The sequence below is a fragment of the Nuphar pumila genome, chromosome 6 (assembly GCF_984573655.1).
Source record: "Nuphar pumila chromosome 6, dmNupPumi1.hap1.1, whole genome shotgun sequence".
NCBI classification, from domain to species: Eukaryota; Viridiplantae; Streptophyta; class Magnoliopsida; order Nymphaeales; family Nymphaeaceae; genus Nuphar; species Nuphar pumila.
The window spans coordinates 124781356-124853444 of NC_143254.1; the positions used below are offsets into that span (position 1 = coordinate 124781356).

Here is a 72089-nt window from a genome sequence, read left to right on the forward strand (position 1 = left end):
AACTTAGATTGTGTTAGCAAATATCCTCTAGAAGAATAAGCAACTTCTATACCAAGAAAGTACTTTAAGAAACCCAAATCACTCATTTCAAAGTGAGTTTTGAGAAATTTTTTAATATTACACACTCCCTGTTTGTCACTGCCAGTGATGATCATATCGTCGACGTAGAGAAGGAAGATAATGATACCTGTATTAGAATTCTTAACAAATAAAGCAGTGTCAGTAAGACAAGATTGAAAACTAAAATCAAGCATCACCTTGCTAAATTTATCATACCAAGCTTTCAGAGCTTGTTTAAGTCCATACAAGGCTTTATTTAGACGAAGAGTTTTTCCTTTAGGAACATCAATTCCTGGTGGTGGATCCATGTATACTTCTTCAGTTAAACTACCATTTAGGAATGCATTCTTAACATACATTTGATATATGGACCATTGCTTTATAGAGGCAAGGGCAATTAAGATTCTAACTGTGGTCATTCTGGATACTAAAGCAAAGGTTTCCTCATAATCTATTCTATATTATTGAGCGTAGCCTTTGGCAACTAATCTAGCCTTAAACCGCTTAAGACTGCCATTGCTTTTAGTCTTTACTTTGTAAACCCATCGACAACCAATAGGTTTCTTGTTAGGCAGAAGTTCTTGTATAGTCCAAGTGTTTGCCTTTTCTAAGGCTTTTAATTCCACTTGCATGGATTTTACCCATTCCGGTTGGGTTTTGGCTATAGCATAACTGGGAGGTTCTTCATAGGAGTGAATTAAAGCTATAAAGGCTTGAAATTTTGGCGAAAATGATTTATATGACAAATTTCTCAGGAATTTTTGAGATCCTAGTAGATTTTCTTGTTGACACCTTGGGTTCTGATTCTACAGAGTACCTCTCAAGGGCACATGGTCTTTCTGAATTTCTTCGTCTAGAATATTGAATGAACTCTTGGTTATCACTAATTGGTTTAGTAGGAGAAATATCACTTTGATCATCTTGCTCAACGTTACATTCTTCATTCTTTGAGACTAAATCAAATAGAAAGGATACGTTTCTTGAAACATATAATCTGTTATTTCTAAAGTCAAAACATATATAACCTTTTTTATGACTTGCATATCCTAAGAAGACACAAAGAATATCTCAAGAGGAAAGCTTATCATTTTTATCTGAGAATACAAAACATTTGCACGCGAATACCCTTAACCTGGAGTAATCAGAAATTTGTTTAAGAAGCTTTTCGATTGGAGAAATATTATTTAACGACGAAGAGGGCATCCTATTGATGAGATAAACAACAGTTAAGGCTGCTTCAACCCAGAAAATTTTTGGTACTTGATGTGATATGAGGAGGGTTCTTGTTGTCTCAATAATGTGCTTATGCTTTCTTTCAGCTAGGCCATTTTGTTGAGGAGTGTAGGGACATGACTTTTGATGTATAACTCTATATTGATTTAAATAATCTTTAAATTCCTTTGATAGGAATTCTCCTCCTGAATCGGTACGAAATATTGAAATATCCTCTTTAAACTGATTTTTGACCATATTGTGAAAGATTTTAAAATGCGAAAAGACTTTGGATTTATGTTTAAGAAAATAAATCCAAGTGTGTCGTGTAAAGTCATCTACAAAGATAACATAATAAACAAACCCACCTTTTGATATAATTGGTACAGGACCCCAGACATCAGAATGAATCAACTCAAGTGGTCTTGTAGAAACAAAAGTTCTTTCTGAAAAAGGTAATCTTTTCATTTTTTCAAGAATACAATTTTCACATGTAAAAGTTTTAAAATTACAAAATTTTTCCATGTTCGGAAAGTATTGAATCTTGGATATACAAGGATGTCCAAATCTTTTGTGCAAAAGATCCAAATCCAATTTTTGAACATTGCAACACAGTGTACTATTGGGAAAATCCAAAAAATCCATGTAGTATAAACTTCCTTCTCTATGGCCATCCCCGATCAGCTTCCCTGATTGGTGATCTTGTACTCGACAATCATGAGAGGAGAAGGAAACATTACACCCATGACCAGTTAACTAAGATACGGATAAAAGGTTTAAATTAAGTTTGAGAATATATCTAATTTTTGAAATACGAAATTTGTTTGAGTTTTGAGAAGAATTTTCAAAACAGCCTATTCCCTTAATCTCAAGAGGAGTGTCGTCGGCAGTCAAAACGTTTGAACCACTGGAGTTATGATATTGAGACAATAATTCTATGTTAGGGGTCATACTAAAAGATGCACCAGAATCAAGAAGCCAAAGAGGTTTACCTGGATCGAAGATGCTTACTGAAGAGACCGCAACTCCAGCAGATGTGGAAGCTCCTTTAAGAAGTGGTTGAAGTGCCTTCACTAGCTGAGATAACGACATGCTTCCAATAGATGTTTCTTTTGTCTCTTGTTGGGCTTCAAGAGTAGCAACCTTCTTTTCATAAGTCTTCTTTACCTTTGGGCAGTGCGTCTTGACGTGCCCAGGTTCACGACAATAATAACAAATTACTTTTTTTTTTCCACCTTACTTCCGTATTTCTCATCATATGTTCTTCCAAAATGTGGAGGTTTATATGCACGAACATTATTCCCTGGTCTTGAAACAACTAAAACTGAGTCATCATCATTTTTTGAGATTCTTTTCTTCAGTCAGTTTTCTTCCATACTCAATTCTTCAATTGTGTCCTCAATAGAGAGAATCTTCCCTCGAAGAAGAAGAGCGGACTTGGTTGTCTTAAATTCCGGTCTTAAATCATTAATAAATTGAAAAAAATGCTCCGCATTTATTTAATTTTGGTGAAACTCTATATCTTGTGGACAATGCCACTTTGGTTCAAGGAGAGCCAATTCATATAGTAATTCATACCAAACCATTTCAGCCATTTTTGTTTAAAATAGTAAAATATAATTTGCATATGACTTCACAATAATGCAATGAATTATTGTCATGACAAATAATGATGTGTTGATGCTAATGATTAAATAAGTAGTAATAAATGGTTTACTGCTCTTCAAAAATTATGATTGCAAACTTGAAAAGCTTGTTGCTTAATAATGTTAATTGAATATGTGTTCTAAAGTTCACAAGCATGAATATACCTGTGTACTCATTATTTATATAAAAATTGATGTAATAACTCTTTTATATTATTTTTAGCATGAAACTAAAGATTAGATCACTATAAATTCAGTTGAGGTTGTTAAGGTATAAACTATTCATTTGAATGTTGTGCACGGTGAAATTAATTTACTACACTTTAAATAAAGAATATATTTTCAGATATGATTTTAATAACCTATTGATCAGTTTAGATACTTGAAGAAAATTTCTTTACAAATCATACCAATAGTTAATACAAACTTGTATCAAAATCTTGGAAACAACAAGAAATGTGCATTTCAAGTAAACCAACAAATGAAGTTTTTAAGCTCCATATACCAATAACAGTGCCCTCATCTTTGGCAACCACGATCTAGACTTTGTTCTCCAAGAGATGAAATATTGTCATATTGCATTTGTGACGTGATACCATGAGTTATATATTGAGATGTTTGTGTTAAAAAATGAGAATCTCATTGCTAATTATAAAGAGTGTTCCAAGCCATGTAAATTATAGCATTGACATCACTGAAACCTAGATCTCAAGATCAGGTAGGAAAGAAAATGGGGAGTTCTATTCTTGACTTTGTATACCCTAGTTTGATGTACACTGCCATAATACAACTCTTAGATACAATTCATTAATAAAGCAGTTTTTGGCATCTTCATTTACAGATCCAAGCTACAAACGGCAGCTACCTCTTTGATCTATGTTTTCGGTTATCTTCATTTCCATTGTTCATATCATCAACTGTAGCAGACAAATATCTAGGCCCATTGTCTTTCTGCACTTATAACCGCATTGTCATGATCTCTGTGGCAGGGTAGGGATTGGTTCTTTGTCATCTCCATCCGTCTTGCTCAGGCAAGCAGGCCGTGCTGCCCCATAGTAGAAGAATGCCATTATCTTTGATAATTCATCTGCATTTGAGATCACTATACAACAAAGATGACATCATATGCAACTCGGGTGTAGAGCTCCAAGCTTTACCATCTACTAAGTGTAGATATGGTCATATTGGCTTAGGGTTGTCCATGCACTTGTGAAGTACATGCTTGTGTGTGTGTGCGCATGTGTATGCACATGCACATGCACATGCACATGCACATGCACATGCACATGCATGTGTGTATTAAAGTTACTGAAGAGAATAGATTTAAAAACACACAATGGATATAGGCAGATAGTGTACCTTTTTGATGATAGAATATTTTTCCAGCTTTAGTGAAGAGAAGTTCAGGGAAGGTAGAGACCTTCAAAGCTGAGACGAGGTCGTCCTCTACAACAGCATCTATGGCAACACACTGTAGAATGATCAGGATGTCAGGCTAAGAATACAGACTGAATTCTGGAACCACACAATTATGATTTCAATTTTCCATAAATTAGCATGAATAATTAACAGTTTCACAGGTAATAATACACTTTTTTTTTAACTAGGACACCAGGACATGGATTATTTGGCACTAAAGAGGCTGGAAACAAGACTCTTTAGTGCTGTTCGGCAGAGAATACCCATTGGTTATGGTTATAACATTGCAAACAATGTTCATGATTAGGCCTGATTGTGAGTTGAATAAGATAGTTGTACTGGTTATAGTCGCAAAATTCTAACCAAGGGATCTCGGGTTTGACTCATGTCGGGCCAACCTCTAGCTTGACTCTGAGAGAGAGAGAGAGAGTTGAATAAGATAGCTGTACTGGTTATAGTTGCAAAATCTTAACCAAGGGATCTCAGGTTCAAATCACGTTGGGCCAACCTCTAGCTTGAGAGAGAGAGAGAGAGAGAGAGAGGTGGCCTGCTTCTGTCAGATTGTAAACAAGAGCTCTTTGGTCTAGTAGGAAGCTTGAATAGACTTGTGAATTCTGAGATTAAGATTATTCAAAGGAAGGGATAGCAATAAGTAGCATAAAGAAATATAAATGGTTGAGAATTCAGACTTGGTAAAAACAAAGGGAAAATTAGACTAGCAATATTGATCTCATAAAGATGGATTGATGTGATGACAAAGATGATGAAGGTTAACTATGTAGATTAAGTTTTACGCACACTTAGTAACATATTCTTCTTGATGAAATCGGGATGACTATGGCTTCAAAGAGAAGGAAGAAAAGGAACAAAAACAGGACGATTACATGATGAGAACTGCAGTCATATAACTTGGATGAGCCCATCAACCAGGCCATCACTCTTAACAACTGATCAGCCAAACGCAAGATGAGATCTGCATTGAATGAAAGAATAATCCAGAACAGGACTCCTGATCTTGAAAAACAAATTATCTCACTAAGGTATATCCACACCATGTTCACAAAATGGCATTTCAGCATTATTTCATTTAATTATTAGCCAAAATAAAAGGCAAAACTGGCATTCCGCTGCCTAACAGCCCCTGCACGCATGTGTGTGTACATGTCCCCCAGATCATCAGTATATACAAAGGGGAATAAATGTGAGTACTCATACACTTTAATTCTGCCATGAGAAAACGAGAAAATACACACAAGCATGCCAATCTAAATATAAAAGAATCAAGTTATAGTCACCGATATCTTGAAAATATAATTAAATTATCAGCATTTCAAGGTAGCCGAAATTATCAACAAAATATTGCCAGAATACATGATATCACGATAGTATCATGATATTTTTGGAATATTTTCTAAAATTTCTTGTTTTCATATATTTTAAGCCTACTTTTCCTTTTTGTTTTTTTATTTTAAAAACTTTTCAGACTTCTTTATATTTTTACAAGAAAATTAATGTGAAACTTATTATTTTCTTATCTTTTTTATTATTCTTTATATTTTTTCCGATTTTTAAAACTTCCAAGATTTTCTCGAGAAAAAATACTTTTTGAAAAAAACTTTGAGAAAACCCTTCAGTGAGAATTGCTGAGAATGATACCGGTGACTATGGATCAAGTAAAAAATGTGGATAGAGAAGCTAATTAACCGCATGTGATTTTTTACATTACATAAAGTTGGTCTATGAAGTTGATTTGAGAACATTCATGAATTACCATGAAGAATAGAAAGTAGAAAGTAAGCTGCTCAAGATAAGCTAGATCTGAAATAATGACTTCATAGGCAATAAGAAAACAAACATAAAAATATCTAGCAACTTACTCTTGGTGAAGGTAATCTTGAATCCCAGAAAATTTGCACTGCTTTCTCCAATTCACATCTTGCCCTTTCATTTTCCTTTGGCCTGCACATTAAGTGACTTTGAAACAATCTAAAAACGCCCAATACATTCCAATTATACAAACAAGAATAGCATATTGGAATTAAAAAAATCCCAAAAGCTTCATGCAGAAAATAAAAAAATGCCTGTCACTACACAAAGGAAAAGGAGCAGGGCTCACACTCTACAAACCTTTCTTTTCATAATATTACCACTTAATAAAAATTGCCCTATGAACTAATATAATTCAACCACTGGACATAAGAATGACTCAGGCATCCATATAAACAAGGAAAAAAATTGAATACATTGATTTTAATTAAGGATGAATAAGCACAATAGATTCAATTATAGAGTTTTGTCAAATTCTATTTCAAAATGCTCTGTTTAACTTGGTTCCTGCAGACTAAGATTAACCCACTTTCTTCAATCTTAGGGCATCTGCAGAAAACAAACAGTTCACAGGTGTGTACACGCATGTGAGCTTGGTTCAACTAGCTTGGAATCATCAAACTACCCCCAAGGCAGTGGCGTCTTCAAAAACGTGTTACCTTTTAAGGTAAAAAAAATCACTTCTTTTCATCAATTAAACTTACCAAACGACATTTTGCTACACTTTTTCCTTTTTATTCCAAAAAACATGGATCTGTTCTACCCCTAAAAACAACGTAAATTTCAAAACTGCAGCACCTTGAGGATAGTTTGGCAACTTATTTTATTTGAATACTCCTGAAGCAAATATGAAGGGTTTATATTTCACCAAAACTTTATGATGAAAAAAAATCAATCTGATCTGATCCAAAGAATGTAGTCTAGTAAATATACAATGATAAATGTACTCACGGAATCAGATTAAGCAAAAAAGTTCTTGCAGCTATTACTTTTGAAATGGTCCATACCAACTACCAAGTCCATACTCAAAATAAGGAGGGCAACCAATTCCTTATATATATATATATATATATATATATATATATATATAAGGAGGACATTTAACAGAAAAAAAAAAACACCAACCTTTTGTATCGATTGTGCACAAGAATGATCAAAGGACTAATGTCCTTGAAGACTGTTTCCTCCCATTCTTTGCTACTGATATCTTTTACTGCTTGGATATAATTATCATCCTGCCATTCAATTTCCTTTTCACTGTCATAATCTTCACCATCTTTCCTAACATTCTTGATAGTTATCTTGTTGAAAAACTGGGATAAGTTGAATCCCCAACCATCAGCATCTTCTGGCCAATTTGGATCCTCCTCGTCAACAACAAGAGGGTACTCACTTAGAAGTTTTTCCATCTTCTTTTTCCTCTCTTCAGGACCAAATTCCTCCTCTATATGAGGATTGGCATCAAGAATTTGACGTATTTTTCTCCTCATCTCCTTCCTCTCTTCTCCATCCATAAATGGTCTATCATCAACAACATCATCGTCATCACTACTATCTTCTTCACTATCGGCACTTTGCCTCCTTTTGTTGCTGCAGACTTCCTCTTGCACAGGCCCTTGGTGTTCAGCAACATCTACTTTAGAAGCTCGTAACACAAAACTACCCTTTGCCAAATGCTGCAACATCAAACACTTTCTTAACAGATAGTACAAGAACAAGAAGTATGCAAATCATATACAGGTCCCTGTATTTAAGATAATTGGTGTTGCTTCAAGAGTTTTTGGTTCATTGAACAATCTGGCTGACAACACCATGAGCAATCTAGCCAACATATTGTGCAAAATCTAACTTTCACGTATAATTTAGAGTTTTGTCTGGTTTACAAACAAAGGAAATTTTTAAGATGAAAGTAGAGTGGAGAAACTGGAGCTATAGAGGATAAAGAAAATAAACTCCAAGATATACCTTCTTAAAAGTATTGTCACTGTAATTGTTTAGGAACATTCAATGGTTTTCCACATCATAAAATTCTGGTTTTCTTAGAGTCTGGCCAACAGTGATGCAAGTTTTCCTACAAACACAGTGTAATTCATGCAATTTGTACCATTGAAGAGATATATCTTTACCCAGCAAGAAATAAGGCAAGTGCCTGAAAAGGAAGTATCACTTCTTGAAAATTATGCTACTACTTGACATCTAAAATTAACTGACATTTAATGACACATTTTGCACTACTTTTCGCCTCAAACGACTTTGTTGTGCCAAGAAGACCCAAAGGGCTATGATCAACTTATGCGTCTGCCACAATAACCATCTGGGAGCCTGAATTCCAAAAGTAACTAGACAGTTCCCTGAAGTAAGATATATTGAGACTAGATAGAAAGTTTTCCAAAGAGACATCAAGACTAAATTATGATATTGTGCATATAAAAGTGTCAAACATTTGGAGAAACATTAAGGCTCTGTTTGGGAGGCTTCCATTGTGAATCTGTGATGGAAACACCATTTCCATCTATGTCACACGGACTCGGCTCCAAGGTCGCCGCACCCGCGTCGACACGCACCGACACGGGTGCGGACACGGGTGCGGCTCGGACTCGGTCAACCCGACCCTGGGTGTGGTCAACGCACCCAGGGTCATTTTGGTCCATTTTTTGGAATTTTTTTTTTTTTGAAATTTTCTTTTTTGAAATTTTCTGGGCTACAGCTGTAAGGAAAAAAACCCGTACACTTTCAAGTTTTAAGTACAGAATGGGCACAACTCAAGTTTTTGTGGTTTTTTCCTGTATGAAGAAAGTGAATTATTACAGTGTATGAAGAAAGTGCCCAAAAGTGAATTATTCCTGTATGAAGAAAGTGTACAGAATGCCTTCACAACTCATCACCTGTCCCCTAATGGGCACAACTTTGACCGAGTCTTATATATATATATATATATATATATTTTAATATATATATATAGCCGAGTCCCCGTGTCCAAAATTTTTGAAATTGCGCCGCACCCGTGTCGCACCCGCACCCATGTGACATAGATTTCCATGTGTTACCAAAATATGGCTTTGCAAAAATGTGGTGTTCAAGATGGAGTTGCCAAAAACATCCTCATTTTAGTGGTGTAGAAATGTGGTGTTGCTGCTGCCAACTCCATTCTGAATGCAGTGTTTTGGCAACACAACTGCTCCCAAACAGCAGAGATCATGAGAGTACTAGAGAAACTGTAACACACTTCTGATTAAAGGCTCCCAAACAGAGCCTTAATGTGGCACCCATTATCTCGCAACTTAGATACCTTAAAGTAACAATGTTAGACAAGAGAAGTCTAAGGGTTAGACAAAGAAATCACAATGAGGATGTGCATGGGAATAGACTATAAAAATGGATGATGGAAACGATGATCCACAGAAAAGAGATTTGAATGCTGGCATAACTATTATTTGGTCTCACTATGAAAATAATGATAGTTCACATGGAGTATGTACTTTTCCACTTTCTCATGTGAATTGATCCATGAAGTTTGCTGAAACATTGCATCGGGTTCTTCACTAACCATAATAGAAGGCTCAAATCCAGGAATATTTGGTGTCAACATGTTGCATCTGGAACATGATAGAAAGATATGAGATTCACAAAAATCTTTTCTCTTTCCGTGTTTTTTTTTCGCTTACATCAGAATAGTTGTAGAGAAAGTCTGATTTCGTGGGATGTGATAATCATCAGTAAGTACAGATAACAGAAAGCTCTAAATTTTCTAGTAACCATACTTGGAAAAAAATAGATTCAATTTTCATAGTACTCTCTCTGTGGATGAAGAACAAATGATCACTTGCAACCTACTAATACATTTGGCATCAGTTTGTTTGCTTTATATGGTTCCCAAACTACTTTCTAATCCCATTTCCCTCCACGTAGCATTGACCAAGTGACTAATCTTTATCAAATAGCTTGAACTCGGCCTCATACTGAAGCATGTTAGTTGAAACCCATGTGTAAAAAGCAATTCCCCATGGAATCCATGTCAGTTGAAACCCGTATGTGCATGCAAAGTCCAAAACTCCCCAACAAGGCCCAAGCCACTGGTTCTATTGAGACCATAAGTTCACCCAGATTCCATTGTTGGGCTCAGTTCAGAAAAATGAAACCAAGAAAGAGAGAGAGAGAGAGAGAGAGAGAGAGAGAGAGAGAGAGAGAGAGAGTTACCTTTAGATTGAGCTTCCTTATTTCTGGTGGGTAAGAAGCAGGAGATGTAAGACTTGGAGCCTTATTCAACCAAGGAGGAAGACTACGAAGTTTAGTCTCTGCTTTGGGTAAAAGAGAGACGATGGAGGACGAGGAGGAGGGGAAGGTTAGAGGCTTATGTTGGGCTGGTGGCCCTTGAATCCACAATGGGTTTTGGAGGAACATGCCCGCTTATACCCACATGCAGAGAGAGAGAGAGATGGTGCTGGCCCTGTCCGCGAAGCTCGTTCGAAGTTTCATTATCCGCTAAGAGGGATGATTTCTATATAAACGGGTAAATGTTGCGGGTTTATTTCTGTTTGAATTTTACGAAACAAAAAAAGGGTATTTTTAACATACTTTGTTTTTTTTAATGTTTCTCTAAAATACAAAAACATGTTTTTTTGCTTCTTCTTCTTTTTAGTAGGCAAGTTTTTTTTGCTACACTTTGGAAGAAACCACATTTTTTGTTCTTTTGGTTTTAAAAGTTTTATTGAGAATCAATAATTTTAAAATTTAAACTAAGTTTTGCTCATAGTTATTGCTACCTGGGGAAACTCATTTTCTAGGAAACTCGCTTGGAAATCAGGTTCCTCGAAAAGAGGGGAAGCTTTGAGAAACTCATTTTCAAAATATGAGAAACTTATTTCCTTTTAATGGGAGCCCACTTCCTCTTCGTTTCCCAAATTGATTATCTTTCATTTTCTTAGATCATGTTTGAAAGTAAAAAAAAAAATTGCCTATGAGAAGTTTTGATATGATAAGTTTTTCAAAAGAAAATGTTTCTCTTGTTTGTGTAGTATGAGGAAAACAGGCTGAAAAAGTATGAGAAAAAATTTCATTTGTTTGTATGTAATTAGAAAGATAAGGTGGAAAAGTATCAGCTTGTTAGCCAAATAAATGATCATCTACCGTCCCATTTATGAATTATCTAACTCGAAGACAATCCAGCAGCCAAAAAGCAGATAAAGTCAGCAGCAAGAGCCACTTGTTACCATAAATATAGACTATTAACCTCTAGGTAGCATTTTATGCGTGCTCTAGAGTGAGTTGGTGGTGGTATATATAGCCATGGTGGTAAGGTGGTGTAAGTGGAGGATTCGTAGGTGGGGGCGAGCATAAACTGTTTTTGGAGGTGGGGAGGGGAAGTCATGGTTCCTTGATCGCTGGATGTGAGACAGTTTCAGGTGAATAAACATATGAGGGAGGTGATGGTTTGTGCTAAGCAAGCACTTCCTCTAGAAATGCAGAGACAACAAAGAAGGCCGGCCTTAGAGAGAAAGGAAGAAGGGTGTTGTGATCATACCCCAATCCAAGCAGACACAGTTATCCACAGATTCACCCCTTTTCTTCACTCTCTTTTAGAGAAACAAAAAACAGAGGTGGATCGACCAGACCCACCAAAGAGAGAGAGGTGGAAGACCGCTGCGTGGAGGACAATGGAGGACAGCTTCATCGTTAAGTCTCACCGTAGGAGGACGATGGGTGAGGGTTTTGCCTTAACCCCTAGGGAACGTTTGGATGCGAGAAAGATGTGGGAAAAGTGTTGCAAAATGGAAAATCTGTTCTTATTTTCCAACCCTTCCGAACGAGAGAGACTTTTTGCTCAGTGAGTTTTTATAAAAAGTACACTTTTGATAAAAAACATTACTCCACTGGGGGCGGAGGAATGTTTCCCACTGAGAATTTATTTTTACACTCTTCACTACCCTATCTCACCACCACCCACTCTAACGCCCCCAAAAATTTAAACCAAAAAATAGTATTTTTTTTTTGTTTTTTTTAAAGAATGGTGCAAGACCTTACAATTAATTTGTTCCAAATAGTGAAAATGATTATAAAGTCTCATTCCATGATATCATTCAATTATTGAGTTTAAGTGAATCAACAATAAATCCAAATGTCAAAAACAATCCATAACTTTTAAATTTAAACAAATTTATTTAGAGCCATAATCCCAAAATCCAAAATTTTAGTTCATGACTCTTCATCTGCACGCTTGCAACCGCTATGTGAGTTTCACTCTTTACCTGTAAAATAATAAATTATAAGGGCCAGACTACAACCAGGAACAAGAAACATAGTAGCAGTACGAGTGTTCATAGTGACAAATGTACATAGCACATATGCATAATTTTATAACACAAGGATATAACACTCACAAACACATTCCAGTCATATGCAAACCACTCACTACTGCCTTTAGTTATCTGGTAAATAAAGGTAACCTTCACAACTATGCAACACAGAACAGAGCATAATCAGATTACAACAATCACAACATTTTGGTATATATATATATTTCAATGCATAAAAAAAATAAACTACATAACTTTAACATTTATGTTTCTTTTATTTAACCTCCCGTACGAGTATACACAGGGTAGAACCATGAATCAAGCCAAGTCCACACAGGGTTTATCATGCTATGTGTTTTAAATACCCAAGTGACTGGCTGAAACTGAATCTAAAGAAAATGGTCGGTGACCGAAAGAATTTTTTAGAAGCCAAACTAGAATAAGATGCATCCCAAGACTTCTACAAAAGAGATGAATTTACCACCTAAGGCACATTGCTAGTCTTGGTCCCCTAACTCTAAGGACTTATAATCGAGTGAGATGCCTAACCCTCATAAAAAAACATAATGATCCCACAAAGTTTGTAGGAGTTGCCATTTTTTAAAGTTAACCAAGTATCTGATAAAATATATCATCTTTTAGGTTTACCCAGAACCTAGGCAAACGATACACAGAATCCCAAAACTAAAAAAATGATACACAAAATTCCAAAACTAGGAACACAATACACAAAATCCCCAAGTTAAAGTTATGTGTGCATGCATTAGTTTATCTAATAATTGATGTAAATTGCAGACCCCAAGGGGATACACAAGGATTCGATACACAGGGTTTATCTCTCTGACCGTAACCCATAATAACAAAGTGATGCTTAAACTGTATCCATGTTCCCTGGGTACGTATGGGCAGCACTCTCTCTATGTATGGGTGTAGACCCTCTTTAGCATCCACAAATATTATAAATAGGAATATCAACCCAGTCAGTCCCCTAAGTCCATATCTTATTCTTCTCCATTGTTCTTGGAGAACAAATGAATCATTCCGGGGACAAGACAAATGCAGTCTTGGCAGAGTTTATCAAGAATGACGACATGATCAAACACGTGCACACACACACAGAATATTGTACCCTGCATCGCATACCTATGTCCTATCATGTAACTATAACCACTTCCATGTGACATAAGGTGCAAGTCAATGTAAATATACACATAACAAAAATCCAGACCATATTAAAAATCGAGATTCATATTTATTCATGGCGAATCATATCGTAAAAATTCACAGACGTTTTCTTCAACTAACTTCATGATTTTTTCAGGAAGAGCCAAAGAAGCTTGCAGTCAATCCAAAAGACTAAGCAGTGGAAGCATAGTATACTGCTACATCGCATATTTGACAAAGCTATGGTAGGACCCCAGTGATGTTCACTGATCATGACCTCATATTACCAGAACTTGAAGCGGATGAACTCCTTCAGCTAAGCACCTTGCCCTCTCAAGTTTTCCAACCTTGAGTTTATTTTTTAGTCGAAGATTATACTCGGTGGCATTTCTGGCTTCTCTTCAAGCTTGCAATCTCCCTTTTTACTGTCCTTTTATCAACAAACATTCAGTAACATCGGTTCACACTAAGGGCCCTTCTCGTTTTCTCCTTGGAACTATTTAGTGTTGCACATACACTTGGGGATGTAATGTATTGGAAGCACAAACCTTCAAAGTGGTTGCCATTTTATTCTTGTACTTGTAACTTTATGTTTTCATTGAATCCCCACAAGTCTGGTTACGTGTGCATGCATTAGTTTATCTAATAATTAATGTGAATTGCAGCACCCCGAAGGTTTAACATAACCGCAAGCCCAACGATGGGAATTCCATGTGCATGCGTACTTTCATACCTTCATGCACAGGCAGATCATGTGCCCCACACATAATTGGTGTACTTATGATACCCCAATGGCCCACTTGGACCAAAATACCATTTATGAAACTTTCAACTGCACAGGCATAATACATTTAACATCATGTATGTATAACAACCACATGCTTCACATCATCCCAGTATAGTACAATAAATCATCATGTGCTTTGACATACACATGTCACTGTGCAGTTCGTAACATTAGTGTGCACATATCATTTTATGAATTATCATTGGCAAGCACATAATTTTTCATGCTACTCGTGTAAGTTTTATGAAATAGATTTTTAAAACAATATTTTATTTAAAAATAATGTGAAAGTAAGACATCAAATAAATAAAAATTGGCTGCTCAGCACGAGTGGTGGAGTTCAGGTCGATCTCAGAGAACAGGAAAAATGCTTTGTATTCCACAAATAACTAAGCTACTCTTTATTGCCAAATAACATAAAATAATTAATTAATTAATCTAAACAAGAAAGTGCGGCCCTCTGACGAGGGCTTAAACAAATAAAAATAATAATAAGTGTCTTATTACAAACCCAAATTAATTGAAATAAAATAAACGCCTAAGCTAAAAAAATAAGAAAAAGTCTTCGGTGCTCTGAGCTCTAGTCCCTTATTTGATAGTTGTGATCTTTCTACTCCTTTATTGATCCTTGAGGGCTCCCTGAGAGACCTGAAGGGCCTTTTGAGAGAACCTCAGAGAGCTCTTCGAGGGCTTGTTTTGGGTCTCACCGCACGTCTAAACGCTCTCCTATAAAAAGAAAAATACAGAACACAAAAATACAAAAAAAAAACTATGAGAAAATCAAAAGTTAGTATGATGAAAAATCACAAAAATACTAAACAAGCTATGAAATAACACTACATTACAGGACAAAATAACATAACTAACTTTATAACTAACATGAATCAAATTATGAAACAAACTAACTAAAAGATAAATAAGCATAACAAATTAATCTACTTAACAAGAAACAATTTATGAAAATAAGAGCAGATTAGAAGAAATAAGCTAAAATAATTAATTACTTAACTAAGTTAATGTATTATGTTAATCAACTACATCCACGTCATCATCTTCACCTTCTCTATAAGGGCACCATATTACCTACACAATGAAGTTTCATTTATTAATAAGTATATTGCATTATTTATAAAATCTAGAACCACTAGCTTCACGTATACTTGCGCTTCGGTTATCATGTACAACAATGCACTCCAAAAGGACCTTCCTAAGGGACACTACAAGAAAATATGTCATTACTGACAAAAAAATAGCGACAATAAATTATCATCATCACTAATAATTTAATCCTGATGACATATAAAGCCATAGTGAAAATATCTATTATCGATGATATTTTATCGTCGCTCTTATTCTCTTGGTAATATAAATAGGAGAAGGTCAAGAAGAGATATTGTTGATGATATTATCATTAATTTTAAATTAAGATGATAATTAATCATCATAAAAATATTTATAATTACAATAATAATTAATTGTTGCCAATTATAAGACGAGGATAATTATCATCGATTTTAACCAATAGTCGACATAAAATTCTATAGCCGACGGCATTTATCATCGGTTTTAAACTAACATAGCCAACAATACTTTATCATCAGTATTAGTAATGTAACCAACAATTGTTATTGTCGACTATATCAAATAATATAGCCGATGATAAATTATCATTGCTATAAGAAAAATAGTTGACGATAATTAATCGTCGGCAATTTTTTTACATAATGTTTTCGCAAAAATCACTAGTTTTCCACAATATTCGATGCAAAAATTCCTCATGGTTTTCGTATACATAGTACTAAAATCATGAAAATCCTTGCAAAAATCCATTATGTATGAATTTTGTCAAGAGTTTCACGTTTGTAATTGCGAAATTATACTTTTGATACGAAAATCATGAAAAGTTTGCATAATTGATGGACTTTTGCATGCAGTCGACTTTAAGAGATGCGAGTTTCCATTTTAGCATGTGAATTTACCTATATATATAAATATAAGGTTTGTGTTCATTTTTTTATTTTTTTATTTGTATATTTACGAAAATTGTGAACCATTGATTTTCAAGCCTTAAAAGATCCTTCTTATACATCATAATCAGATGATCCAAGAGTCTATTTTTATAAAACCATGCATCTAGATCACATTTGTACGATGAAATTTTACAAAAAAATAAATAAAAATCTATAAAATTCTCGATGAATGCTATTTTACATATTTGATTGGTTTATATATTTTAGTTATCGTAATGTAAATTAGTAATAACTGAGATTTTCATAGGTTTTTTTTTTCAAATCTAACCCTGCAGATGCATTCGACGTGGTCCATTTGTTTAGAATCGAATATTGAATCATCGTAATCAGATCAAGAAATGTGTTTTTTTATGCTTGCATATTTACAAAAAATTTGTGTCATTGATTTTCAATCCTTAAAAGAACCTTCTTATACATCGTAATCAGATGATTCAAGAGTCTTTTTTGTATAAAATCATGCATCTAGATTTCATTCGGACAGTAAATTTTTAGAAAAAAAAACTATGAAATCTGGTGCATACCACTTTACATATTTTAATTGCCCTGGATCAAGGAAAACTAGAATATGTAAACTAACAAAACATGTAAACTTGTATGAATCAAGATTTTCATAGGTTTTTTGCAAATCTAACCCCTGCAGATGCATTCGGCGTGGTCCAATTGCTTGGAATTGACTATTGCAAGAACTGTAATTTTTTATGTTTGCATATTTATGAAAATTTTGAGTCTTTGATTTTCAATCCTTAAAATATTCTTCTTATACATCGTAATTGGATGATCCAAGAGTCTGTTTCTATAAAATCATACATCTAGATTGCATCCATATGGTAAAATTTTAGAAAAAAATAAAAAAAAAAACTATAAAAATCTCGCTGCATGTCAGTTTACATATTTTAGTTACCCTGGATCAAGGGAAACTGAAATATGTAAACTAGCAAAATATATAAACTGGTATGAACCGAGATTTTCATAGATTTTTTTGTAAATATAACCCTGTAAATACATTTGGCGTGGTCCATTTGCTTGGAATCGAATAGTGGATCATCGTAATCAAATTAAGAAATGTAATTTTTTATGCTTGCATATTTATAAAAATTCTCAGCCATTGATTTTTAATCCTTAAAAGATCCTTCTTATACACCATAATCAAATGATCCAAGAGTATGTTTCTATAAAATCATGCATCTTGATCACATCCGTACGGTGAAATTTTAGAAAAAAAAAAACTATAAAATATCGGTGCATACCAGTTTACATATTTTAGTTATCCTGGATAAAGGGAAACTGGAATATGTAAACTAACAAAATATGTAAACTGTTATGAACTAAGATTTTCATCATTTTTTTTGCAAATCTAACCCTGCAGATGCATTAGGCGTAGTCCATTTGCTTGGAATCGACTATTGGATCTTTGTAATCGAATCAAGAAATATGGTTTTTATGCTTGCATATTTATTAAAATATTGATCCATTGATTTTCATGCCTTAAAAAATCCTTCTTATACATCGTAATCGGATGATCCAAGAGTCTGCTTCTATAAAACCATGCATCTAGATCACATCTGTAACGTATAATTTTAGGAAAAAAAAAAACTATGAAAATCTTGGTGCATACTAGTTTACATATTTCAGTTACCCTCGATCAAGGGAAACTGAAATATGTAAACTAACAAAAAATGTAAGATGGTATGAACTGATATATTAAATTCTCACTTTAATATAAATATGATTATTTAATTCTCTCTCTCTACACTAATAAAGTTCACTCATTCATGAAAAGTAAAAAACGTCTTTCAAAAAATCAAAGTAAATTAATTTACTCACGAAGGATGCAAAATGACTTTCCATAAACTCTTTCCAAAATCCTACTTTGGAAAGTGTTAATGGAACTCTTTCCAAAATCCTGTTTTGGAAACTGATAGTGCTTTTTTTGGCCGTTTTAATTTTTAAAGACCTTTGAACTGATTCATTTTTTTGAAACCTTGGTTGACTGAATGATAAACTCGGTAGACTCATCCAAGTCTTGGTTGACTTAGTCGAGTCAAAATGCTATCTTGGCCGAGTTTAGTCACTAACAGAGTTATAAAACTGATTTTTTTACTCGATTAGGGACCGATCTGAGCCAACTCGGGCGAGTCACGAGTTGACTCACCGAGTTTGCCAATCATGCCTACATATGCATTCTACATGGTCCATTTGCTTGGAATTGATTATTGGATAAAAAAAATTTATTTTTTATTCTTGCATATTTATGAAAATTTTGAGCCATTGATTTTCAAGCCTTAACTGATCCTTCTTATACATCGTAATCAGATGATCCAAGAGTCTATTTTCTATAAAACCATGCATATAAATCACATCCATACGGTAAAATTTTAGAAAAAAAAAATATATGAAAGAAATATGCATGAATAGTGCAAATTTGCATAGAAGTTTTGCACAATTTGATGAAAAACCGTTCAATTCGAAGAAAATGTGCATGAGATAGTGCAAATATGCATAGAACTTTCTCACAAATTGATGAAAATTCTCTCAATTCGAAGAAAATGTGCATGGAATCGTGTGAATTTGCACAGAGTGCTCATCACTAATATAAATCTAAAACTCATGATAATTACTAATGATAAATATCATCGTTGATATTAAAAATTTAGATTTTTACGGGAGGCCTCCCTTTCTTTTTCTTTTTCTTTTTGTTCCCTCTCAAAAACCTCACATCCCTCTTCTCGTCGCCCTCTCTCTCTTCTAAGCTCTCTCTGTCCACCACCCTCATCGACTCTCTCTCTCTCTCTCTCTCTCTCTCTCTCTCTCTCTCTCTCTCTCTCTCTCTCTCTCTCTCTCTCTCTCTCTCTCTCTCTCTCTCTCTCTCTCTCGAGCAGAGTCCACCATCGTCGCAACTCCCAATCTCTCTCCTAACCGAGCTCTCTTTCTCTCAGTGGAGTCCACCACCGTCGAAACCCCCGATCTCTCTCTCTCAACGAAGTCCACCACCATCGTAGTCCCCAATCTGTCTCTTGGCCTGAGCCCTCAGTTGCTCTAGAGGACCTCTTCTTCACCCTCAATCACCCCCCCCCCTTCTCTTGCGATTTTTTGTGGTTCTATTTTTTTTCCTTTTTTGGATTTTTCAAGCTCATTATGTCTAAGGAATGTGATATCTATATTTTTCTTTCATTGCTTTATGTTGTGTCATACAAGTGCAGTGTATGTGGTGAGGTTGGCCACAACAAGAGAAAGCACAAATAACACTATAGGATTTGTTAAGAGTTGTTTAACGAAACAGGTGGTAAATATACTTATACATTGGATGGTCTTGTTAAGAAAGTATTTTTGGATGAAGCTATTTCCATGAACCGTGATCTACAAAAACATCAACAATTCTATTTTTGTGGCGAACTCCACAAATAATAAGAAAACTTGCATATATGTAATAAATTTACAAATATTTATTACGAATATTTGCAATGTTGCAACGTTTAGCTTAAGTGGGAGCTCGCAAAAATATTTATGCAAATTCGTGAAGTATATGAGAATAAGTAGGATATTTGCGATTTTAGTGGTTTCAGTGTAACCGGATGTGCATAAATATTGCGCAAATATATTTGTGTGAATTTGTGAAGTATATGCAAATACATAGGATATTTGTGATTTTAGTGATTTCAGTTTCACCAAATGTTCGCAAATAAATTTATGTGAGTTTGTGAGGTATGCATAAGAAAATGTGACTTATTTTAAGTATGACTTTTCACTAGCTGAGGAGTGGTACAATTTTATCTCATTATCCCATCAATTCGCAAATTATGAAGGGTAAAAAGGCCCTAACAAGGTTCGGTATTTGCGATTTTAGACAACAGGAGAGTAGCGAAAAATCTAGGGTTTTTAAGAAAACGTGTCAAAGTAGTCATACATCACTGTCATTTTTCGATTCTTTTATGTGGATTTCATCAACTCTGCAAAATATCAACAGGATTGTGCAAAGGGTAAAAATATCATAAAAAGCTCAAAAAATCAAAATGATGGGCATGGAAGGATTTTAGCAAATTGTGAAGCATTTTTTGAAATCGTGCCATTTTACAATGATAGTACAATCATTTTTTATTTATTATTTGCTTCATTACATGCTTCATATTGCGTTCTCTGTGTTTTCTTTTCATTTTTTCCATGCACTTGCATAATTGTTTTATAACAGTATCCCGCTTCATATCACTTCCCTGCTTCCGCATCATGCATCACTTCTTATATCCATTTTGTTTCTGATAACTATGGTTTTGCTAACTATGGGGCAACTCTCTTTTGTATGCAAAGGCAGAAAACGGGAAAAGAAAGAAGGCTCAAGAACAATGAGTTTTGCCCAAAAGGGCACGGGTCATCTGGTAAGGGCAACTTATGAAGTCACCAAGTTGATAGGTATCACGAGTTGAAAACCCACAAAGGGCATCCCTTGCTGCAAGGTTGAAGTTGAGTACACTAAGGATACCTCAAGAATTTGACCAACCTAAGGCCAAGCAATGTGCAGTCAGTGATAGGGTATTTTTCCCTTAGCTTAGCCCGGAAAAATAAAAAAAGAACAATTAGCTGCAGCTTAGTTAGGCCCGTTGTCGTTTGGACAATGAATTGGAGAGGCCCAAACGTAAAAGAGCTCCACAATATCACAGCAATGGTTCCAATTCATCATCTAGCCTGGAAGCAAAACTGATTTCTTGGTGGGTTATGACGCAAGAAAAATATTGTAGCCAAATTGAAGCTTATCACCTTGGACTACTAATAACTGCACTCTAGACCCAAGGGGTTTGGCGTAGTGGGATGGGGCCTAAACCATTAGACAGGCAGTCTAGGTTCAAATCCCATGGGCGGGTAAGCCGAAGCTTGGCAACTCCCTGGGGTCGAGGGGTAAGCCCTTGCAGTTTTACTCCATGGACATCGACCATAAATATGGCGGGCTGAGCCAGCACGGCTAGGTCTATGCACCTGAGACAGTTTCTTCGTGTAAAAATAATAAAAAAAAAAAATAGCGCTCTGCTTGTGTGTCTGTTTTTTTAATAGGTTAGGCAGATCCCTACTAGTTAAACAACAAACTATATACCCAACTAGATGGCTCTTTAATGCGTGCTATTTATCAAAGTTTTTTCTGAGCGCTTTTTGTGTGTGCTATTTGTGAAACTGGTCTTATACATAAAGTGGATTCTTGCAATTTTCTGGCCAAAACATATACTGAACATCAAAAAATTTCTTATTTTTTCTGATGCACTATTTTCAGTAATAAGAATTTCTCTAATATGGAACAAGGATTGTTTCTTCAGGTAGATCGCTGTATCCAACGTTTAAAATAGAGCAATTTCCATTTCAGTATTTACATATTTAGCAAAAGTCATATCATGTAAAAACGGCAAAGATTTTGAATTAAAAAGAAAAAAGAATAAAAAACATGTAGAACTCAAAATTTGTTTCCAAAACGAGTTTAAAATTTTGCCAAAATTTGGCAAATGAAATAAGTTGGCTTGGAAAAATGAATGTATAATTTAAAAATGGCTGCATAAAATCATAGTAACTTGTATAATTCGACTTCCATGCACGGTCATAAACGAGCCAAATAAGCCAAGCTTGCCTTGTTCAAGCTTGCGAATTTGTGTTCATGAGTCAACGTTGTGGATGTATCAAAGCCTACCCAAAAGCCAAACAGCCTTGTTCAAGCTCAGGTTGCCAAGTTAACCCAACAATGGATATAGAGCCAGTCCGTTCAACTCAGGTTCAGCTTGTCAAAAGCCAGCAATTTGAGTCATCCCTAGCCTTGGACTGATAGAATGGCTCAAATGAACCCATAAGACCGAAACCTCTCCCACTTAGGTATAAGCAATTTAGAAGCCGAGGTCTAACCGGCAGAATGCCTCTGTCTGTGTGTGTGTGTGTGCGCGTTCTTACCAGTTTTACATGTTCTACAACTTAACCAGCAAGAAAAAGGCTGCATCACAGTTTGTGTCTAATATAAAGGGCGGGCCTGGTTTATCATTAAAATAATTGTGTTGGATAGCTAACTCATATTTGACTGAAAATGAATGATTCCAGACAGTGCTTCCAAATAACTCTTGTCAGTGCCGCATTTCATGAACCAAAGTTATTGGATAAGCTAATTAATACTTGATCTTGAAAATTGTTTGAAACTGTCCCTCCAAACAAATATGAATAATACTTTACTTTGTGCACCATCGGATTCTACATAAGCCCATTCAACCCCCCATACGTTTTATCTAATGCAAACATAACATAAATCGGAACAATCAAAAGTGACATAAAAATGGTGTTCCATATCATTGTTGAAGCTCGACATTGGAAATGGTTCCGATACACAAATCTTACAGTGATGTGGTGCAGGATCAGTTTTCATGGCTCAGATAAGATGATATTCATAAAACAAAATATTTTGGGTCCAAGAAATGTAGTCATGAAACAAAATATTTTAGGTCCAAGTAATGTAAACAGTCCAACAACTTGTGCTGTATTGCAGCAAGCAAAATTTTGTCAAGTTCAATATAAATTTGAAAACAGATGCAATACTACCTCTTAAGCTCTCACATGAGAATCAAATACAGATGCCGCTTGAATTTTCAAACAGAAAAGAGAGACATCGTTCCACATATCACCTCATGTTGCCCTCACGCAAAACATCAATCATATTGAAAAGACGCTTGTCTGCATTGGACTGGACCTGCAATGGCAATTTTTCCTTCATATTAAACAGGTTTCAAAAGGAAAAGTAATTCATGCAAATGACACAAATCTGAGGGAAGAAAGAACCTTCTTAACAAGAAAGAAGGCAGCATCAATGGTACCCTGAGCATATATAGAACGACCACAGACATTATGCTGAAACTCAAAAGAGACACTGTAGCCGAAAATTCCATCAGGTTGGCACAAGCAGAGAGGATCAAACATTAAATACTATCTTAAAAATTGCTTAATAGAAATTACAGAGTGGGTGGGAAGAAAAAAAATCTTCAGAAAGGACTTACGTGTTATCAGGTGAAGTGAGGTGATACATATGAAATGCATGGCCACTCAGATGCTCCTCTGGGACCCCTACCATCTCAATCTGCTTTCTAGGGTCCCTAATCATCTGTATCTGTAAACAAGACCCCACTAACTGCTGAAGCTCCAGATAGTATTTGACAAATTTTGAGAAGATAAAATTCTTTTGAATTTCTTATTATTATCTAGATCTATCTCAGTATCACTTAGTGCCAAGCACAATCTCTGGTGAACAAGTTAAACCAAATATTTCCAGTGGTCACAAAATTGAGAAAAAGCAAACTTTGTGTCTGATGGAGCTCATAACAGGATGAGTAAAGGACCACCCTATGTCACATGGGTGCGGGTGCGGCGCAATTTTAAAAATTTTGGACAGGGGGACTCGGCTATATATATATATATATATATTTAAAAAAAAAAAGTGCACAGTCTGTGACTGTGCACAGCACAGACTCTCTCTCTCTCTCTCTCTCTCTCTCTCTCTCTCTCTCTCTCTCTCTCTCTCTCTCTCTCTCTATATATATATATATATATATATATATATATATATATATTTTTAAATATATAAAAAATTGTTTTTTTTTAGTTTTTTCACCCTAAAAATGGACGAATATAGACTCAGTCAAAGTCGACCAAGTCCAAAACGAGGACGGACTCGGCCTCAATTCGTTGACCAAGTCCGACTCGTCGTTGACCGAGTCCGGACAGTGTCCGTGTCCGCACCCGTGTCGGGGCGTGTCGACTCGGGTGCGGCGCCTCCCTAGCCAAGTCCGTGTGACTTAGGGACCACCATGTCAGCAAATAGCAGGAAAAGAGTACTTTAAGAACCACCCATCTCACCAACATTATAGTAAGAACAGGTTTAATTGTTATCGGCCAAACCAATCATGCTGACTTGAGGCAAATGACAAACCTGATCCATATCAAATGAGACACCAAGCTTTTGAAAACATGAAATGATGGCTTTAGCAGTTCCAGATGTGTCCAGCTTTCCAGTCTGATGTGACTCCATCACCTAATCATATAATTGCAACAATCTTTGTTAAGCAATTTTGACATTATCTACCTTGCTGAAATACGAAGGCAAACACAAAAATGCAGCAACAGCTCATGCGATTAAGCATTATGGATCAACTTAAAAACTAAAGGTCTAAAAGAGTAAAACCAACAAAATAGGTGATAAACCATATAGATATGGTTGAAGGCATAAAAGGGAGATTTACAGATTTGCCTACGGGCTAACCCTGAGGTATGCTTATAACCATGAACTTGGTGGAAAAATAGAAATTACTTTGTGAAAACCAATATCAGATAAAAGCTGACATGATTGACATTTTAAGACAGGCTGCAACCTATGTCAAAAAGATAGGTTGACGCAGGGACACGTGACACAAGTTCGACTTTCAAAAAAATTTCAAAACAAGGACACCATTTCTAAATTTTTTGAATCAATAAAAAGCTATTTTTTTATATTCTAATGGTAAAAAATACATTTATTGAAATAATATTGAAAATTATTAAAATATTATTAAAATATTATTAAAAACATTAAAATAATGCCCATATGTGTCAGTGTCCATGTCGGGCTCGTGTCACCAGGGACATGCACCCAAAATGGTGTGTCCCTGTGGCATAGGTTGCAACGTCTAACCAAGCTGAATATATGCATTTAAACAATCCATATCTGATCAAATTTGAAAAGCCTAGGGTTCCTAAATTTCAACAGGTGGCAGTGAATCTATGAAAGAGAAATCCTTTGCAACATCAAGCTGTAGACAAACTATGAAGCTGGCACGCAGTATAAATGTGAATTTCTGTTCATTGGTGATAAATGCAGATTCTAAGATGAAAGAAGTCTTTGGACTTACTTTAATAAATTTTTAACAAGTTTGTTGATTCCCACCACCTAGTTCTAGATTAACCAGTATGGGGAAACCTTATTCAGGGTACCACAACATCTTCGTTTCAAGAGAAATGCATTCAATGTGAAAGAGTCAAAGCTGTCAAGTTTATATATGCAAACAGTTTTTTTGTTTCACTAGAACCGATTGGAATCACACAGAAGCCTCTCATGCAGATTCCCAGGCAAAGAGCTGAATGAAGAGTTTGTGTACATCCTAGTGGTTGAACAAACCATTATCTAACCTTTCCATAATGAACAAATCAGTAGGGTAGGGATGTAAATGGTACATGTTTGGGTCAGATAAACTTGACCAAATCCAAGATCAATTTAATCAAATTCAGTTTTAGGAATATAAGATCTGACTAGCTAATCATGTCAGATTCAGTTTTTGATTTCATGAGTCCGTACTGAATAACCTACATAATTAAATGGATGTATTTGATAAAGGCTTTCTCCATCTGGCTCTGAATCCTCTCCAAATCCGATTATATCCAACCTAGTCCAACCCATATACATCTCCAGATTCTCCACACATCATGATTGAAGTGCACGTGCATGCTTTTCAATAGTGATGTTCTACAGATGGCTTTAGAGGATCAATAACAGGAAACTCTTTGGTCCATAATCACTCTGAGTTTTATTTGCCAATACTGACAAAATGTCCCCTTAAAAGCAGTATATGCACGACATGGAGTAAATGAGACGTAAAGTGAACATACATCATTATGTTTCTAAATGACTGTATGCTGTTAAAATATGTATTTAAGTGTGTATATATATATATACTTTTTATTTCAGAATGTAAATTTTAGGGTTTTGTCCTATTTATTCTTGTCAAGGGCAAATGGGCATTGACCTCCCAACGGCTAGATTTCTAGCCGTTGAGAGCTCCCCAATGGCTATAAGTGCTCTCTCTCTCTCTCTCTCTCTCTCTCTCATTTTGTCTATATATCTGGGACCGCTTGTCCCTTGTAATTCAATGCATTTTATGTGCATTTTTAATATCATTAAAAATATTTATTTTTTATTTGTGTGCCCTCTTGTTAGCCCTTTAGTGGTTCTAGTGATTGTGCTCATTTGTAGCTTGTATTTGTGCCTCTTGTGAGGTGTGTGGGCCCATATCCTACATAATTACATGGTATCAAGGCCTTGGGCTCTTGATTCTTGTGAACAAAGTGTTTGTGTGAACGTTAGCTTGTGGATCGTGTGATCGTGAGTTCATGGTGTTCAAAGGAGCTTTGTCATCTACCTTTCTTCTTCCATCTTGTTTTCTTGCTCGTCATCATGAAGGATCATCACCAGGTTTCGCGCTTCCAAAACGCGCTTCAGGGAAGTGCACTTCCCCATGTTCTATGGTACTTTTGGTAACCCTGGATCGAACCTACTGAAAATCAGTAATCCGTTTTACATGCTTTTCCTAAATATGAAGATACTACTAATACGGTACCAAGATGACCAATAGACCTAAATGAAGGTGAATGTATGCAATCATGATGGATAGTGATTTTAAATAGTGATATACTGGTTTATCAGAGTCAAAAAATACTGGTTTATTTTCGATGAAAATTTCCTCCACAGCAACTATTCACCACATAGATATCATAGCATCAAATCATTGTCTAGGACTTTCAGAAGTGTGGCATGGCCAATATTTCTTTAAATAGTGGATAGTGCTAATATGACACCAAGTCCCTTGTCAGAAATATATATGCAATCATGATGGATAGCGATTTTAAATAGTGATATAATGGTTTATCAGAGTCAAAAAATACAAGTCAATTTTCGATGAAAATTTCCTCCACAGCAACTTTCCACCACATAGATATCATAGCATCAAATCATTATCTAGGACTTTCAGAAGTGTGGCATGGCCAATATTTCTTTGAAGAAAACATTCTCCTAAGGTGTGCAACTTCCAATAATGTCTATAAGATTCACACTATGTCATGGGATAAAGGCATGGATACAGGGTACGACACAAGTAGAAAGGGTATAATACAAGAATTTATAAAAGGACAGAAATAGGAGTACAAATATATTTTACAAAAATGCTCTATATGTCACACGGACTCTTATAACAGGGCACCGCACCCGTGACGCACCCGCACCCAGGCGGGTGCGACACTTGGATACAGCTTCTTTTGTGTTAGGTGAAGTCAACCACACTGAGGTCCATTTCTATCTAAAAGTAGATTCAGTTAACCCTAATCAAGTCCATTTTTATCTATATTATATATATAAATACATAAATGCATACAAATAAACGTAGTGTTAACTTAAAACTGTTAAAAATTATATATATATATATATATACATGTTAGAAAGTGACTTTGAATACTTTAGGTTCGATAATGAACACATACACATGCACATGAAGTGCGAATATACCCACTCAAGGAAACAACACAAGCACATCATGTGCTAATACATAAACCCATAAAAGGGGTAAATATGACTTAAAGTTATAAGTTGAATATTATTGAAGAAAAAGGAAGAAGAGGATAAAAACCCTATACAATGGAGCATAAGCTCCTCCGAAGAGTGAAGAATACAAAAGGGCAAGCCCCTATTTATAAGCACAAAAGGGACCACCTTGGGGGCTCCCAAAGGAGACGTTGGAGAGCCCCCAACGGTCACATTTGTGACCGTTGGGGGCTCCCAACGTCTCTATTGGGAGGCCCCCAATATGGTACGAATACTAAAATTAAAAAATAAAAAAAAAACAGAAAATTAAAGGAAATATTACAATGCATATTCCAATTGGAATATGTGTAAAATGACAAATTACAAGAATACCCTTGAGGGTATTTTAGGAAAATAAAATATATATATTTATATATATAAATAGAGATACGTATACATATATATATGTATACGTATCTTTATATATATATATATATATAAATATATATATGTACATTTAAGGATTATATTTCAACATATATGTGTACGAGTACACATATTTTAACACCCCCCCTCAATCTTTGCGGGGAAACGAAAAGATTGAAAAAAGGGGAAGACTCCAAGAGGCTTCGGCAAGGATGCAATTGAAACTTGAGAATGCCTTCCTCCAATTGTCTTCTAATGGTGAACACATCCAGGGTACTTCTCTTTGTCATATCTCCAAGATCCTGTGGAATAACGACAAAGAACAAGTAAAAAATATCTTTGCACTTTACTCAAATGGAACATTCCTAACAAGGTGCAAAATTTATGCATAATAGGATAATTACTTTAGTATGAAAAGAAAATTTAGAAAACCAAAGATTCAAAAAACAAATATCATGTTAAAGAGTGAGCGGAAACGAATTGCAAGAATGCATAATGCATTCATAAGGTCCAACATTGGACAAACACAACCCCATAATGGGAAATAACAAAATGGTCCACTAAGGGGCACCACAATAAGCCTACGAAGAGGCATAAGCTACATATGCTTTATTGAATGAGGGCCTGAAAGGCCATAATGAGCATATGCATATACTATCATAAAATGAATTAACACTTAAAGAAATCATTAATGAACATGCTCCAAACATACTTTAGTCAAAATGAGCACAAGAGTTCAAAAGGTTTTAAAAGAACACGGATACAAATGTCCAAAAGCATGACGAATATGATCTTCAATAAGAGGGGCTTTATAAAGGTATATTTAACACGCATAATAGAGTTTTTCACATCTTTAGGGAGAAGAACTATGTCAAACAAATGTCATAAATAAGATGCATGATTTGACTAAGTATATTAAAACATCCACCCTAGATTCAAAAATGAATATCATTTGAGACAAAAGACTCATTTTGCATATCAAAAAGTCGCCGAAAAACTGTAAGCACTTAATATATAGATTAAATGCTAAAATATCAATTTGATTTAAAAACATATCATAGATATGATTTACTTAAAAACACAAGTTATGAAAGAAATTTTTGCAATTTTCAATAGTAGTTCATCCACTACAAGCAACTACCTCATTAGTCCTCCAAAACCCATAAATCAAGTGTATAAGCTACTAGATCAAGAATATAAATATAATGTCATTAAAGGTCAAATAACACACACAAAGGTGTGCAAAAGAACCTCTTGTCTACATGTAATAATACTTGAAATGAGTGTATCAACGATAAGAACAAGAGAATGCACGCCAACATGGACCAAAAGCATCTCTTGTCTACGTAAAAATACACTCAAGACTAAGTATGTTCAGCTACTAGAACAAGAGTATCAAGCCAATCATGGGCTAAAAACACAATACATCTCTTGTCTACATAAAATGGCACTTTAATTGAGTGAAAAAAGCCAACCATGGGCATACATCTTAGCGACTAGAACAAGAACACAAATGCCAACATGGACTAAAGATCACACACCATGGTGTGAATCAGCGTGCCTTGTCTACATATGATAACACTCAAAACAAGTGTGTTTAGCTACTAGACCAAGAGAAACAAAGCCAACAAAGGGCTACCAACACACAAAGGTGTAATAAAATTCTTGTCTACATATGATAACACTTAGATAAGAGTTATAAAAGGAGAAGACTTTTGAGGCAATAAAACTTGTAATGACAAACATATAAATAAAACCTTGAATCAATAGAACAATATTCTTCAAAAAGAATACCCATAACAACAATGTTTTGGAATAAATGTGTGAATATACACACACCAAGAACACTTGTGCACAAAAGCACAAAACACAAATGTGCAAATGCACTCATAAGATTTATAAACAATAAAAGGTTGGGTAATAATCTCAAAAACCTTGATTTTAATATACCTTAAAACATTTAAGGTTTCAAACATCATATATCCATCACATTTATATATAAATAAGAGCATCCATAAAATCAATGGCCAAAAACAAACGAGTGACACACTCATAATTAGAGATCATATACCTAATCATTCTAGAGTCCCAAGGTGCCCATAACTCACCTCAATCACCATCTATAATATGGCAAGTGGACAATCTAAAATGACATAACACAAGGTGCCCATAACTCACCTCAACAACCATCTTTAATATAATAATAAGGCCATAAAAAAGGATTGATGCATCATATAACATGTGATGGATAGAAGATAAAATGCCATAAAAAGGCAATGAACTCTTAGGGAAAACATTTTTCAAATATGTGATTTTACAAAGAAGGCCGATTCAAAGGTCCAACATAATTAATCACAACAATATGCCATATAACAATAATGTTGCATATATTCGAAATTATGTTCAATCATGATCATTATAAAAAAAAGACTTTAATAAACACAACATGAAATATTTAAGCTATGTCATGTGTGAGAAAGGAATTGGAATAATCCAAGAAACAAATCAAGCCTTTAAAATTTGCAATTATAACACTTGAACAAAATACGCAAAAAGCGTAATAATATCAAACACGCAATAATACATGTATTTCATAAAAGATGCAAATGCTTGAGACTCTCAAGCTTTAATTATGCAATTATATGCTTGATAAATGCAATTTAAGACAAAGAAGACCAAATTATGGCCAATGTAGGCATCCTTAGAGATACAATCAAGAGGTTTTTGAAACCTTATGTGAAAAATACAAACAAATACGTTTATAAAGTTGCATCATTAGAAGAAAAATCAAAAATAAATGAAATCTTTTATAGCAAAGGATGCAATAGATACACTATGCATTCTATATAGTGTGGGAAATTCTTTTAAAAGATCTTTTACAATGGTTCGAACAACCTATTTATCACAAACAATTTTTCAAAAATCCTTTAAATAAAAAAACATTGAAACATCTTTAGGAGTTCTCATAAATTGTTATCATTAACAAGAACTACTTAGGATTCATAACAAAGATTTAGATGTGAGAGATTCTTATACAAGAATTATATCAAGATTTCCAAAAAAAAATGCACTAAAATCCATAAACAAGAGAGGAACTCAAAACAAATTAGACTTTATATGAAAGAAAAGAGTTTTTAAACAAAGATCATTAATCAAGAAATCATATATAATTTTTAAAAGTTAATTTATAGGTCAATCATGAAATACTTATGTAAACATCATAAATCCCACATAATTGAAAAAAACATAAATTACTATTTATATGTGATGAGTAATCGATAAACATATAAACAAGAATTATATATTTGAATAGCAAACAAGTTTACTAAATTTAAAAGGAGATATTTTAAAAATTTTGAACATGCGAAATGTGAAAAGAAGTGATTCAACTATTATAAACACTACATATGCAAAAAATAGTTTTATAATGCATAATATGTTAAGAAAAGAGATACATACCGAAAACTTAAGAAAAAGAGAAGGGCAATAAATACTTCACCATTTCTTGATCAACACGCTTTCCGTTGCATCAAAGGACAACCCCATCGTGACCTTGCTCTGATACCATGTTAGAAAGTGGCTTTGAATACTTTAGGTTCGATAATGAACCCATACACATGCACATGAAGTGCGAATATACCCACTCAAGGGAACAACACAAGCACATCATGTGCTAATACATAAACCCATAAAAGGGGTAAATATGACTTAAAGTTATAAGTTGAATATTATTGAAGAAAAAGGAAGAAGAGGGTAAAAACCCTATACAATGGAGCATAAGCTCCTCCGAGGAGTGAAGAATACAAAGGGGCAAGCCCCTATTTATAAGCACAAAAGGGACCACCTTGGGGGCTCCCAAAGGAGACGTTGGAGAGCCCCCAATGGTCACATTTGTGACCGTTGGGGGCTCCCAACGTCTCTATTGGGAGGCCCCCAATATGGTACGAATACGAAAATTAAAAAATAAAAAAACATAAAATTAAAGGAAATATTACAATGCATATTCCAATTGGAATATGCGTAAAATGACAAATTACAAGAATACCCTTGAGGGTATTTTAGGAAGATAAAATATATATATTTATATATATATATATATATAAATAGAGATACGTATACATATATATATATGTATACGTATCTTTATATATATATATATAAATATATATGTACATTTAAGGATTATATTTCAACATATATGTGTACGAGTACACATATTTTAACAATACACTCCCCGCACCCCCGCACCCAAGTTTTTTTAAAGTGCTGCATCGCCGTACCCGCACCTATGTGACATAGCTCTACATATGAAGTTGTAGACTGTAAATAATAAACTAACAGTTTAATAAACATGTCAAAGATATATAATCAACTAACAATTAATAATCAAAAGTATATAGACAACACTGGATGTTTTTTATTCGAGCGTTGAGTACATGTTAAATGGATCATAAAATGGATAAAATGGGACAAGTTTGAAACCATCGAACCATACCACAAGTACCAGTGCTGGTACAACAAGGGCACAGTGTTAGAAGTACGGATGTTTACAAAGGATTCATCATAACCAAACATGAAAGTCACCCCTCCTAATGAAAAAATGGTATCCTAAATGGGACCAAGAAGAAACTGTTCTAGATACAGCAGGCAACCTAGAACCAGCCACTCCTATCTACACCACTATCCGGTGCATACGCCTCTGCCATCTAATTGGAAAGCTTGAGTGGCTAAACCTCAATATGCATGTAGTGAAAGATCTGTCTGAACCATGACGTGCTACTGCCTTAAGGGTGACGGCTTGACTCTTCAATTCACTCCTAGTCCTAGAGCTGGTATACATGCATGGTTAGCTATGCTAGGCTGACAATTTACTTGTGACAGCTAAGAAGTATACACCTGTTGGCAGGATGTGCTCTTGCACACCTGGTCAAAGAGGTTTAGCTAAATCTTTGGGCATTAACCAGAACTTCACATCTGCACGTTTGTTCTTCTGGCAATATCAAAATGTTGTTCAGTTGCACAAAGCAAATACCAAGCTTTCCTATTTGAGTTAATGTGTTACAGAAGGCAAGGTGCCTTAACATCTGATATTGGTTGTTCAGCACTATCTACGGATGATTTGGTGCAAATGCAATGAGAATTTCAAGAATACTTCCTCCTATGGGCTACCCCAAGTTATACATGAACCACCGTGAAAAAGCAGCACCACATTTCATCTGTCAGCAAATCACATTTGCGTGTGCCAAAACTCTGTCTCTATACATATGAATTGGGAATTATAGACCCACTATCTTGGTAGTCCAGAATTGGGGATTATACACAACTAACAATAATGCCTTTGGCATCAACAAGAAGTTTTGTATTTGAAATAATTTGATCCATGCTTTGTCAGGAAGATTCCTCAACTACATACCGTGGCACTGCAGCAGTTGTATTTGAATATATAAATCTTACAGAGTTTTTTTTTCCAGAAGGAAACAAAGTGACTGTTGCGATTCTGAAGAATTTCATTACTTGTTTTTTAACCAGAATTTTACCTCTACCACAAAATCTTTATAGTACCACAACTCAATATTACTAAAACTCAGCCAAGTGAAGCTGAGTCACAGTTTGACTCAGTCAAGTCCAACTGAGTTTTGCTGGTTCACTATACAAACACATGCATAATACATAACATACATACATACATATATATATATATATATATATGTGTGTGTGTGTGTGTGTGTGTGCATTTTTTATAGTCTCTCACACTACATATATTATATATTGACATGCTATATAAATTACAAAATATGAAGTTGTCATGACGAGGCCGAGTCTAGAGTCATTGGGATTTTAAAACACTGCCATGACTCAAATAATGCCTACCTGGATATGAAAGGTAACCCCATTAAATTATTCTGTCAAACACAACTTAAAATAAACAAAATATTCAACAGGATAACAGATGGTCAAGCAAAACACTACATATTGTTCAAGGGAAGGAAAAAAAGGCAGGGAAATGCCCCATCTTTGAGAATGGAAATTATGAAAAATAATAGAGGAAAGTTTCGAACCTGAAGAGAATAGCCTGCAAATGCTCCAGGAAACTGCTCAGCCAGAATCTCCATAGCTGCTTGAAATGCAACAACCTAGACCACAAGACTAAATGAATTATATGCTAAAAATCACCAACATGGATACGTTACAAACAGAAGCATTTTTAGTTGTGGATACTTGAGTAACAAAAAAAGGCACAGAATTTCATGCACCTGTTTTCCCATCTGTGGTGCAATCACTGCATAAATATTTGCATCTTTCACTGTCTCCAGAAGCCTTTGCCTGTCTCCTCCAGTAGTACCCATCACAAAGGGCACACCAACTTTGCAATAGAGCTCAGCATTTTCTGCATGCATTATAGTGCATGACAATGTATTTATAATTCATGTGGTAAATGGGTCTGAGCATATGCCATGTTTGCATAAAGCTACCAAGCCTGTGCATGCTTTTTCTGATCAAACTATAATTACATTTGATCTCCACATTTTCAAATAGATTAACTTTCCAAATTGGAAAAATTTATTGACTGTTTGGTGCAATGAGCAGATGAGTTTGTTACCATTGACTGCAGCAGGTGTGGTATAGTCCACCACCACAACACCTGGATATTCATCAAGCACAAATTTAAGTACGCCCACCCTGTCAGATGGACCATGTAGCTGAACATCTGCTCCATTTATGTGAACAACGTGACCAGATTTTTCTGCACAAGTGAATGCAATAGGAACTAACTGAAGGCCTGCAGCAACTGCAGCTTCTGCCACTGCACCACCCATTTTGCCAGTGCAGTCATTAACCTGCCAAGATTGAAAAGGCAATACAAACCTGTGAGACAGCCAGAGTGGATGTATCTAATCCCATACCTGAGCTTAACTGACTAACTTCATGCAAAAACCTAGCAATTCCAAGTATAGCTATGTTACACAATACATACTAAGACAAATAATCAAATTCATATCCACATCCTCTGGCAGAATGTTGTACTCACAATGACCCCTCTTTGTTGGCGGTTCTCCAATATCACAATGAACTATGTAGTCAAAAGTGCTAATCAGTAGACCCCTAAAAAGCCTAGTCGAGGACTAGTCGATACCCCTATTAAAAAATTTAAAAAAAAAATATATATATATATATATATATATATATATAATGTGTTTAATTCTTTTGGTAATAAGATGTTTTCATCAGACAAGTACACAATTACACATGCTTTCACAAAATATATAACCAGAATATATATATATATATACAAAAAAATCATACCTTCTGCCTTTCACAGAAAAAATCATAGAAGTACAATAACACATACATATATAGAACAAATTACATAATCAGAAATACTAAACAGGCTTTCAGGATTTTATAGAAAACTTTACAAAATCTCACACATATCTCACTTTCAGCCTTTAACAGAAAAAAATCATCAGAAACAAATTAACACACACACACACACATATAAAAAATAATCATCACATAAAATTAACCCTTAATTAAAGCAATAAAAATGACTAAATTGCCCTTGTGCCAAGGCAAGGGCAGCTTTGTTGTTGACTAGGCACCCCTAGTTGACGGACGCCTAGTTGGCGAAATTGGTATTTTTTAAGATACCCACCTAGGAATTGCAAAGCCTAGGTATTTTACTTACGCCTAGGCCAACTAGGTGGACTAGCCGGTGCCTGCACCTTTTTTTTTCTTTGCTTATCAGCATGGAATAACTAGAAACTGCCCACAGGGGCTCCGCAAACCTGGCTAGGCAAGTTGACTTAAGAAGTTCAGGTTGAAGGACTTTGCGAATCCACTGATGCCAACGGAAACTATCCCTGACAAGCAGGGAGAAGTACTCATGGGGTTTTATACCACAGACACTGAAAAAAGGTCACGATCAATGTGTAGGGATGTCAATAGTTCGGATATCCGACAGACCTGAATCCATTTACTCAGGTTTGGTAAGATAATAGCTATGTCACATGGGTGCGGGTGCGGGGGTGCGGCACTTTCAAAAAACTTGGGTGCGGGGGTGCGGCAAATATATATATATATATATATATATATATATATATATATATATATATATATATATATATATATATATATATATAATTCAGAGTTTTTGCCCTTGCAGAAAGGGGGGATCCGGAATTTTTTTTTTAATAAAAAAATTGGACACAAATGACCCTGGGTGTGGTCAACGCACCCAGGGTCGGTTTGACTGCACCGGGTGCCGCACCTGCACGCGCACCCGTGCCGCGTCGACGCGGGTGAGGCACCCGGTTTGCCGAGTCCCTGTGACATAGGCTAATAGACATCCGAGTTCATAATCGGGTCCGGTTTGGTATTAATTATTAAATTGATCAGATTTGGACTTGGATTCAGTTTCATAAAAGAATCCAAACAGATGTTAATTAGCATCTTAAATGCATGTGAACCAATGTATAACCCAATTTCATGAGGTATAAAGTGTGTTATCCTGGTTAAATGGAATAAGTGCATTGAAAAAAGTTTTCAAAATACTTGTGCACATGGGTCCCACTATGTTAACTGAAATAAATACGTAAAAGCAATTTTCAGAAAAGTAGCACATCTTTACTGTATAGATGCTGTCAGCAAGGTTGTGGCTGGGTTCCTCTCTCAATGAATGTACAATAAACACATCGAGACATTGGGCTTAAATTTCACAAGAAATCTGAACTTGGGTTGCATTCGGTTTTTATTGTAGCAACTGGATTAGTGTTTGGTTTGAGAAATTTCACATTCGAATTCAATTGGAAGAAATCCGATTAGTTGGATTTGTTCTGGTGTAACCGAATCTGAACTCGTTTAAATCCCTATCAAAGTAGGACCTCTTGACTCATAACAAGACATCCAAACCATAATGGTGGTTTCTCCTTGTTATTGAAAAGAGAAAAAGGGAATAACTAAAAACTACAGAAGGTGTTTCTTCCAAGAATAATAATTGTTATGAAAGCTCCTCGGAACAAATGATCACATAATACAAACTCCGGAGTCCGGAACAAATATGAGCAACATTTTTGGAAAACTAGGACAGGTTACTGATATGACTCCAAAAAGAGGCACGTATCAGTTTTATACTAAATTTGACCACGAAACTTCCCTACTTTTGACTGGCACATCTATAGTAGTAGGAAACTATTGGTACCATCATCTATGATAGACATCCTGCTGATTTCCAAAATACTAATGGCTGATGGAGTCGAAAGAGACAAAAAGTGCATTGCCTACAGGAATGAATATATCCCTAACAACATTAAAAATATCATGTGATACTTATTTGAAGAGATGAATCCTCAAAATGAAAAAGATGAGAGGAATAAGGGAAAACTAGAATGAAACCTCCATTAAGAAATGAATGAGGGAATTGCAAACACCAAAGCAGCAAAAGAACAATAACAGATATGCAAAAGGAAAGCACTATCACAGCACAAGAAAGACCACACCAAAATACAGGTGTCGGTCACACTAGAGAAAGATACTGCCTATACTATCGATACACAAAGACTGTGAGAACAAGTCAAACTCCTTCAAAACACTCCAGATTTCTTGCATACCTCACAGAACAAATATTTCTATCAGATTTAACAGGCAGCAAACAGAAACACAAGTGCAATACCCAAATTCAATAGCCTTATGGAGCCCAAACTGTTACCGCCAGCAGGATACGTCACCAAAGATGATTACAACTCCTCTAAAATCCAAAATATCTTCATCAAGCCACGCACAACTGATATCTAACCCAAAAATGACCCAAAAGAAATAGGTCTATGGCATCAAATCCTACTGACCGAAACAGTGCAGGTAGATTTCTCAAAACATGTCACGAAAATCATGTTACACTGAAAATTGTTGTAAATTCACCCAAAAATCCAAAACAGCTCTGATGGAGCAAATTCCTGATTCTAAAATCATATAAAATTCAGAAGTACCAGATAGAAGCCTCAGCTCCATGAAATCAGAAGCGCTGGACCAGGGGTGCTGACGTCACGCCAATTTGCAAGTAGACCAGTGAGTCCAAGAATGAAGCTTCCTTTGCAGCAACCTCCTCTTTCGATCTTCTTCTTCGCCCTTCAATATGGCTCTAATACCATAATCGAAGAGAGGAATCCTCAAAAGAAAAGGAGAGGAACAAGAAGGGAAAACTAGAATGAAAGATTTCTTGAGAAATGAACGAGGGCTTTCATATGGTTTAGGAGTTGCTGGATTAATTATTTTTCCTTTTTCTTGTATCACAAGTAGACGCATCACTAAGCTAATTGCCTAAATAACCAAGGCCTCCACCAAAATACACCCACATGATCCATACATGATGAACCATATATAGCATTTTTATTGATTCTACCTGAAGTTCCTAAATTTTTGTTTAACATTTGCATGCATGAGATTTTCTCCATGAATGTGTAAGATAGTTCACCATGTCATAATTCAAGGCTCCAAGCATCTTACTGAAAGGGTCAAACAGAAAAGTTAAACATAGAAGCATTCTTGTCAAAGTTTATCTTCAGGTCATTTCAAACATGATATATTGGTTAAGTGCCACAAAGCCGATCACTAGCGTCCAATATTAAATAGCAATTGAGTCGCTATGAAGTATCCAATTTCTGACATAAAGGAGGAAAAGATATCTAATTGTCACCATGTCAACTCCAAGTATCATCAAACAATAAATGGCACATCTACAAACCTAACATTTTTAAAAGATAATTTATCATATAACGAAACAACCTATGCACAAAATCAGCTTTATCGTTGCAAGTAGGGAGTACTTAGTACTTACTACTTACCATTATAGGAAAAGTGACTTTATGTGATGTAGTTGATGCTTTCTCTGAATTTACACAGCTCACAACTCGTCTCTTAGCCCATCTTGGAAGAGGACTGGCAGAAAAAGGTTTGAAGCCTTTGCATTGAAAACTTTTATATAGCTGTAGCTGCTTCTGACTGTTGTGTTGAAACAGAAGATGAGGGTTTTGAAGTGCAGTACCCATTAACTCTGTAGACAATAGAAGGTAAGTAGCAAACAAAAAATGTGATACATAAACTAGTGCTATAAATATGACATTTCAGCAATTTGACCTCGTGTTAGATTTTCAGTTCAACACTCTATATCTATAACCATGATTATTACAAAAAGGTAACCACTAATAGAAAATTTTTCTACATCGCATGAACATCAGATCAAAAGTAATGCGTAAATGAGATTCACTTCTCGTCAATTGAGAATGGGAGGCAAACAGCATTGCTAATTAAAATATTTAATCAATTTTGCAAAATGCATTAGAAATATCATGATAAACCCCATATGAGGCAAAGATTAAAAAAATCAACTGAAACTTTGACAAACAAATTCAAAAGGCCAAAATCAAGCAATTAACTTGGTTTCTTAAGCCTCAACTGTCACTAGTCGCATGCTAGCATCCACCAGACTCCCACTTAGGGGTTTGCACAAACAAATGGCAGTTGTTGCATACTTCCCATTTATTAAGATTATATCCTTAGAAAGTTCATGCTAAAGTATAATAGACTCTCAGAAATAATTATAGAAAGACAATATAAATCATGCTAATAATTTTAATGATAAAAAGGCAAATTCTTTGCAATTAAAAATGCACTAAAATAGTAGAAGTTCATCATTGACTAATTTTACTTAAGTTGATAACTGTAAAATCTCACTTAAAATGCGAACCAAATCGAAAAAAGATTCACAATTGGCTTTTTTCCCCTTTTTTGAAGGGAATTCGCCATTGATGTTGAGCTGCAGCAAGTAACCAGGACATCCACTTCAAAAACACTTACTATAGCTAAATTATAAAAATGTTCACTATTGATTTTGAGCTGAAGCAACTAAGCATCCACTTCAAAAGGATTTACTAAGGCATCAAAACCAAAACCATTTTGTTTTTCTTTTGAAATTTGTCATCAACTACATTACATTTCAATTTCAATATAGTTCTATTATTTGATGTTTACAATTATAGTGATTTAAAATTGTTGTTCAATAGTTTGCACTTGAGATGATATTCATGTTTCATTGATGTAGGGGTTAAGAATTTCACAAAAAGAGAGAGAGTGAGAGAAAGAGATTCATATTAAAACATTTAAAAGAAAGTTATCAACTATGGTTACAGGTAATAATCTCGGTTGAAGGTTTCATTTACACGCTATCAACAACAATATCCACAGTTTAACCCATTGAAAATGAAACCTTTGCATTCGAATCCGAGAAAAATCCTAATCTGAGTAAAATTGAAATCCGAATACATGTAAATTTCAAAATTTAAGCTAGTCGAATCCAATTAATAATCAGATCAAGAACCGATGTCGAGTTTTGCATATAAATCCTAGAAAAGTCAGAACCCAACCAAAATGGGGATCCGAATGCGCAGAAATTTTAAATTTTAAGCTAGTGAATCATATTAATAGCAGTATACAAAATCAATATCCAGTTTTGAGTCCAAATCTAAGAAAATCCGCTCCTAAGGGGACGGTCAGTGACCAAGAGAGTAAATCCCCAAAAGCATTCGTGGCACATGGATGCATCCAACCTCTGCAGAAGTACCTGGGAGTTACCACCTAAGATAATTTATGGTAATCTCAATTTCCCTGACTCTGATGACTGGGTAAGCTAAGTCTTTTGTCTGTGGGGTGGTTATTAACAACCTATTCATCGGAGTGTGTACCATCCATCATCTCCCTTGATGAACTGTGAAGGTCGAATGGGCATGACGGGGGTTTTTTAACCGTCGTCCCATTCTACGTGCTCTGGTCTGCTAGACCCACTCGAGCATCTTGCTTGTAAAGGCGAAATGTCACCATTTATGTGATCTCAGCATTGTGCTATATGCACGCTTCGAGGTTGCCATAACCACATCATCTAAACATCGTAACATCAATGTGACGTACTTGTCCAAAAGTACGCTCGTACCTGTCTAAAGGTACAACTACGATGAGAGAAAAACATTTAATATATTGCAATTCATTTAGTTAATACATGACATATATTGCTCTTTGAGCCTTTGGCCTGTGGAGGCGAACATCATTATTTTCATTTATTTCAACAGTACTCATTGCACACTTCGAGGTACTCAACAACCTCTCATACTACTTATCATAATGTATATACCATACATGTCTAAAGGTCTGACCACGATAGTAAGTCATGGGTTTTCCGAAGGATAACCTCACACAGTGTTTTATATGACTTAAAAGCAGTAATATATTTGGCGTGCTCAAACACTATGAAACAAGAAATCTCAAACAAGTCTTGAGATCGTTGTGGATCCAATCATTCCTTCGAATAACCGACTCGGGGTACAATTAGTTGCATCTAGCAACGCATAAATGGAACACACGCTTTATAAGCAGGATTTTGTTCTCGAAAAGTTGGCCTTGCATAAGAAAGCATCTCCTCTCGAGCTTTTAGTGCTTGTACACAATTTTGCACCTTCCCAAAAAGCGTGAAATATAGTACGCGCACCTGCACACCCTGCGAGGCTTGTCTGAAGGCGATAGCAAAAACAAAATGTGATAGCAAATCTAAACATATGCAATATGACGACAACAAAAACCAAGTAGAGAAGATTACTAGTAGAAAACTAACTGCAGAACTAATACTATGCATACAAGACGTGACGGCTATAGGAAACACATAATTTCAGATAAATAAAGTCAAGTAAAGAGCAAGTAGATCATCACAAGTCATACTCATCCATATTTACGCATGCATGAAAATATATCAGTTGTTCTTATCCCAGGATTCAACTTTTTTATTTAATTCATCCAAAGTTCTGCAACTTTCCTCTACCTCGGGAAGTTGTGTCGTTGTGTGTGCCTACGAGTGTAGGTGATGTAGGACTCTGGCTGCGGGACACAAGCAGAATCCGTAGTGTGAGCAGCAAACAAACAAACGCGATTATTAAAACACAAGAAGCGTTGACTGCATTGGGGTCGACCCTATGAAGTGGAAGTGGGGGGCAAGGGTGCGACCCCTGACCAAAAAAAGGGGACAGGGGCGCAATCCCCGACAGCAGAGCGAGAGGGGGCACATTGCAGCCCTTGCCCGCCTGCCCGCTAGAAAGCAGAAAAAGGGGGCAGGGGCGCAACTGCCTGCCGGCCTGACAAAAAGGAGAGGGGTAAGCCCCTGCCGATCAAATGGATCGGCAGGCTAACCCCTGCTGGAGAGACCAGGGGCGAAACCCCTGCCTGCTGGAAAAAGAATGGCAGGGGGCTCGCCCCCTACCAGAAGAGACAGTCGGCAGGGGTTTTGCCCCTGCTGAAAAAGACAGTCGGCAGGGGCGAGGCAGTGATAGTCGGCAGGGGCTTTACCCCTGCTGGGAAAGACCGCCAGCAGGGGCCCTGGCCCTGCTTGAACACAGTCGGCAGGGGCTTTGCCCCTGCCGGGAAAATAGCAGTCGGCAGGGGCCTTGCCCCTGCCGGAAAGAACACAGTCGGCAGGGGCGAAGCCCCTGCCTATAAAAGCTCAGGGGATAGGGAGAGGGAGTGCCGGCCCTCCGGCAACAAAGAGAGGGGGAAGGAAAACAGAGAGAAAGAGAAAACAGAGGGAGAAAGAGGGGGCTTACCTGCGGCGCCGGAGGTGGTTGGGGTAAGCCGGACAGGAGGGGCGATGATCGGGGCTTCCTCCGACGAATGGAAGAGGACGAGGGAGGCGAGGGAGAGAGAGCGCGATCGAGAGGGAGAAGGAGCACAGGGGTGAGGGCCTCCCCTCACCCTTGCGTTATTTTAAGGGCGAGGAAGGGCGCGATCGGGAAACCCCATTTCAGCAGAGGGAGGAAGGGGGGAGAGCGGCGCGAGGGAGAAGGTTTTAAAATAAAACCCTCGCTTACAGAATGAGAGAGAGGAGAGCAAGAAGGAGAAGCTGAGAGAGAGGTGAGACAGCGAGAGAGGGAGTGAGAAGGAGGGCGGGAGAGAGGGAGACTTACCGAGAGAGGGAGGGTGAGACCACCTTATTCTTCTTCTTTTCGTCAGAGAGAAACAGCGAGAGGGAAGAGGGCAAGAGACGAGAGGGGGAAATGTGGCTCACGCACAAACATCATTCAGATTCAAACAAAATGGCGCAGGCTGAATAAATTATTTTTGTTTTTTCTTGTATCACACTAGTAGACGCATCACTAAGAAACTAAGAAGGTAATTGCCTAAATAAATAACCAAGGCTTCCATCAAAATACAGCCCCACACGACCCTTACATGATGAACCATATATAGTATTTTATTTTTTTGGTTAATTTTTTGTTTAACATTTAAATGCATGAGATTATCTCCCATGTGTAGTTCACCATGTCATAATTAGGGGTGCCGGGTTTACTCAGACCCAATCCATACCAAACCCTATAGGGTTCGAGTATGGTGATAAATAAGAAGACCCGGGTCTGATTAATACATGAAGCCGGATATAGTATGTAAAATTTTATACCAGATCCGAGTTCTGATTAAGACCCATAATTTTTCAATGTAAAAATAAAAAATATAATTTTATCAAGCATGACTCGAGTCTGGTTCATATAGTTCTTATAGGATCCAAATATGGTTTTTCTTATGATAGGTCCAATTAAACCTGGGTTTGGACCCAATACCATACCCAAAAATCGAAGCTATGTTTGGTTCCACCTAGGTTCAAACCAAACCCTACCCGTTGACACCCCTAGTGATAATTCAAGGCTTGAAGCGTCTCACTTAAAGGGCCAAACAGAAAGTTAAACATAGAAGCATTCTTGTCAAAGTTTTTCTGGTCATTTCAAACTTTATATATTGGTTAAGTGCCACAAAGCTGATCACTGGCTTTCAGTATTAAATAGCAACTGACTCGCTATCAAGTATCCAATTTTTTACATAATGCAGGAAAAGATATCTAGTTGTCAGTATCGGCATCGGCCCTGAATCATTTGGCCAATGATTCAGGTGAATCACCATGGGGCGCTCTGCTTGTCTGGTAGGAGCAGCTAGTGTACATCACCTTGTGTTGGGAAGTTGCAAGTTCAAATCTCAATGGTACAGTTGTATAACTGATAGAATTTTGCCTAACCCCACCTTGCCTTTCAAAAAAATAAATGATTCAGGTGAATCGGCCCAGACCGATACTGAAGTGAGTCATTCCAAAAAGTAATTAACAAATATTACGTGTCAATCAGAACATGACATGTGTCAAAGCTATTAAAATAATATTAAAAAAATAATTTTAAGTAGTTTTTGCATTTATTAAAAAATAACTAATTCAGTAAAGCATATCAATTTTCTGACCGATACGCACAAGATACTAGCAACATTGGTCACCATGAACCGAAAGTATCATAAAAAAAATAAATGGTACATCTACAAACCTCACATTTTTTAAAAGATAGTTCATCATATAATGAAACAACCTATGCACAAAAAATCAGCTTTATCGTTGCAAGCAGGGAGTACTTGGTACTTACTATTTACCATTATAGTAAAAGTGACTTTATGTGATATAATTGATGCTTTCTCTGAATTTACACAGCTCACAATTCGTCTCTTAGCCCATCTTGGACGACTGGCAGAAAAAGGTTTGCAACCTTTGCACTGAAAACTTTTATATAGTTGCAGCTGCTTCTGACTGGTATGTTGAAATCAGAGTTTACCCAAGCTTTTTAGATAGCCCACTTTCCGAAAACGGGCTTAACATGATACTTTTAGCTTCCGAAACTTGATGAGAACTTCAATTCTCATTCTTCTACGTAGGGGTGGCAAAACCTGACACGACCGGCCAACCTGCCTCTTAGGCGGGTTCGGATTGGGCTTAAGCCAACCCGTTTAATAAACGGGTCGACCCGCCTAACCCGTTTATTAAACGGGTCGGGTTGGGGGTATGCCAACCCGCCAACCCGGCTGACTCGTTTAATAAACGGGTTAGGCGGGCGGGTCAACCCGCCAACCCGTCTGCCAACCCGCCAACCCGTCTGCCAACCCGCCAACTGGTCGACCCGACCCGCCAACCTGACCCACGAACCTAAGAACCCGTTTACCCGACCCAACCCATTTATTAAATGGGTTGGTGGGTCGTGTCGGGTTGCCCGTTTATTAAACGGGCCGGGTTCGTGTTTGCCACAACCGACCCATTTAATAAACGGGTCGGGTTTGGGTTGCGGTATGCTGACCCTCCAACCCGTTGGGTTGACCCACCAACCCGACACGATTGCCACCCCTACTTCTATGCTTTCTACAAGCCTTGTCTATTCTTCTTATATGTTCTCTTAGTAATTTTTTATGTTTTCTATGTGTTTTCTCTCTCTTCTCACTCACTTTCACGCACATTCTCTAAATTTGTAGTCATTACTTATAGATTTAAAAAAAATATATAATTCTTACACTAACAAATCATACTTTTATTTTATTTGTTATTTGTGTTTCATTTTGATTCTCATTATATATATATATATATATATATAATTTCTCTCCTCCTACTTCTTATACATTATAAAATGCATTGCTTCTGGCTTCCGCTTCCTATAACGTTTCCCACTTCCACTTCCTAATCTGACAACATTGGTCGAAAGACAATAAAAGGTAAGTAGCAAACAAAAAATGTGATACATAAGCTAGTGCTACAAATATGACATTTCAGCAATTTGAACTCGTGTTAGATTTTCAGTTCAACACTCTATATCTATAACTATGATTATTACAAAAGGTAACCACTAATAACAAATTTTTCTATGAACATCAGATCAAAACTAATGCGTAAATGAGATTGACTTCTCATCAATTGAGAATGGGAGGCAAGCAGCATTGCTAATTGAAATATTTCATCAATTTTGCAAAATGCATTAGAAATATCATGATAAACCCCATATGAGGCAAAGATTAAGCAAATCAACTGAAACTTCGACAAACAAATTCAAAAGGCCAAAATCAAGCATTGAACTTGGTTTCTTAAGCCTCAACTGTCACTAGTTGCATGCTAGCATCCACCGGGCTCTCACTTAGGCATTTGCACAAACAAATGGCAGCCGTTTCATTCTTCCCGTTTATTGAGACTATATCCTTAGAAAGTCCATGCTAAAGTATAATAGACTCTCAGAAATAATTATAGGAAGACATTATAAATCATGCTAATAATTCTAATGATAAAAAAGTAAAATTTTTGCAATACTTAAGTTGATAACTGTAAAATCTCACTTAAGGCCACGGGAAATGCAAACCAAATTGAAAAAAGGTTCACCATTGTTTTTTTTCCATTTTTTAAGGGAATTCACCATTGATGTTGAGCTGCAGCAAGTAACCAGGACATCCACTTCAAAAACACTTACTAAAGCTAAATTATAAAAATGTTCACTATTTATTTTGAGCTGAAGCAAGTAACTAAGTATCCACTTCAAAAGGATTTACCAAGGCATCAAAACAGCAACCATTTTGTTTTTCTTTTGAAATTTGTCATCAACTACATTACATTTCAATTTCAATATAGTTTTATTATTTGATGTTTACAATTATAGTGAATTAAAATTGTTGTCCAAGAGTTTGCACTTGACACAATATCCATTAGGGGTTAAGAATTTCAAAGAGAGAGAGATTCATATTAAAACATTTAAAAAAAAATTATGAACTATGTGATGAGTTGTGGAGCCTGATTCATTGTTTTTGCCCTTGCAGAAGGGGGGTTTGGGGGCTCCTCGGCGTGGGTCCCGCTGCATGGTCAGCAAGTGGGGGTTAGGGGGGCCGCTCCTAGCGGGGGGGTTATAGGGGGGCAGCGCCCCCCATAAGAAAAATTTTTCCGTGGATAGACCTGATTTGGTAAGGGTTAGGGTTGTCGTCCTTGCCTTGTTTATATTCTCGCTTTTCTTTTTCCATCTTGTAACTGTTGGATAAGAGTAATAAGATTACTCTCTCTGGGCGGCTAAGGTTTTTTACTCTCTCTCGAATTTGATGAAAGGTTTTTTCACGTAAATTTGTGTTCTTCTTGTGTTTTGTTTGATCGTTCTTGTTCTTTGTTTTCTTTTTAGTTGTTTCTTGGCCAAAGGTTTTATTTACAAGCTCTCAACAGCAATATCCATGGTTTAACCCATTGAAAATGAAACCTGCGACCGAGACTGAATAAGGATTAAGGTCATTGAAAATGGGTGATTCAGTCGAAACTATTTTGGAAGAACACAAGCATGAAATGGAATGACGGGCTACCTCTTGTTCTTCGTTGCTCTTTGCTTTTAAGCTTTGATAATGAACTACAGAGAGTTGAGGGTGCAAGAATAAGAGGCTGCCTGCTTGACCCTTATTCTCTCTTTGATGCTGGAGGACTGGCGGGAGTGTTTGATGGCCTGGACAACCTGTGTAGGACAACTATGTCATTATTCCTTGTCCTAAGACAAGAAAGTAAAGGACAAGTTATAGAGAACCACTTTTTTCTCAGTGTTCGAATTGACAAGACAAGTTGTCCAGAACAACTTGTTCAATGTTTGATTGTAGAAAAATAGAACCAAGTAATAAAACATATTTGATCCTAATCCTAGCAGTTGGATCTGGATCAAATGCTCCAAAAACCGAAGAGAAGGTGATCCAGAGGATGCCGAAAATGCAATTCAGGTCAAACCAGAGAAGGCAAGCAAGGCCACCGGACATGCGATTAGCTTGAGCTGCGGCAGAGAGAGAGAGATGATGGATATGGGGGTTTTTAAAGGTTTGGGTTGAGATTTTGGTCGAATATCGGACTGAATCCAAATCTCTTTAGTGGAATTCGGTAGCCAAAGTGGGATCCTATTAATAATCCGATTTGGAATCGACATTGAGTTTTGCATTCGAATCCAAGAAAAATCCTAATACGGGTAAAATCGGAATTCGAATACACGTAAATTTCATTTTTTAAACTAGTCAAATCCAATTAATAATTAGATCCGCAACCGATGTTGAGTTCTGTATCTGAATCCTAGAAAAGTCAGAATTAGACTAAAATCAGGATTTTGGATGCACATAAATTTTAGATTTTAAAGTAGTGAATCATATTAATGGATCTAAAATCAATATCCAGTTTTGAGTCCAAATCTAAGAAAATCCAAAATCTGAATACATGTAAATTTTGGATTTAAGCTAGTAGAATACGAGTAGAATCTGTGTCATGTTTTGTATCTAAACCTAAGAAAAAATGGGATCCAACTAAAATACGAACCCAAACACATGTAAAATTTGGATTTTAGACTAGTCAAATCTGGATGGGTTTTAACCGACCCTCATCCAACTTTGAGTTTGAATCTGAGTCCAATTATTCTAGATCCAATTTGGTCGACCTGAGTCCAACCCATTTACATCCCTGTTTGCCAAGCTAAATAAACCCTTCAAATTGGTTCAAGTCCTTGGGTCCAGGAAACGAGACGAGCAGCTCTCCATTCGGCTCCCGAGAAACTCGGCTCAGCTCAAAATTTGAGCTTGATGACCCAAGCTACGAGCCAGCTTGTTTAGGTAAACATGCCATGTATGAACATGGCAAGCTCGTCTTGGCTTGGCTTGTATAGGCGCGTTTTATATATTATATCTATTTATATATTTTCAAGCTTTAAAAACATTTAAAAAATAAATGTTTTTAAGAAACAAGCCAGCTCATGTTCAGCTCATAAAGCTCGGCTCATTATGAGCTCAGGCTCGGCTCGTGACAAGCTCACAAGCTGAGCTTGAGCTGGGGTATACCCTTAACCAGCCAAGCCCAAACAGGCCAAGCTCGGCCTGTTTAGCTCGTTTACCAGCCCTATAAGTCCTTATTTGAGTTTTTTTTCCTATGTGAATCGGTTCAAATGCAAAAAGGTTGGGATATAAACTGGGTCTGGATCCAATAAGGTTGCAAATGGATTGGATCTGTGCTGAACCTACAATGGATCCAATTTTTCATGAGTGGATTGGGTTCCAGTTTTGGATCTGACTCAAAACCATGGTAGAGTTCCAGATCAGGATATGCTCCAACTCCATGAAAATTGAATCTACAAAAATTGGGACAACTATATAAGTTCTCCTATAAAATATATAAAACAGGTCTTGTCAGAATCCGATCCACCGGTTCCCAACCTATTGGTACATCCAATTCTGATCCGGTCCAATTGTACCCAGATACCACTTGTTCCAAATCCAATATGTTTATAAAAACAGAACTTTTTTTCTGGTCCTTAACTGCCCCAACTTCTTTAGGGGTCAGAATTAGATAAAGATCGAACTGACCTGTCTGCAGCCCTAGTGTGGCATGTGGTTAGTTCAGGTGCACATTATAAGCTGACAACTGAGGACTGCACTAACCTAGAAGCACCACATCTACTCAATACAGACCCTTACCAGTTTACAAAAATATACAAATTACATGTCAAAAAAAAAGGAAACCAATAAGGTGGTTTATCTTTCCAACTGCAATCAACTCCAATCGAGAGATACGTGAAATGGAGAAAAACCGTCAAATAATCAGCATACATGATTAAAAAGGTTTGATCTCAGTGGGTGTGCGGGTGCTTTTCACTCGTGGGCTTGGGTATCCGTGACCCAGTAGAAGATTTCCTGATTAAAAGAAAATAAATAAAAAAAGAAAAAGAACATACATGATTAAAAAAGCAGATAATGACTGTTCCATATTAGGGGTGGCAATCGTGTCGGGTTGGCGGGTCAACCCGATGGGTTGGCGGGTCAGCATACATCAACCCGAACCCGACCCGTTTATTAAACGGGTCGGCTGTGGCAAACACGAACCCGACCCGTTTAATACACGGGTAACCCGACACGACCCGCCAACCCATTTAATAAATGGGTTGGGTCGGGTAAACGGGTTCTCAGGTTCGCGGGTCAGGTTGACGGGTCGGGTTGATGGGTTGACGGGTTGGCGGGTTGACCCACCCGCCTAACCCGTTTATTAAACGGGTCAGCTGGCGGGTTGGCATACCCCCAACCCGAACCCGACCTGTTTAATAAACGGGTTACGCGGGTCGACCCGTTTATTAAACGGGTTGGCTTAAGCCCAACCCGAATCCGCTTAAGAGGCGGGTTGGCGGGTCGTGTCAGAAATTGCCACCCCTATTCTATATGGGTAATTTGATGCATTTTCATAAAAATCTTATAATTTTTTATATTTTTTTCATGTTCAAAATCATAAATATCTGGATTAAAAAGACTTTTTTACTTTTTGCAATTGCAAACTTTCTCCAATATATATGTAAACTTTTTTTCAAATATGTGATTTTTTTTCTGCATAACAATCTCTATTCCCATATCTTCATTGTCAAAAACTTGTGTTTTTATAGTTGTTTGGAAGCTGAGGCACAAACCTATAACTTTTATTTTTTAAATCAAAGTTGAAAACCCTTCTAGTGTTTTCATTTCTGTGTTTCAAAACTAGAATAGAAATATGCTATGCACCCTTTAGGACTGCACACTTTTCATCTCTTTTATACTGCTCACTTGCACCAGAAATCTAAAAAAACAGAAAAAAAAAAGTGAATGTTCATTTTTCACTGCACCAAAATCACTTTTATCTGATGAGTGATTGAAGAGAAACATCATCTAAAAGATAGACCTTTTTCCCTGAGCATGCAAACAACCAACATAATTGAGGACGAAGAAGTTTAGATAAAATATAGGTGGACTTGATAAAGTTTGCATAAAATATACATGGAGTTCCTCAAGTCTGCATACACACTTAAGAAAGTCTACATAAAATATGTATGAACTTTCTCGAGTCTCCATAAAATATATTAAGATTTGAAGAAGTCCGTTTAAAATATAAGCAAAATTTCTTATTTTGTTCAAGATTGACAGGATATTCGCAACTATTACTATGTGAGCATCGTGAAGTTCGCAAAAAAAAATGTGCAGAACTCATTTTAAGTGAGAGTGTGTGGCACCCTATGAGGGAAGTGACATTTTATGCAACTTCGTGAGTTTAAGGTAAAAATGACATTACAAAACTGGTTATTTGTGATTTTGAACTTGAAAAGACTAACAAAAATTGTAAGGTATTTCAGAAAATGTGTCAAATTACCCATCCAATATGGTCATTTTATGTTAAAAAGATTTTCATTCAAAAGGAAAATGCAGAAATTGACAAAAAATGAGTTGAGAAAACTGGCAAATTGGTACATATAAGCTTCTTTCGGTTTCAATTATATAAAATGAGTTAAAAAAATAGACATATATATGAGATTTTATTTGAAAATCAATATAGGTATAGGAAGTTCAAGATTCAAATTAAAGATAGAATTTGATCCTAGCCCAAGATCTGATAAAATTGGAACCATATTTGAGTGTTTTTAGAAAAGTATATTGCCTAAGTATTATTTTGTGTGCATAAGACGATGATAAACAGAGAACAAAAAACCAAAAGAATTAAACAACCTGACTAGGTCATGCATGAAATTTATAGGTCATGCACGTACAGCCACCTCAACAAGTAGCCCCATACATCTCTTCTCATATTTGTCAAAAGTTTCAAGTACACTTTAATTAGTACAAGCTTCTAATAAACATTGATACCAGGTTATGATACACAGTTTTTTTTACAATAGTAAGTGTTTTTTTTTTAAATTAGATGTCATCATTTACTGTAATAATAAAGCATATATGTTTGAAATAAAAAGTACTAAAAATGATGGTGCTGTATAGTAAAAATGATACATTTCTCGAAAAAATCTGCCAAAATTTGTCCCATGATCAAAACTGCAAATGTTAAGTGTTAAAATGACCATTTTAACTTTCACATGTGTGGACCTCTTGAGATATGCAAAAATTTTGTAACAAACTTTATTGCTGATTTTTGACCAAAAAATTTAAGGATTCACATGATTTTTTTGGCTACCTACATCGAAAATTTAGAAAACAATAAGGATAGTCATATCGGTGCGTTAACTTTTCAACACCACCAAGACCGTCTTGTTCTGATGAGCGATTTGAGAGAAACATTCTTTGAAAGATAGACTTTTCAGCTGTATCACACTCTTTAACTAAAAGGTAGATTCACACGATTTTTTTTATAAACTTCATAAAGTTCGCATAAAATATATGCAGACTTCTTCAACCTCACATAAAATATATGTGAACTTCCTTATCTTTGCAAAAAAAATATATGCAGACCTCCTGATCCTCAAATAAAATAGATGTAAACATCTTCATCCTCGCAAAAAATACATGTGTACCTCATCATCCTCACATAAAATATATGCAGACATCTCCATCCTCGCATAAAATATATGTAAACTTTCTCTTCTTCATGCAAAACATATGTGAACTTCCTCATCCTCGCACAAAACATATACATACTTCTTTATCATCGCGCAAAATATATACGAATTTTCTCATTCTTGCAAATATTTTATGCAGACTTCATGAGATCTACAAAAAAAATCATGTGAATGTACTTTTTAGTTATATGGTATGATACATCCGAAAAGTCATCTTTCAGAGAACATTTCTCTCCAACCGCTCATGAGATGAAGGTGATCTTGGAAAGCTAACGTCTCAATCTATCTCTATTTTTTTAGATGTTTTTCCAGATTTTTTATGCAGGTGGCCAAAAAATAGCATAAAACAAACGAAGAAGACACAACTATACTTGTTTATCTCTTGTTTTAAGAACTTATAAACAAAAACCCTAGAGGGGTTTTCGGCTTTGACTCGAAACAAAACAATTATAGGCTTATGCTTAATCTTTCCAATGACTCTAAAAATACAAGTTTTTGATGTCGGATAAAAAAGATACATATATGAATAGAGATTGTTCTGAAAAAACATACATTTGAGAGAAAGCATATTTAGTAAGTGTGTGTCTGAAGGGTAAAAAAACATTTTAAAACCAGATATTTACAATTTTGTACATGAAGAAAATAGTGAAAATTGTGAGTTTTTTCAAAAAAAAGAGCATCATTTTGTCATTGAGTACGATCATTTTGCTAAGAACAAGAACACATGAACTAACTTTAAATAAAAGGGCTAGGGACCTCATGCTCTCTAATGTCTTCTTTTCCTTGTTCTAATGATTTCAGAATTTGGATCGAAGAAGAGGTAACATTTTCTATTACTATATTTCTAATATTCCATATGTTACTTTACTTGGGAGGAGCAGTTTTAAGTTGTATATTACAATGGCAACTACCACCACAAATAAAACCAGGTTATGTACTAGTTTACAAAGAATCAGTATATTTTTAGAGACTAATTTTTTATGCATTTAGAAACGAGTTCCTTGGCATTTTTTAAACTGGTTTTTGTACCAGTACTTAGTACTGGTACACCTGAAACGGGATACACAAGGCAGAATATGCAACTATGTTACTTCTTCCCACCCACAATAACCTCAAACCGAACACAGGAAAAAGATAAGAAATCCAAGGAAAACAAAAGGCGTCCTATACTTCAACTTGGTCACTTGTATGTCCTTAGACACCAAATGGCTGCAGCTGCAGCTCAACCTTGGATAAAAGACATCAGGAAAAAGTTGGGAAGGATTACAAAGTATCACAGCAGTATGACCCCAAAACAAACTGATCGAATTAGAATATATATATTTTCTTGCTCTCCATCCATTAATAACAGGCAAAGTAAATGCTGCTAAACAACAATAAAATCATAATCATCATGCCCCGTCTCATGCACATGAGCACTAAATATTAGGAAAACATAAAAGCAGAAATCATCTTAACTCGTTTTTCATGTACTTTTTCATTTTTAGCATGATATCTCCTGAAAGAATTGATTTGATGGATCTTTCTTTCACCATGTATAATCAAAATTATTGTTCCTAGGAAGTCAATGATCAAACAGACAAATAAAAACCTTACCGCACCTTCTAGGCAGCTGTTTGGGAGTCCTGAATAGGAGGTGTGTTGCGGTTTCCCCCGGTGCTCTCATGCTCCATGCTGTTTGGAAGCAGTGGTGCTGCAAAACACTACATCGGGAATGGCGTTGGCAGCCCCAACAGCACATTTTCAACATCATTCACACGGGGACATTTTTGGCAACTCCTTCCTCAACCAGATTTTGCAAAAGCATATTTTGGCAACGAGTAGAATTGGCGTCTACATTTCAATGCAAGGCTCCCAAACAGTCTTAGCTGCAAAAGGACAGGTTTTGGCTTGAAAGCAATGCAACACAATACCAAAAGTGGTGGTGTTCCTTTATTTTCAGGTAATACCACTTTGCAGCAATATATGCACCCACAAACATTGATACAGGTAAAGCTAGTCAAGTTTTCACAGTACTAAGCCCAACTGTTGGAATAGAAAGCACATGTTCAGCAAATTTTCATATTTCCAAACATCCAAAAGGCAGCAATGCTAGAAAAAAGACAAACTCACAACCTGATAAACAAAATTAATAAAAGAAAGCATAAAAAGAAAATAATTCTGTACAAGGATAGTAGAATTGGAAAACAAGTGAATACAATTTGAAATAATAATTCATATATTGTAGGCATCCCAATCATAACTGGGTTGGGAGAAAATCTCATAATCTGTTGGTCCATCAATAACAGTATCAACTGTCTGCATCCCGTCCAACAGAAATGGTTGAAATCCATCATTCCTTGAAGGTACAAGTTTATACAATAGCAATATTCCACATGTGAAGACAGCCTGCAATCTTGCAGAGTCTCCACGGACAGAAAAAAATAAAAGCATAGACAGGAGGAACAAAACTACAGATAGTCGCATAACACACAATACACTATCCATGAGCTTTCCATCATTTCCTGCAGGGAAACCACGCACTCTGTAGACAAATAAGAAGTTATACTTGTCCACAACATACCTATATCCAAAGTAGAATGCACCGACTGGAACAACAAGTGGGGAAAATGAAGAATATATCATAGTCAAGGCGAATATTGTCAGATTGAAAGCATAATACTGTGCAAAGTCGAAGGTCTGTTCTGGTACATGAAGACTTCTGGTGATTGGATAAACACAAAGGTCCTGCCCCTGTAGATCGATGGAATTTAGACCTTGTCCTTGAGAAATGTTGTACGAACCATTCTCTCTTTCGGACATAAGAGGACTCCGAAGAATGTCTTCTGGGTTTTCTGAAAGGTAATCTTCACTCTGCTCTGGAACCAGCTGAAGCATGTCATTCTTTCTGAACTTTTGCAGTTTCCGTTTAATCCAAGGAATTGGAGCCAACAAATCATATGATATCCCCAAAAATGTGCTTGTAATGAGAAATGCAAGGGAAGACAAACAAGACCGTGAAAGGAATGATGCACTCATGTACTGCTCAATCCTCTTGCAATCTTCACCATCCAGATAACACCTACCCATTCGAAGTAGAGCACTCTCCAATGATGACTCCACCAATGCACGCAATAGTATCAAATTGACAAGAAAGAAGCAAACCATTTTCAGCAGTGAAGCCCGCTGCTCCCCAGAAACAGTCAAATGGCGTTCAAACTTGGACAATGAAGAAAGGGCCGACGGTATAACTATGTACATGCTCACGAATATTAGAACGTTAGGAAGAAACTGAAGAACTACAGTGGCACCCCAGCCTGTACCATGCACCCAATCCAACCAACGTTGAGCATTGTCCATGGCCTCTGCATCAATGATCCGCCCGGCACTTTTCACAGCACTGATTGCAGCGAGGGGAGAGCTGCAGAATAAGAGCAATAACAATAAACAGGTGTTTACTGCCACTCTACGAATCTTCAATGAAAGTTTACTCATTCCCATATGGTTCCAATATATATCTGCTGCTGGTGGAGCCCTTTCAACTTTCCATTTGCTTCTCCCAAGCTGCAACTCCATCACAGGAAAGAATTTTCCGATTGGCCTCTTCTGTTCGGTTCTAAGATCCTGAATTGCTTTATTTGTTGAATATATATCTTTGAAGATTATAAAGGCAATTCCAGCACCTTCAGCCTTACCTTCTTTGAAGAGCGCTATTTCTCTCTCTAAATTCCTTTCTACCTCTTGCAACCTTTGCAGTTTCTGTTCATCAGTGAGACCCAGTTTAACCACAACCCATTTCCAAACCACCTCCATATTCTCCAGGAACTCCTTAAATAGGTGTTTAACTCGTGCGTGAACATCACTGTGGTGCCAATGTAGTGCCTCAGAAGGCAAGACCTCTGCACCATCTTCTCCATAATTACCCATTGTGTATTCTCCCACTTCCGTCGCCATCATTGTATCAAGACGAGCTTGCAACCAAGATATATCATTCCGAACCTTCACTAGCTCTGCCATCAGGTCATCCAACAAACACAAATTCGGTGGCACAATGACCCTATAAACCTTCCCAGGGTACCTATGGTAAAAGTAATCCTCAAGCGGCCGCTTATCAACCGCAAGACTCCTCGGTATCCCCTCGACCATGACCGTGAAAACTGACACTGAATTCACAGTCGGTGTCCCATCATGGAACCGTGTAGTACTCAGCCGATCCTCCAACATCAAAATCCCAAAATGAACCATGCAAACAACCAAAACCATGAAAATAACGTGCACCCACAAAAGAGGCGAACCCTTCTCGATATGATTGATGGTCGTCTTCGAGAATTGATCATCCATCAATGCATTGCCCGCGTAAAGATTCAACGGAAGAATCAACCCCAATGCAAAGAAGGTGATCGCAAACAACAGAGCGAAGCTACCGCCCTCGATGTACAGGAACTGGGCTGCGTTAGCGCCGCAATGCCGAGCGATCTGCTGGCTCGTCGTGTGCCAAACCGCGAGCAGCTTGGCGAAGAGGCCAGAAGGGCTGGGCATCTTGTGATCGCTCCTGAGCTTCACAAACAAGAAGAGACCCACACAACAGAACACCCCGATCGCGGAGATGTTCAGAAGATACTGTATGTTCCCATACCAAGCTTCCTCGAAAGCAGGCTCATCCGATGCAGGAGAAGGGGGAAGAGAAAGACTCATATTCACAAAATTCTCCATATTCACAAACAGTTTATCTAATCAACCATACAATTCAGCAGGAGACGAAGATTTCAATAACTTCAAAATCCCTCGATTTTCAATCCAACATCGTTTGCCCAAACGCATAGACACCAATTTTCCAAGCGAAAATTTCATCGAAGAAAAGCACGAATCGGAATCGAAGAACCTTAATCCCTAACTCGAGATCATTCATTGTAACGCAAAAACCGAAGAGAATCCAATTGTTACCTCAAGATCTTTGATTCATCGCCACGCCACAGAGCGATTTAGGGCTCCCAAAGAAACCCTAGAGGAAGAAAAAAAAAGGCTGGATGCCTGGATGGCAAATGTAGCACTCGCGGCTCCGCGCCCTTTTATTTCTTGTGGGGTTCAAAGAGTCGTCATATGATAAGGAGCTTCTTAGTCTAACTGCCACGCGGTGAGAAGAGCTCCTATCCTTCTCCTTAATTGCTGCAGGGGTGTCAACGGGTCGGGTTTGGTTCGGACTCAAGTGAAACCAAACTTTGATTAGATTTTCGGGTATGATATCTGTTATCAACCTGAGTTTAATCGGGTCTACTATAAGAGAAATCATGCCCAGACCCAATAAGAACTACATGAACAAGAACCAGATCATACCCGGTAAAATAATATATTTTTTTATCATTTTTACATTAAAAAATTGTGAGTCTTAATTGGAACTCGGGTCGGGCCTGAGTCTGTTATAAAATTTCACAAACTATAAGTGGATTCATGTATTAATCGGACTTTCAGGTCTAAACCCAGGTCTTAATCAAGTGTTCTTATTTATCATACCCAGACCCTATAGGGTTTGATCCAGATCAGGTCTGGGTAAACCCAACCCATTGGAGTCCAATCTATGATGACAAATGAGACCAACCTTTCATGGTTTGGATCCTGCGCAACTGGTAAGAGCTCCTTCAAACTTGTAAAAAAAAAACTGGGCAAGCCAAACGCGAGCAACAGTGCTTGGCTCGGCTCGGCTTGGCTTGGCTTGGCTTGGCTCATAAAGACTCATTGGGTAGTAACAAGGATAGTTTAAGGCAAGCTTGCTTTGATTACAGGTGGTGATGAACAATCACAGCTGGCAATCACATTCACAAGTTGTATTTGTTGTGATTGTAAATTTACAATCACATGATCTTGAGAAAAAATCTAGAATCACAAGTCATTACAAACATGTTAATAAATGTACTTTGTATGAAGCCATGCAGTATAAAATAAATAGTTGAAATCTATGGCTTACAAGGAATGGGTTTGGAGTTCAAATCTTTTTGCTTCCAACTTTGAAACAATGCATTTTTTGTTTTTCTGTAAAACAAATCAGGTTGAGATTGGGTCAATGGGTTTGAAATTCAAATCCTATTATTTTCAGTTTTTAAATTATTTTTGTAAATGAGCCAACTCCAAATCGGCTCATTTAACTGGAACACATCATGAGCTTGAGTTTGGTTCAACTTACCACAAAAAGGAGTTGAGCTTGAACAGCTTATCTTCGATTCATTCAATATCTATGAAAATTGTCGATGGATCATGTTTGTTTTATGTATTTAGTGGATTGTTTGCAATTTAGGTTATGTTTAGGGACATAGAAACCACAACCTTGGTGTTGTGTTGTTGTTGGGAGCAGCAGTGTTGACAAAACCATGCATTGGGGCTAGAGTTAGCAACACAACTCCATCCCCAACACCACAATATGACTTCCTCACGAAGAGGTAGTTGTTGTTAGGGGCGTCAATGGGTCTGGTTTATCCAGACCAAACCCTATAGGGTTCGGGTACAGTGATAAATAAGAAGACCCGATTAAGATCCGGGTTTAGACTCAGAAATCTGATTAATATGTGAATCTGGGTATAGTTTGTGAAATTTTATATCAAACTTGGGCCTAACCCGAGTTCCGATTAAGACCCACAAATTTTCAATGTAAAAATGATAAAAAATATTATTTTATCAGGTATGATCGAGGTCTGATTTATGTAATTCTTATTAGATCCAGGTATGGTTTCTCTTATAATGGACCCGATTAGACCTGGGTTCAAACACGATATCATACCCAAAAATCAGGTTCAAGTCTGGTTCCACTTGGGTCTGAACCAAACCCGACCCATTGAAACTCATAGTTGTTGGCAATACAATAGCTATGTCACAGACACAAGGAAGAGCTATGTTACAAAGACAAGTAGACACAAGGATGTGTGATGTGGATTCAACTAGAAAGTTTGATTTCTTTTTGGAAAAGACAATAGGAGGACACAACGCTTTAAATTTCTAATTAATAAAAAACTATTTTTTGATATTTGAATGTTAATAATATTTTTTATTAAAGTAAAACCTTAAAATGATAAAAAAAGATATAAAATAATATTAAAATATAGTATGTACTTGTTTGTATCCGCTCGTGTCACCATGGATATGGCACCCAAATGGTGTGTCCCTGTGACATACAGGAGGCACAACTGCAATGCCACTCTGATATTGGAAGCCTTGTTTCTGTCCTAACACAAGGTTCCCAAACATAGCCTTGGGTGAAAAGATTAGGTGCAATGTGATTGCACACTTTTAGTAAGTGTGCCGCTGCACCTGAGGGCCCTTCATCATTTTTTGGGTCTCAAACTGACACGCGTTATACCCAAGATGGAGGGTGATCAGGTGCAGCAACACACTAAAAGTGTGCAATCAAATTGCAGCTGATCTTTTCACCTCAATTGAATAGCGCAAACCCTTTCATGTTCAACAAAGGATCTAGTTTGATTCAATTATTCGACCAATCAACTCCACACATGCCTGTCCTGGTCTGTCCTGGTCTGCTCTTTGCTTGAAAGCATCATTTGTTGTAACAACTGCGACTCATACCCTTGAAAAAGTGTAATTTTTTTTTAAATCAATTGTGAAAGGTTTCCCAGAAACGCAACGCCTTTACATTTCCAATCACTACTGGATAACTCAATCAACCACAAAGGATCTTACACCCTATCTTTCAAGCCAAACCCAAATTGAATCAATTTATTAATTCAAATTAAATAGTTTGAGACAAGTGCAAGATAAAAGAAAATTAGAGTCTGCCAAAAAGTAAGTGAAGGGTTAGAGCCACGCTATTCTTAAGTGATCTGTCCAGCAGTCGTGATACACTCATAGCTCTACCGAAACAATGTCCTCTCACTGGGTACCTGAGGGTGCAAGATATAAAAATATGGTTGTCAGAACCAAAATTCTGAGTATAAGTTTCTCTAATGAAACAAATAAGCATAAAGAATACAAATATGATTCATACAATAATTTAAAGTGATACTACTGCAATAAGAACATAATTCAGATAAGCATAAAGATATTTGACATGCAACATAATACAATATCATGCAGTTAAGCATACAGGACAAGTAGAGAAGCAAGTAAGTATGCATGATCTAATGCATAACAGAAAAATGCATGATCTCAGTGCATGAACAAGTTATTATCTTTAATCAAGTTCTCTTTTATATGTATGTCCTTATAAGAATAAATACATGTACATTTAAGTTGCACTTGTTATTATTACCATTGCCCACAGATACTCAAAACGGGTAAGAATTCCTGAGGTCAAGTAGGGTTCCCAAGGTAACTTAGCACACAAGTTGTATTTTATTACTAGGTTTCAAACTTAGCACTCGACCGATATCAAGAAACAACACAATTCATCGAAACATTAAAAAACATCTAATGTTGGGACACCAGGAAAAACAACATCCACAAGTGTCACTTCTTAGTATACCAAAACAACAAGTGTGATTACACACTACCCTCATTCAAAATGGCAAAAACTCTCTAAAACCGTAGCTAGAAGCAAGAACCTCAACATCGGGTTCAAGACCAATAACATCACATACAAAGTTTTTGTATCCATTCGGTTTTCCCAAAACTGTAACTCCAAGAGTCTCGTACTCCCGATGAGACATCTTAGAAAGTACATTACATCCTTCTTTTTTTTATGTTATTATTAATAGTTGTCTCATTAATTTGCAATTTAGCATGCCTAATTATTATCAAAAATTCACATTTCCAAATGTGAGGCTCATCACGAGGCTTCAGCTCATGAAAAAGTGCAGAACAGTATAATTAAAACCATAATATTCAATATGACTTTTGGAATGCATAGACAAGTAAAGCAAAGAGCATACTGGCTCAAGGCATTCCACTGCCCATGATATCCACTTTGAGCATCCTTGCATTCATATGCAAAAATCATTAGAAACATGCCAATGCATTCATTACACGTCACATGCTTTCAAATGCACATCCATGCATGCCAATGACTATATCCTTAAGCATGTATTCATATTCAGAAATATGCATTCACATAACCATACCCAAAACATGCTTTCATTCATGAACCAATTCAAGTAAACATGTGAACCAATGCATGCTTTTAATCACGAATCAACTCAATTAAGCATGTGATCATTCATGAATCAATCTCTTTAAACATGTGACCATACATAACATTTTGTGCAAGCCAAAAATATTTTTATCACGTGTAAGCTTATGCAGCTGAAACACTCTTGCAATAACATATTGCTAACACATGCCAAAGCGGGTCAAAACATGTGAAACAAACTCGATCTTAGCATGAATAAAAATCAAAACGCATGTACTTAACCAAATCTGAAAATCTAATTACATAACCGTACATATTCTTTTTACGAGTATAAATGCATTTCAACCAAATTCGGGAAAAACATAATACTAAAGCAGATCATATTAAGTTAAAACATGTGAATAAAAATACACCATATTCATCATGCGTTAAAATCAAAATACATACACTTAGCAAGATTCTGGAGCTTTTAAAATGCATACGAAATATATCCTATATATATGTATAATTTTTTTTTTATAAAACATAACCAGCACCTGGCAGGCTGACACACGACCCAAACTAGGCCTGAGCACCTCCTGTCACAGGCTGCCAAAGCGTGACAGTCAGTCGAGCTCCAATTGACTGGCTGCCAGCCAACCCAAGGATATATATATATATATATATATATATATATATATATATATATATATATATATATATATATATATATATATATATATATATATATATATATATATATATATATATATATATATAAACGACCCTCTGTATCCGCACCCATGTGACATGGGTTTGTATGAGCATGTATTAGCAACTTAAACAACATAAACTCATCAATTTAGTTGTTGTAGTAGGTTGTATTGATAGCAAATCTTAAAAAGATAAGTCATGTGCAGGCATAATCTCATACATAAATGTTTTTCAAATGCTTGGTCATTGGAACTGTGATTATTATGGTAGCTGTCAGCATATATTAGCAACAGAAAAAAGGTTTCACTAGCCTAGTAGGCTGAGTTGATAACAAATCTTAGAAAAGGAAATTCATGTTCATTTTATGAATAGTTAGGTATTAAAGTGTATTGGGCGTTATATATATTTTTGTATTATAATATATCGTTGTCACAAAGGTATTTACAACCACTAAGTGAGAATTAAGTATATGTTTGTATAACCAGAGGTGTTATTGTACAATTGTACTTTATTTATTTTTTTAAATAGGCCTCAACACCCAGCCGACTGGATCTGGCCCAACTGACCTTGGTCGACTGGGTCTGACCTAGTCCAACAAAAATTGGGTCTTGCAAGGGGGCTGCTAGACTTGTACCAGTCCAGCCGAGTGGCCGGATTGGGTCTGAATGGGCCCTGCTAGCTTTCAAAAATCTATTTTGTTATCCATATCAGAAGGCAGAGTTCTCTCAATAGACATTAGTTCACAATCTGATTATGAAAGTCATATAGAGATGGAAAGCAATACATGTTACAAACAACTAATCAGAAACACAGAAGTTATCAATATCATGCTTGAAGAAAAATTCACCAAGCATAAACATTCACAACATAGACTGGATTCCCAGCTATGTCACAACTCATCACTCGGTTCATTAATTGCATAGATCAGACTGTATGGATGGATTTAGCATGGTCAATTTAGTATCATATTTTTCATTTGAGATGTGAAAAAAACTTTTGATAGTTATACTCTCATGTAATATGAACCATTTATTCTTATCCTTTATAAGATATGCTTAACGTTTATATATATATATATATATATATATATATATATATATATATATATATATATATATATATTCATTTGTTTGGTTTAACCTGCTGCCCAACAGGTCTGGCAGGTCCAACAGAGACCACGATCTTGAATCTGAGTCTGGATCAAGTTGGCCAGACTCTAGACTACTGAAATTTGGGTCACTGCTCTAAAGACATAGATGTGGTTCATGTTCTCTCAATAGGCGATGTATTTATATGCTTGGAAACTTGGTCTTGTTCCACTCGGATCAAACATATACAACAATAAAATGAACAACAGGCCCATCAATCCCTTAATGAGCCTAAGCTCAAGTTTGATCCCAAATCTCATGTGCTCTTTGGTTTCACCAAAACAGACATCATAGTTAGAAAATAAAACCATGCATGGTGTCACGACAGACTCAGACATATTATGATCTAAATATTCAACAATATATATGTCTCGTATGCATTCCTATATAGTTATACATGCACTTGAACATGAGGTATAGGCATAAGCATTCAAACTTGGTATGCTTCCATGCAAGACAACACGAAATTGACCATGTATTCCTCCATGGCATGCTTACATCAAACGATACATACCATGTACCATTCATGGAGATCAAATCTAGCGTGAAAGAATACATATTAAGCTATTTCTACCATGAATATAATTCTGTTTTAACATGGAACAACATGTACCAAAATTTTATTTTTGAAACAATGAAAAAAATCAAAACACATCCACGGAAATCGATGTTCACCAAAAGAAACCTCTAAATACACACATCTACTACCAATAAAAATTTTGTTTTAGCATATACAGAATTTTTATTGCATGAAAGAATAAAAATATCAAGAGTACAACCATGGAGGAAGATCCATGCATCATCCTCTATATATTTTTTCAAAAGCATAGATCTAAACACTTTTTCCATGGATTTCGATAAAATTATTGCTTGAAAATCTAATCTATATCGATTTCTCACTTGTTTAAAGAGAGAAAACCCATACTTTGAATAAAAAAAGTAAAGAAAAATATGAATGAAGATTGAAAAACGTGGGTGGAGGGCTGGAGCAGCTCTCCTCATCCTCTCCTTCCTCTTTCTTCCTCTCTTTTTCTCTCTTTTTCTTTTCTTCTCTCTTTCCTTCTTTTTTTTTTGACTTTATATAGACAAGAGGGAGGGTGAGCCCCCCCCCCCCCCACCTTCTCCAGCCCTCTTTAGATGGGTTGGAGAGGGAGAGTTTTCTCATAAGAGGACTCGCTCTCACCTTGATTTCCAAGAATTTCCAAAAGTCTAATTTTTTGACTTTTTTAAAGTTTCCAAATTTCTTTAAAGTCCCTTCTTAAAACCTCTCAAGCCTTTTTAGGCATGAGTAAGGACTCTATTAAGAAGTCCTTCTCAACCTTAAAATGCAAATTTCAGAATTAATAAAAATTAATTAATTAATTATAAAATATTAATTAATTAAATATTAATTAATAATTATCTAAAAGCTTTCAAAAAAAGCCAAATTAACTTAGGAGACTTCTTAATATTATTTAATTCCAAATTAAAACTTTTAGATGAATTTAAACCTCAAAAATCATTAGGCATGGATTTGGATCTGGATCCAACATCCAAATCCATCTCCAAAAATTCAAATGGATTTTAGACAGGACCAAATCCAGATTAATATGGGTCTTGAATAGAGTCCATATCCATCTTAATTCAGACCAAACCCATTGGATCCAGTCTGATCCAAATCCAAACCAACAAACTGCACTTTTTTTAGAAAAATATAATTTTTGGGCCAATCGGAACTCGAATTCGATAAAATAACATACCGTTGCGCTCAAAATTTTGAGACGCATCCAACGACATATTACGCAAATATCAAATTCCAAATTTTTCCCAAAAATAACCTGAATGTTGCTCAAATTTTGCTTGAATTTCTAGGTTGAAAATAAAACTAATTCTCATGTTTCGATTGGCTCGTCTTGACCTAGCTGATGAGACCTGAGCCAAGCTTAGACTCAAAAACATCGGTTTAAGATCGAGGTTTGAATGATTTTTCTTTTATACTTAGCCAATTTTTTAAAAAACCTAAAAATGGCTAAGTATGAAAAATGTGATATTATATCCCTACTCCCTTAAAAGAATTTTGTTCTCGAAATTAGAACATACCAAAAATGTGTAGGTAATACCAAAAACAAATATCACATGAGCCTAATGATCGGCAACTAAGATGATATCGTCGATCATCTCTGTCTCATCACTCTATGTGGTAGCCGTAACAGCATAAACCCTCATGTTGGTCCTTCGTTGACCCTGCTGCTATTGAGGTGACTAATGCTGATGTTGTCCTCCTTGAGTTGATGGCTGGTTCAGACAGTAGGGAGCGATGTACCCAGGATGCTGACACCAATAGCAAACCCCCTTGAACATCTGACAAAAACCTTGAGAATGACTTTCATTACACCTGCGACACATCGATTGGGCCTTTCCCTGCTGCTGCTGCCTATGCTGAGGTCATCCCTACTGCGCACCCTATTGACATCCCCTTATATCCATTGTCTCTTGCCACCCTCCTCCTTTCCACCTACGGGTGGGTTTTTCCTCGCACCACCAGCCGAACTACCTCCATTGTTTCCCTTCTTCTACGAGTCGCCCCTGAACCTCTTTCATTCCTTGTTCAGGACCGCCATAGTCTTGATCATCTTTGCTAGGGTAGTGGGTCGACCTCTCAACACTCATACTCAGAGTTTGTCTTTCAGCCCATGTAAATACTCCATCACCTCGCCTTTTCATTCTTGAAGAAGTTCGAGCAGTACCTCTCGAGACTCCAAAATCTAGTGGTGTAGTCCAGTAGACTCATGTTCCTCTTAGTCAAGTCGAAGAACCACTGCTGCATCTGCTCCTCAATGTAAGAGGAAAAGTAAGTGTCCAGAAACTCTTCCTTGAACACCTCCCAGAGAATCATGTCCATGTCGGCCAACTTCACCCTTCGTAGGGTGTCCCACCACTTCTTGGCATCACCCTTCAAACGATACAAGCCAAATAAGGTCTTTCTATCCTCGGGGACAGGTAGGACATCAAACACTCATTCAGTCTCCTTGACCCAACTCTTGGCTACCTCTGGGTCAGCCTTTTCTGAAAAAGTTGGTGGATCCAACTTCAAGAATCGCTCGTAAGAAGCCCCACTGGGGTTCAAAATCACTTTAAAGGGATCGATATAGGTGGTTGCCTGCACCGCCTGTGCAACATGTGTCGCCTACGTTGCTTGTGTTGTCTGCTCTGCCTGTGCCATCACACTTTTTGTCAATGTTTGGAAGGCATTCATCATGAAGTCTCTTTGCTCCTGCCAATCCATGGGAGCACTGGTAGAAGTCTAAGTGTCCTTGCGTCGATACATCTAAACATAAAAATTCTTGAAAAATCAAACCCCGATCGATCCTACCCCCTTAGGATTGATCCTAGACAATTTCATTCATACCATCACATCAAGATTTTTAATTCACGCTACAAGAGAATTAACTATAAAAGCAATCCAACATAAAAAAATTCAATGTTTAAATAAAAGTATTCAATAGCCTTACTAATGAAAGAAACTACTCTAGAGTACGAGGCATGACTTGCTGACACTTCAGAACATGGCTCACTTACCAAAATTAAAAAAAATAATAATTCAGAAGATGGTTAAATATAAGATTTAGTTGTGTGCTCTGATATCAAACCTGTAACGACCCTGACTCATACCCTTGAAAAAATGTGATTTTTTTTTTAAAATCAATTACAGAAGGTTTTCCAGAAACCTGAGGCCTTTACATTTCCAATCACTACTCGATAACTCAACCAACCATAGGGGATCTTACACCCCATCTTTCAAACCAAACCCAAACTGAATCACTTTATTAATTGAAATTAAATAGTCTGAGACAAGTGCAAGATAAAAGAAAATTAGAGTATGCCAAAAAGTAAGTGAAGGGTTAGAGCCACACTGTCCCTAAGTGATCTGTCCAGCAGTCTTGATACACTCGTAGCTCTACCAGAATAATGTCCTCTCACTGGGTATCTGAGAGTGCAAGATATAAAAATATGGGCGTCAGAACCAAAATTTTGAGTATAAGTTTCTCTAATGAAACAAATAAGCATAAAGAATACAGATATGATTCATACAATAATTTAAAGTGACACTACAGCAATAAGAACATAATTCAGATAAACATTAAAGATATTTGACATGCAACATAATACAATATCATGTAGTTAATCATACAGGACAAATGGAGAAGTAAGTAAGTATGAATGATCTAATGCATAATAGGAAAATGCATGATCTTAGTGCATGAATAATTTATTATTTTTAATCAAGTTTTCTTTCATATGCATGTCCCTATTATGATAGATACATATACATTTAAATTCTACTTATTATTATTACCATTGCCCACGAATACTCAAAACGGTTATGAATTTTTAAGGTCAAGTAGGGTTCTCAAGGTAACTTAGCACACAAGTTGTATTTTATTACTGGGTTTCAAACTTAACCCTCGATCGATAGCAAGAAACAACATCATCCATCAGAATATTAGAAAACAACATCTAATGTCGGGATACCAAGTAAAACAGCATCCACAAGTGTCACTTCTTGGTATACCAAAATAGCAGCTGTGTCTACACACCACCCTCAAGCAAAGTGACAAAAACTCCCTAAAACTGTGCCCAGAAGTAAGAACCTCAATATCAGGTTCAAAGGCAACAACATCACACACAGTTTATGTATCCATTCGATTTTCCCAAAACCGTAACTTCAAGAGTTTTATACTCCCGATTAGTCATCTTAGAAAGTACATTACATTGTTCTTTTTCTTTATGTTATTATTAATAGTTGTTTCATTAATTTGAAATTCAGCATCTCCAATTAATATCACAAATTCGCATTTCCAAATGTGAGGCTCATCACGGGGCTCCAACCCATGAAGAAGTGTATAACGGTATAATTAAAACCACAATAGCCAAAATGACTTTTGGAATGCATAAACAAGTAGAGCAATGAGCATACTGACTCAAGGCATTCCACTGCCCATGATAATCCACTTTGATCATCCATGCATTCATATGAAACAATCATTAGGAACATGCCAATGCATTCATTACATGTCACATGCTTTTTAATGCACAACCATGCATGCCAATGATTAAATCCTTCAGCATGTATTCATATTTAGAAGTATGCATTCATATAACCATACCCAAAACATGCTTCCATTTATTAACCAATTCAAGTAAACATATGAACCAATGCATGCTTTTAATCACCAATCAATTCAATTAAGCATGTGAACATTCATGAATCAATCTCATTAAATATTAGACCGTACATAACATTTTGTACAAGCAAAAAATATTTTTATCATATGTAAGCTTATGCAATGGAAACAATCTTACAATAACATATTGCTAACACAAGTCATAGCAGATCAAAACATGTGAAAGAATCTCGTTCTTAGCAAGTATAAAAATCAGAATGCATGTACTTAACCAAATCTGAAAATCTAATTACATAGCCATACACATTCTTTTTATGAGTATACGTGCATTTGAACCAAATTTTGAAATAACATAATGCTAAAGCAAGTCATATTAAGTTAAAACATGTGAATAAAAAGACACCATATTCAACATGAGTTAAAATCGAAATACGTACACTTAGCAAGATTTTGGAGCTTTTAAAATGCATACGAGACATATCCTATATATATATGCATGTATGTATAATTTTTTTTTATAATACATAGCCAACACCTTGCAGGGTGACACAAGACCCAAATTGGGCCTATGCACCGCCTGTCACAAGCTGCCAAAGCCTGACAGTCAGTCGAGCTCCACTAGGCTGGCCATGTGACATGTGACAGGTTTGTATGAGCATGTATTAGCAACTTAAACAACATGAAGTGGTCAATTTAGTTGTTGTAGTAGGCTGTATTGATAGCAAATCTTAAAAAGACAAGTCATATGCAGGCATAATCTCACACATAATTGTCTTTCAAATGCTTGGTCATTGAAACTATGATTATTATGGATGTTGTCAGCATATATTAGCAACAGAAAGAAGGTTTGACTAGCCTAGTAGGCTGAGTTGATAACAAATCTTAGAGAAGAAATATCATGTTCATGTTATGAATAGCTACGTATTACAGTGTATTGGGCTATATATTTTTTTGTATTATAATATATCATTGTCACAAAGGTATTTGCATCCATTAAGTGAGAATTGGGTATACGTTTGTATAACCAGGGGTGTTTTTGTATAGTTGTACTTTGTTTTTTTTTTAAATAGGCCTTAACACCCAGCCGACTGGATCAGGCCCAACCGACCTTGATCGGCTGGGTCTGACCTAGTCCGACCAAAATCGGGTCTGGCAAGGGGCTGCCAGACCTGTACCAGTCCAGCCGAGTGGCCAGATTGGGTCTGACTGGGCCTTGTTAGCCTTCAGAAATCTATTTTGTTATCTATATCAGAAGGTAGGGTTTTCTCAATAGACATTAGTTCACAACCTTATTATGAAAGTCATATAGAGATGGTAAGCAATACATGTTACAAACAACTAATCAGAAACACAGAAGTTATCAATATCATGCTTGAAGAAAAATTCACCAAGCATAAACATTCACAACGTAGACTAGGTTCCCAGCTATGTCACAACTCACCACTTGGCTCATTAATTGCATAGATTAGACTGTATGGATGGATTTAGCATGGTCAATTTAGTATCATATTTTCCATTTTATATGTGAAAAAAACTTTTGATAGTTATACTCTCATGTAATATGAACCATTTATTCTTATCCTTTATAAGATATGCTTAACATTTATATATATATATATATATATATATATATATATATATATATATATATATATATATATATATATATATTCATTTGGTTGGTTTAACCTGCTGCCCAACAGGTCTGGCAGGTCCAACAGAGACCACGATCTTGAATCTGAGTCTGGATCAAGTTGGCCAGACTCTAGACTACTGAAATTTGGGTCACTGCTCTAAAGACATAGATGTGGTTCATGGCCTCTCAATAGGCGATGTATTTATATGCTTGGAAACTTGGTCTTGTTTCACTCGGATCAAACATATACAACAATAAAATGAACAACAGGCCCATCAATCCCTTAATGAGCCTAAGCTCAAGTTTGATCCCAAATCTCATGTGCTCTTTGGTTTCACCAAAACAGACATCATAGTTAGAAAATAAAACCATGCATGGTGTCACGACAGACTCAGACATATTATGATCTAAATATTCAACAATATATATGTCTCGTATGCATTCCTATATAGTTATACATGCACTTGAACATGAGGTATAGGCATAAGCATTCAAACTTGGTATGCTTCCATGCAAGACAACACGAAATTGACCATGTATTCCTCCATGGCATGCTTACATTGAACAATACAGACCATGTACCATTCATGGAGATCAAATCTAGCGTGAAAGAATACATATTAAGCTATTTCTACCATGAATATAATTTTGTTTTAACATGGAACAACATGTACCAAAATTTTATTTTTGAAACAATGAAAAGAATCAAAAGACATCCATGGAAATCTATGTCCACCAAAAGAAACCTCTAAATACACATATCTACTATCAATAAAAATTCCGTTTTCGCAGAATTTTTATTGCATGTAAGAATGAAAATATATATCAAGAGTACAACTATGGAGGAAGATCCATGTATCATCCTCCATTTGTTTTTGCAAAAACAAAGATATAAACAACTTTTCTATGGATTTTCATCAAATTATTCCATTGGAAATCCAATCTATATCAATTTCTCACTTGTTTTAATAGATAAAACGCGTACCTTAAATAAAAAAAGTGAAGAAAAAATATGAAGAAGCTCTCATCCTCCTCTCCTTCCTCTCTTTTCCTTTCTTTTTTCTTTCCTTCTCTCTTTCTTCCTTTTCTTTCTCTTTGCTTTTTTTTTTACTTTATATAGACAAGAGGAAGGGTGAGCTCCCCTCTTCTCCAACCCTCTTTAAATGGGCCGGAGAGGAAGAGTTTCCTCATAAGAGGACTCTCTCTCTCTCACCTTGCTTTCCAAGAATTTCCAAAACTCTATTTTTTTTTACTTTTTCAAAGTTTCCAAATTTCTTTAAAGTCCCTTCTTAAAACCTCTCAAATCTTTTTAGGCATGAGTAAGGTCTCTATTAAGAAGTTCTTCTCAATCCTAAAATACAAATTCCAAAATTAATTATTAATTATTAATTATTAATTAATTAATAATTATCTAAAGCTTCTAAAAATAGCCAAATTAACTTAGGAGACTTCTTAACCTTATTTAATTCCAAATTAAAACTTTTAGATGAATTTAAAGCTCGAAAATCGTTGGGCGTGGATTTGGATCTGGATCTAAGATCCAAACCCATCTCTAAAAATCCAAATGGATTTTGGATTAGACCAAATTCAGATTAATATGGGTCTTGGCTAGAGTCCAAATCCATATTAATTTAGACCAAACACATTGGATCCAGTCTTTTCCAAACCGACAAATTACATGGTAGTCACCATTTCTGGGATCAAATATTGAAACAAATTTCTAAATGGTAGTCACTATCTGTCAAATAGTTTATCTTCTGAAAAGTCGTATCTCTCCAACTGTACATCATTTTTGAGTGATCTTGGTGTCGTTGAAATAGTTTCTTGATCTCTCTCTGTTCTTTTATTGTTTACTCGAATTTCCAATGTTGGTGCCTAAAAAATAACTTAGATTTGATAGAATAGGTATGATAATCCTATTTTTCACCTAACATAGGCATCTTGTTGGGACTGTGTTGACACCTCAATTTTTTTGGGGTTCCCAAACCAA

At 36.2% G+C, this 72089-nt stretch overlaps 3 protein-coding genes across 3 annotated transcripts; all 3 read right to left on the reverse strand.

The window, feature by feature from the left end:
- Positions 1-3586: 3586 nt before the first annotated feature.
- Positions 3587-10617, reverse strand: LOC149836056 (thioredoxin-like fold domain-containing protein MRL7L, chloroplastic). The gene is made up of 5 exons (XM_090010770.1): positions 10362-10617; positions 7290-7840; positions 6215-6296; positions 4278-4389; positions 3587-4020 (listed from the first exon to the last, which is right to left on the reverse strand). The coding sequence occupies exons 1-5, from the start codon at positions 10563-10565 to the stop codon at positions 3890-3892; spliced, it is 1080 nt and encodes a 359-aa protein (XP_089866896.1). The 5' UTR covers positions 10566-10617; the 3' UTR covers positions 3587-3889.
- A 12234-nt stretch (positions 10618-22851) lies between these two features.
- On the reverse strand, positions 22852-42977 carry LOC149836057 (putative 4-hydroxy-tetrahydrodipicolinate reductase 2, chloroplastic). Its single transcript, XM_090010771.1, has 9 exons — positions 42824-42977; positions 39029-39237; positions 34792-35029; positions 34445-34578; positions 34250-34324; positions 24372-24473; positions 23443-23552; positions 23228-23315; positions 22852-23138 (listed from the first exon to the last, which is right to left on the reverse strand). Exons 2-9 carry the CDS (start codon positions 39230-39232, stop codon positions 23070-23072), a joined length of 1020 nt encoding a protein of 339 aa, XP_089866897.1. The 5' UTR covers positions 39233-39237; positions 42824-42977; the 3' UTR covers positions 22852-23069.
- An 11592-nt stretch (positions 42978-54569) lies between these two features.
- LOC149836058 (hyperosmolality-gated Ca2+ permeable channel 4.1-like) lies at positions 54570-57424 on the reverse strand. The gene has a single exon (XM_090010772.1). The coding sequence runs from the start codon at positions 57101-57103 to the stop codon at positions 54626-54628; it is 2478 nt and encodes an 825-aa protein (XP_089866898.1). The 5' UTR covers positions 57104-57424; the 3' UTR covers positions 54570-54625.
- Positions 57425-72089: the final 14665 nt, after the last annotated feature.

What these genes read in the sequence shown, in the direction of transcription:
- LOC149836056 (XM_090010770.1), bottom strand. Translation starts at nt 10,565, where the DNA reads ATGTTCCTCCAAAACCCATTGTGGATTCAAGGGCCACCAGCCCAACAT. An exon ending in GTGCACAATCGATACAAAAG is followed by an intron (nt 6,297 to 7,289) that starts GTTGGTGTTTTT and finishes CTTAATGTGCAG; the next exon opens with GCCAAAGGAAAATGAAAGGG. An exon ending in AATATTCTATCATCAAAAAG is followed by an intron (nt 4,021 to 4,277) that starts GTACACTATCTG and finishes TTTGTTGTATAG; the next exon opens with TGATCTCAAATGCAGATGAA.
- LOC149836058 (XM_090010772.1), bottom strand. Translation starts at nt 57,103, where the DNA reads ATGGAGAATTTTGTGAATATGAGTCTTTCTCTTCCCCCTTCTCCTGCA.
- LOC149836057 (XM_090010771.1), bottom strand. Translation starts at nt 39,232, where the DNA reads ATGGGTACTGCACTTCAAAACCCTCATCTTCTGTTTCAACACAACAGT. An exon ending in CACACCTGCTGCAGTCAATG is followed by an intron (nt 34,579 to 34,791) that starts GTAACAAACTCA and finishes TAATGCATGCAG; the next exon opens with AAAATGCTGAGCTCTATTGC. An exon ending in TCTCATTTGATATGGATCAG is followed by an intron (nt 23,553 to 24,371) that starts GTTTGTCATTTG and finishes TCTTGTTTACAG; the next exon opens with ATACAGATGATTAGGGACCC.